General features: G+C 45.6%; 1 protein-coding gene across 1 annotated transcript; it reads right to left on the reverse strand.

Annotated features, from left to right (window-relative positions):
- Positions 1–10,931: 10,931 nt before the first annotated feature.
- On the reverse strand, positions 10,932–53,815 carry LOC144753010 (beta-1,4-galactosyltransferase galt-1-like). The gene is made up of 2 exons (XM_078640818.1): positions 53,701–53,815; positions 10,932–13,308 (listed from the first exon to the last, which is right to left on the reverse strand). The coding sequence occupies exon 2, from the start codon at positions 13,292–13,294 to the stop codon at positions 11,855–11,857; it is 1,440 nt and encodes a 479-aa protein (XP_078496944.1). The 5' UTR covers positions 13,295–13,308; positions 53,701–53,815; the 3' UTR covers positions 10,932–11,854.
- Between the last annotated feature and the right edge of the window lie 18,274 nt (positions 53,816–72,089).

A 72,089-nucleotide genomic window follows, 5' to 3' on the forward strand; every position in this document is an offset into this window, starting at 1 on the left:
CACCCGGCGTTTGCCCGCTTTATTGCCGATTTTCGGCATAGCGAGTGCCCACCTCGCTTTATCTTCTATTTAAAAGCCGGTGCCTACCCGGCTTTGCCCCGTGGTGTTTTGTTATTTACGAGCCGGTGCCCACCCGGCATTGCCTCGTGATCACCGCCGCAGCCCCGGAGCCTTGAAAACTGTTGCCGGGCCGCTGCCTACTGCGACCTGGAAGTCCCGCCTCCTGACCCCCAGGGCCGCGCTGCCATTGGCGGCCCCAGCGGAAGTCAGGCGGAGTGCAGAGAGGCAAGGCCAGGCGGGAGACGGAGGAAGCAGCCGGCCGTGTCCTCGAGGCTCCCCGAGTGAAGAGGAGCCCCGCGCTGCCCAGCAGAGGAGCCGTTCCACCCCCCAGCGAGACAGCCGGTGAGTGCGCAGTGGGGCCGGGCCTGAGAGCGGCCCAAGTGAGTAGAGCCGCCTGAGGCTCTGGGGGCATTATCTGTTTCTGAGTCCCCCGTGAGGGACTCCAACGACCCGCATTTTTGGTGCTTGGAGCCCCGAGGCTCCTGGCGGCAATTTGTTTGTTGAGCCACGAGAAGGCTCCCACCCCAGCCCACATTGTCTTTGAGCCCACGAGGCTCCCGGCTACATTGATTCAGAGCCTGTCGAGGCTCCAACGAGGGGGCAGTTGTCTACAGAGCCTGAGAGGCTCACAGCCCCTCATTGTTTTAGAGCGCTGAGCTCGTAAGTGCCATTTGGATTGTTGTAGAGCCCTGAGAGAGGCTCTTGGGGGACACAGGCAGTCAGTCGGTCAGAGCCCCGTGGCTCCCACGCTGTGTTCCCCCACCTGTGTTCTTGAGCCCACGAGGCTCCAACGTGTGCCCATCTGTGATTCACAACTGTCCAGCACTTAGTGGACAGTTGCTACGTTTAGGCTTGTGTTCGGTGCTGCCTGCGCAGCCTTCCCTGACATTGAGACTCAGGGCATTTCAGCCCTTGCGAGGCCAGTTAGCCTGAGGGACAGTTCTAGTGTTGTGCCATGTGCACCCTGCGCATTGTGATTTACTTGCTAATTTGATTCCTGCGCAAATGTTCTACCTGCACCTCTGAATGTGTTTTAATGCCTCATGTGCAATGTTCTTTATGTTTTATCCCCTTTGCTAAAAGTGACCTGCTTAGAGGATTGTTTGTTATTACCTTTGCTAAAAGTGACCTGCTTAGGTAATTGTTTATGGTTTATTCCCCTTTGCTAAAAGTGACCTGCTTAGAGGATTGTTTATGTTATTACCTTTGCTAAAAGTGACCTGCTTAGGTGATTCTTTATGTTTTTATTCCCCTTTGTTAAAAGTGACCTGCTTAGAGGATTGTTGATGTTTTATTGCCTTTGCTAAATGTGACTTGCTTAGGTGATTATTTTAGGTTTCCTTCCCTTTGCTAAATGTGACTTGCTTAGGTGATGGTTTTCCTTCCATAGGTCCTGATGATAAGGTCCTAGTTCCCTGCGTGATTTTCCTACAGTGTTTAGGGTTGCGTAGGAGGTATTTACCCCTTACCAGGAAGTCCTGGTTGTGTGCTACATTTACTATTTTGTGTGCTACATGTACTATTTTGTGTACATAATCCCTTGTAAATCTTGCCCGTGCCTGTTGGCACATTGTAAAGTGTGTGTCTTATCTAATGTGTTTTTATTATAATACAAAGGCTATTTTTGATATAACCTTGTGTGGAGTTTCCTTTGTGGTGGGCCTAGGGTGTTGTCGCTGGGGTGCGCGCGCAAACGCTTTACACATCGCCTCCGAGATTAGCCTTGCTGCTCGCGTCGCGTTACCTAGAGGGTGAGCAGGGGTTGTCTTGGTGTGTAACTCCCTTGCCCTGACCTTAGAAATGGCGATCCCTGACTGACTTTGGCGTGAGCGTTGGCCGGCCGGGGGTCCCGTTTCTAACAGCAAGGATAAATCATAGGAGTCGGAATGCCGTCCAGTCACATGCAGGCAAAATAATAATAATCCAGACACGCCTCCTAAATCCAAAAAGCCAATAGGAAATTTGTGGCTTACCAATCACGTCTCATGTTATGACGCTTCATGTTAACATAACGATATAGGACGTACTTCCAACACCGGTCCTACCAGAATGACATCCACAGTCAGACGGTGAAATCGAAGATCTTGATCACGAAGTAAGCAGTCCAAATGCAACAAAATTCATGTGTGGGTACGGGTGGAGCTGTTTCCCCGATCGTCGCCAAATGTAGCAATAACAATAATGAGTCTTTTATGAATAAGATCCAGTTTATTGAAGTATAAAAACTCCACCCGTCCACGAAGCGTCTGACCAGCGGCAAGCCAACGTTGACAATGGCCAACTGCAGAACAGCGGTTCATGCGCGAGTGACAACCATTTAATTATAAACATTTTTATACACGCGCAGCAGCGCGAACATACATCATGCGAATCATCGTGCGGTGTATGTCATAAGCATTACACTACACATGGCTAAGAACGGGAAACATCCTTTACAACGCAACTTTTACCACGCAGTGCCTTTACGACGCAACTTTTACAACGCAAACCATTACAACGCATTGCGCTGGGGGGGCCTCTAGGATAGGGAATAGGTTTAATGTACTATCCAACACCATCCCTACTATCCACGGGGACTGGAGTTGGAATAGTAAATTAAACTATTCACTATCCAGCGCCCCAAAGCACTATGCGTTGCAATGGTATGCGTTGTAAAACTTGCGATGTAAAGGTAGGCGTTGTAAAAGTATGCGTTGTAACGTCATACATCCCTAAGAACTGGTCAGAGCAGGCGTTAGTTTTTGGCGATAGCGGGAATATTTCCATCGCTACGCCTGCCTTGCTAATAGGCGATAGCGACGTTAGCGACTGCTTTCAGTGGCTAACAGGTTGGGTACGCCCACTTTGCATTTTATTAGCGATAAATATCGCTGACATGCAAAGCGGGACCCAAAACCGCTCGCTATCGCCTAAAGCTGTCGTTAACTGCTGTTAGCGACAGCTTGCTAATAGAGTGATAGAAATATCGCCGCTTAGCGGCCGAAAACGGCCGCTAAAGCGGCGATAATTGCCTATCGCCCTGCTTGGTAATATGCCCCTATGTGCTTACTTTAACTTTGTTTGTCAAACAGAATTGAGGCTATCTTATATTGGTGGTATTATCAAATTGGCTCCCCTATTGTTGTGGCTTTCAAAATGGAAAATGAATTCAGTTAAACTAAATCAATTAGTGTTAAAAAAAACATCTTGAAATTAGAGCATGATCTTAGAATCCCATGGTTGTGGTATGTCTGTTCGACGCTTATATCCTTAGGCTTAGGTACACTCTAGGAAACCCCATGCAGTGGGTTTCCTAAATCAAAGCTTAAAAAGATTTTAGGACAAAAAGAACAAGTGATAGAAGGGAAAGTAATAAAGGAAAAAGTACTATAACCGATACCTGGGTTTAGCCCCTGTGATGTACTGGCCCATGTCTTACATGTCACGTGTTGAGAACACGCAGCACTGTTTTATCCTAATAAGGTTCCGGTTAAATTACATCCCACTTATGTTGGGCTATCATGCAAACCTCTTCTCAATTACCCATCTTCCTGCATGCCTATGCGATGGAAAGTCCGCACAGACATATTAGCATATCTTATTCTTTTGTTTTTCTTATATGTTCAGGAGCGGAAGACGTTGATCGTTCCATTATTGCGAAAATTTACCCTGAGACATCACCTTTTAGCCTTATTATTTATTCAACAACTGGAAACCCCATATGTATGCTATGTGCTTGCATCATTCTTATGGGCAGCTGTAAAGAATTGAGAGGCTTCGCAGTTAGGTTTATTTTATTTAAGAAGTTTTCTATAGCGCTAGCCAGACCCCAGGGTATCGGAGCGCTTTACAGTAGGTGCAGCACAGATAATCATCAGATATAGAATAGAGGGGAGACATATCCACAGAGGAGGGAAAAAATGAAAGAGCAACACATTGTAGTAAATGACATGTTTTCTTCAAGGATCTTCAGAGTCTTAGAGCTGGAGCGGAGCTCGATCATTGTTAATTGCTCCCCACTATCCTGTTTAAAATAGTTTCTACAATATAATAAACTAACAGTGACTAGGAATTTTAGATTTTTAGATAATATATGAATAATTGATAGAGATGAGTTTTATTAGTAATGAATTGTACTATGCATTGTTAAGCTTATGGAGTAGGATTTTTATAGATTGTATTAATGTTTGAGCAATTGCCTGTGGATAGGAGCATTTTAAATATCATGATCAAATTATGTAACAGAAAGGGAATGATTTTATGTGCCTTTTATGTACTTTCATGCATTTCAACTAATGCGAATAAAGTTGATGATGATCATGATGATTGATATCAACGTATAAAAATAGCTGTCTTGGTCTCCATTGTTTCGGTGCTCAGAGAAGGTGTGTCACAAGGATCAATCTTTTCCCCCACCCTCTTCAACCTCTATGAGAACTACTTTCTTCTCCCTCAAACACTGGAACATCACATACCACTTTTACACACATGACACTCACTTCTGTCTGACAATTACACCGTCCGCAGGCACTGAATCCAATATACAATCCTGGATGATAATATACCACCTCAGACTCAACCCGTTTAAAAAGAATGCCTTCTGATCTTTACCCAAAAGGGTAACGCTCCAGTTCAAGCCTGGATTAATGCTTCTGCTGTGCGGAACTGCCTTTCCGCTGTCAAAAGCACCAAACTCCTAATCTTTGGCTTAGACAAAAAGATAAATCTTCAAGAGCATATCAACTCTCTGGGAACAGGTTGGACTTGTTTGAGCCATTTTACCAGAGAATGACCTCAAACAAGCAATTTAAGCTCGGGTATCATCGAAACTAGTCTTCAGAACCTCAACACTATCAGAATTCTTGATATACAAGTAGCTTCTCTAAGACAAGTATTGCATACCATTGCAACCTGGTTACAGGTAAAAGAAAGTTCAGCCATATCTTTCCAATCCTGAGTACATTGAACTCGTTACCCTTTGTGACAAGAGGTTTTGGTAAGCTGGCCTGCATTACTCACTGTGCTCTTTATACCAGCCCCCTTTATTTCTAACACAGAGACTATTAGTGTCAGGTGGGCAGCCAAATGTTCAGAGCTCAGACTCCCTGCTTCTTAAAATTAGCTATTTCAGAAAGTCAGTGACTCTAGGGGCCCCATTAGGATGGCGGGCGGATCGCCCCCGCCAGGCCGGCGGTAGCCACCGCCGGCCTAGCGGGGGTGATCCGCCTTGCGACCGGGCGGAAAAGGGCTCTATATGGTGGCGGTGTCTATCAGACACCGCCAGCCATATTACAATGGGCATTCTTTAAAGGCATGCAGAGTCTGATTTGGGGGCCCGTTTCGGTCCCCCAGGGACACCGGGGCGGGGTGCACATGGGTGTTACCTATGGTACCCCTCCAGCAGTTCCATGCACAACATGGCAGGCACCGCGCGGTGCCTGCCATGTTGTGCATGGAAGTGCACAACATTGGCATTGTGCATTGTGGCGGGCGGTGCTGAGTTCACCGCCCGCCACAATGTCAGGAATGCTGGATGCGCCCGCCACAGTTTCCGCCACGGGACCCCCGCCCTTATGGCGGGTGGTCACTTTCTACGATGGGATGGCGGGCGAACAAAGTTCGCCCGTCATCCTAATGGGCCCCCTAGGAGTGGGCCCGGGGTCTGGAGCTCAATCCCTCTACACATCAGTGCTATATCTGCTTCTGATTCATTCATGAAAGAACTTAAACGATCTTGATCAAATGAGATGTCACTCTTAACACTTGATATGTAGAAAACTGAAACTTGTGCAAGCTACTATACATATAGTTCAAATATTTCCTTTAGAGAATATTGGGGTCGATTCACAATCTGCATTTTGTAGTACGTTTAGTATTACTAATACTAAAATAGTACTACTAAAGTACTGCAAATTGCTATCCACAAACCTACATGTAAATCTCACCCTCTCACATTTCCAAGGGGAGATCCTCACTAATGTAAGTTTTCTAATTAATAACAATGCTAATAATTTGCTAACTTATAGTAAATGTAGAGGAACCGGGGGAGTGATTAAAACATGAGGCATACTTTCTACAAAATAGGTGGGCATAGAGAAGAGTAAGGAAGGTTTTAAATAGTGTTAGGGAGGGGTTTGTACACACCCAGAATGAGTATGCATTTTGCTATTCACAAACTGCATTTCTAAAATTTCTACACCCAAAAAGACCCCTAAACAGTAGTAAATGACCTCCAGCTGAAGGCTGGAGTATGTTCAGCACCACACATGGCCAACCACTGGTACTGCAACACTCTCCCATAGAAAATAATTAATTAAATTTAATATCCTTTTTCTAATTTTAAAATTTATGTAACTTTGGAACAAATTACAAGTCTGGTGGTGTTTGACCACCAGACTCGCATAGGCGCAGCGGTGGCAATCCTGCGGTAGCCCTAATCTGATGCAACTATTCATACCACCATTGATGCGCTGGCTGTGTCAGGGCCATTCCCTGGCGGTGTCGCAGTAGATAGGGGTATCCAATATGCATAGCGTGATCGCTGCGGTCCGCCAAGCATATTATGAGTTTCCCAACACCAGCCTTTTCAAGGCGGGAAGCCTACCATGAAAAAACGGGCGGCGATGAAACACTAAGGGGGCACAATAGGGCACCCATGCCCCCTGCCGTAATGGTAATGCATGCACGGGGGGCCCAACATGTGCCCCTTGTTTGCATGCCCCCCAAGTTCCAGCACGGCATGGACTTCACAGTCCATGCTGTGCTGGAACTGCTTTTGCGTTCCAACTGAGGTGCCCGTTTTCAGGGCACCACCATGGGAACGGCAAAAGAAAAGCCCGCAAGACACGAGTTGAACTCGTAATCTGGTGGGCAGAACATGCATGGTTTTGGCGGTGCTGTACCGGCGCACAGTCGGCACAGCACTGCCAAATTCGTAATCAGTCACTTTATTTTTTATTAAAATATTATTCAATTACTTTTAGCTAATACTATACATCACTTGATTTTTAATGCGTAATAAAAAATTAGCTATGCTACTTTAAGTGGGAATTTGTCTTCTAATCAAAAATTCCCCCCAAAAAAAGAATTTTGTATATTCAAAATGTACATTTTTTAAATTTAAATGCACTTTCTATTTTGATCTACATTTAAAATAAATGAATATAGTATTAATTTACAATAATATTTAACTTACAAACATGTTTTTAATTTTTGTTTAAGTTAAATAATAGTTTTTACTTTCCCCAATACTTTAGCATAGCAAGAACTTGCCACTGGGATGGAGACCTTCCTATGGTAAATTATGGTGGAAATCTAAAGAGATTATTAAATTTGAAAAACAAATTAAACATTACATAATAGATATAATTACAAATTCATTTTATATATGAATTTGAAATGTAAGACTAATATACATAAATACTGCACAAAAAATATCCTAAAATGTAATTATTTTAAGTAAATGTAATTGTTTTTAATTAGTTAGTAACGGAAAAAAAAATCCAAATGAAGATGTTTATATTTATTATGTCTTAAAAATGATGAAAAGTTATGTATGCAATATTTTTTTTATTTTTTGGGGGGAGTTTTATATAGCGCGAACTCGACCTGAAGGTATAAGACGGTTTTACATGAGCACCAGTTACATTACAGATGGACACATTCATTTTGTTTGGCACTGGGAGATGAAGTGATTTGTCTAAAATCACAGGATGCTGAGCATCCCTGCCGAGACTCCGATCCAGTTCCCAAAATTTGAGGTCGATCACTATAGCCGTTAGGCCACATTTAAATGAATGAAATAATTTTTTACAAAACTAAGTAACATGTATTTTTTAATTAAAAACATTTACTAAAATATGTCATGATAATTTTTTGAATTACTTTTTTTAACATTAGTTTTATTTATGTAAAATACATTAGCATGTTCGTAACGTTGAGGAGGTGGTCAGAATTATAAACTCTCTGGGTCTAAAGACAGGCAATTATTGTAACAGTGGTTTTAAACCAGGATCACAGACAATGCCCAACCTTCCCTAGGATAGTGTAAACTTCTTTCACGAAATTACTAAAAGGGAACTAAAACAGCAGTGGCGAATTTAAGCATAACAAAATAAATCTTAATTGATCACTCACAATATAGTACACTGTAGTCACTTAGGGATGACAGGAACTTGGTGATTAAATCCTGGGATAAGAGGGGGGAATATTTGATTTGTAAAAATCAATAATATATGCAGGAGGCGTTGAGACAGCTGAATGGCACAGAGTGTTATAGAAAAGTTGCACTTGATTATCGAAAGAGCTTGGTGGTCAGATTTTCACTTGCCTGGGAAGATGAAGAGAATTAGGAATTTTGGAATATGAGGAGTATACTTTCCTCGAAAAATCACATCCCAAGATTCACAGATTTTATATGTTGCCCAAAGTGCAAAAAGACCCAACTCACCACCCAGTGAGACCAATAGTATCATCAATAGACAGTCTCCTAGAAAAAATATCAATATTTATATAGATAATTTTTTCTTTTTGTTGCTTGAAACACTGCACTCCTGTATCAAGTATAATGGGGATTTCTAGAAAGAAATATTACCTTTGCTTGGGACAGTAGGTATACCGTGGTAACATTTGATGTCAACTCGCAGATTATGAGTATAGAACACCAGAAGGGTATGGAAGCAAGTAAGTCATTATTACAGGCTAGGCCCCATGTGTGTTTTTAGAGCATACACGTGTTAATGGCAATGATGGAAACATGTCTCAATGAGAACTTAAAAACAAATTTGGGGACCGCAATAGGTACCTGCTTAGCTCTCAGCTACACAAACTTTTTCATGGGCTTGTGAGAGGAGCAGGTGTCCAGAGACGTAACTGGAGAGATTTATGAGTACGTTCACTATGTTGTTATGCTACATTGATGATCTTTTTTTGATCTGGGAAGAAGAAAAAAGGAATTGCAGGGTTTTTTTCAGCTTTTGAATAGGAATGATATGATCTTCACATTTACCGTGCATTACAGTAGAATGGAAATAGGCTTCTGAGACACAGAACTGCAAGTGAATGAAGGGAAGATGAACACTACAGTGTTTAGAAAGACAACAGTAGGCAAAAGCATCCTGCATGCTAGAAGCAAACCTCCACAGAGCACCATTTGGAACATCCCATATGGTGAACTTAGCAGGTTTAAAAGGTTATGTAGTAATTTGGAACTCTATAACGAAGAAAAACTAAATTCTGAGCCAAGGGGAACATAGAGAAGGTGCTAGACATTGCAGTTAAAAAGCATCTGGTAGAAATAGAGTGTATTTAGTATGTAATCCCAGCGAGTATTATCACATAGAGGTATGTCCAGTCGATAAAAAACACATGGTGTACGATAATCACAACCTTCTCTGACCAATCACCTCAGATCAAAAACATTCTCAAGAAACATAGGGGTATCCTCCAAAATGATACTATTGTCAGAGAAGCATTAGCTGATAAGCCCTCTATTACAGATAAAAGAAAAAAGAACATAAGGGTGTCCAGCCATCTGCGATCTGTAACTATTGACAACAGTGAAAATTCACAAATACAAGGTGTTTTTGTGTGCGGGCGCTACAAGTGTTTAAACACAGTAAGAATGTGACTAGCTTCACATTATCAAACCAGACACGCAACAGAGGGTAATTAAATTTATCAGCGGTAAATCAGACTACATCATCTACTGCATTGACAGATTTTGCGGAAGGAGGTACATCGGAAGTACTATTTTCCTGGTGATAGAGTTAATTTTACAGGGCGGGAGGGGCCATCACAAACAGAGATAACAATATACAATATACTGTTGCCCACTACTTGCAGGAATTTCATAATGCAGATTAGACACTGGCGGTGTACTATGGTTTGGATATGGTGGAAGTGAACCCAGGGGGGAGACCGGGAGAGAACATCATGTATGATGGTGTCTAGGTACATTATTAACCTGGAGAGTGTGTAAACAAGAGGCCTAAATATGACAGAAGAATTAACAGTGCATTTACCAGAGTAAACATAACTATGTCCCAGATTGCTTGTTAAAGTTAGTAATAGCTTTTTTCTTTAGTTGTGTTGTTTCTGTTTTTTGAATGAATTCAGGGACTTGTATGATTCTCCTATTTAGGCATTATACTTTAATTCAAAGAACACCAACACTGAAATATGGAGATACATTAAATGAGAATTATGTCATGAAATTGGATCATTTGAAAATCAGTCGATCTTGTTATTTATCGAGGACTGGATGTTTCAACATCTGGGAAATCACAGTATTGAAAAAAATATAATAATACAAAGCATTTTCCAACTTGGGCTAAAATGTATTACACCAGTGAGTGACATTGTACCCAATATGATTAGTGAAGTTAATGTTTTGACTTTACGAAATGGATATTATTTTTATGCCGTATGGCATTTTAATAATATGAAACGTTTACTCCAAAATAGGCACGATGAATTTTGAAAGCTAAACTGAACTATGCCAGCCGGTGTTTAGAGGAAGACAGACTATGCAATGTAATGTGTTAGTCCGCTATCAACTTTTTTTTGTTTTTACTGGTGGTCAGATGTGGGTTTTATAAGGCAAGGAGAAAATGACGTTATGTACTGTGATCAAGACCTTTGTGACTGAACCTCATTGGTTTGGTTGCCAAAGCTTTAAATACAAATCACAAGCATCACTACTCCTGGGATGCGTGTTCTTTTGCATGGTGATGACTTGCTGTTTGGATATTTTGGGGCTGTCTGGCCATTGTTTATCCCACCCCCATCTGGGTGGAACAGATGGATTGGGCAAATTACGAGGAAATAATATAATATATGTGCAAACCTTTCACTAACCTCCCAAACCAATGACGACATTCAAAGGGTGACTCCTCTAGTCCAGTTGATGGCGTCCCCAGAACCATGTGAATGGAAGGCCAGGCAGAGAATGAGCTACAATCCAGTAACAATGGTGAACATGCATAACTTGTATGATTATGCACTACATTATTCTCAAACTACACAGCTGCTGGAAAAGCAATTTAGCCTTTCCTGAGGGCAAAGAAACGATGCAAAAAAGATTTAGTTTCCTTCGGCATTGTAGATGGGTAAATAGTCAGCAAATAAATGTCTCAGAAAAAAGTGTGCCCATCCAGGATCCCAGTAACGTTCTAAAACAGATTTGACCAATTCATGCTTCCAAATTAACAGATCCTGGGTCATATGCTGGTTTTAGGAAACTTAGAAACTAGAGAGGCAGTGACAGAAAATAAGTACCAAAACTATAGAACTCTTACAGTATACTGTGCTTACTTAACCACGTCCACTCCAGCGTGGGCGCCAGATGATATGTAACCCTCAAATAAGAATAATTTCTCCTAAATACATTTGTGGGGCACCAGATGATATGTAACCCTCAAATAAGACTCATTTTTTCCTAAATACATTCTAACAATTAAAATCATTTATTTGAGAACTGTCAAAGCGAAATCCTTGAAGGATGATTCAAAGACTTTTTTTAAACTATTGCCCTTTTAAGTTTCATAAATATATAAAAGAAAATTCTTCATTGCCTGCAGTCCACAAAATACAGGAGGATGACTGATGTCTATTATTCGTTGAATACTTCATCCTCACCGGTGATTAGTGTGCTTTACAAATATGGGATTGATTGATTGATTGACTGATCCAGGAAACATTGACATGTAAGCATGGGTACCCAGTACAAGATCAATTACCCTGATCATTAAGGCCAGTCAGCCAAATCCTGAGTATTAAAAGAAGAGTTTGTCGGAGTTTCTCTTCCTCTTTTTGATCAAAGTGGACCCAAAAGTTGGACTTCCCTCAAAACATGATTTACATTCTTTATTAATTCAGATTCATACTTCAACAAGATGCTGTCTTCTATGAGTGATTCCTTCTCAAGTTCTGACTGCTTGGGCGCTCTGTAATGGCAAAGTTTTGCATCCTCGCTGGACACCCAATATTGTTCTCCATAAAACTCGAGCGGGGTATGAACTGAAGTTTTTACCACACTTCTGGGGTTGATGATCATTTTAGTGGGGTTGTCCACATTGGGTATATTGGGCTCTCTATAGACGAAACGTAGCATATCCACACCGGGAACATGGTTCCAGTCGTTGTAGGGCGCTGATCGAATTTCATATTCTTTGGTTGAGGGGAAAACATGGTTCTGAAAGATAAATGTGCCAAAAAACCAGCTGTCTTTGGCCAAATAGTCCATCAGGTCATGCCAGTTCTTGTGACTGACAGGCAGAATGATTTCATCAATGTCATTGAGTGATATATACCTGCTACGGTACATATAGCGATAGATGCAGTCATTTAGGGTGGCTGTTTGCCCATAGTAGTGCAGCTCTCCGGGATGCTCTGGGAAGTGCCAGCCTGAGGAGACATTCAAATACAAGGTGATTGGCCAGGGTACCACATCTACAAACTCCAGCTTTTCATAGTAGTCGATGACGGTCTTGAGAAGCCTGCTGCAGTGAGTCTTGTAGAGGACAACTTTCTGTGCACCGAGGATCCTATACATTTCCATGGCCTGCACAAACTGCAGCACATTGTTATAGTCTCCGAACATAGTTGAGATGCACACAACAAATTCATACTCAAATTCTGTGGGAGGAGAATTTTCCAACTGTTCTCGGATGTTGTTGATTTTGAGATATGGGACGACAGAGGGCACGTCTCTCGACTCAGACCCTGATGAAACCGATACAAATGTTGGGATAAGGTCCTCCTGCAGATCACAGAGCAAATCTGTGGTTCCATATGGAAAGTTAAAATGGTCTGCATGGACCTGCATTTCAGCCTGAACCGTGTAGGTGCTGTTGATGTGACAGAAGTGGCAAAAGAGCTCATAATACTCGCTGCGCTGTGTGATTCCAAGCACGCGGACACTTCTGCCGCCTCTAAAATCCAAATATGCAGCAATGACGTACGTCTTGCTACTAGCAACTGGAGTGATTGTGCCTTCCACCACATCATTTTTACAATCACTGCTTTGCTGTTGAATGAGCGTGTGAGATTTTGCATGGACCACTTTTTTCCTAAAGTAGCCGTAAGGCATTTCTAACATCAGAGGATTCTGATAGATGGAACCCAGCAGGACCACAGTCAAGAAAATGACGAACATCACAAAGCATTTGCAGAGGCTTTTGACAGAAGTGTAGGGATTCATCTCTGATTGAGTCGCTGCAGCTTGTCGCAGTGATCTTGCAAATCCAATGTCCATTCAACTGGAATTACCTAAAGGAACAACAAACAGGTGAGATACAATTAGAAGAAGAGCTTGGATGTACAGTTTCAGATTGTTTAAGCCTTTGTCCATACTGATAAATGCAGGACAACCCCAAAATCCAGAATCACATTGTTTTAAAGGAGCATAAGTGTTTGTGAAAGGATATAACTGAAGATCTGTGTAAATGTAGGTTTTTCATACCTTTAGAGAAGAGTATGAGCTCAATCAATGCTAATATACCATGAACCAGACACCAGGGGTCTCCAACCAGCAGCTTGTGAGCAACAGTAGCTCTCCACACCTGAGGCACACCTGTGTGCAGCCCAGCTTATTAAATTAGAATGCTTCTGATTGATTGAATTAATATACATGTAAAGAATTGAGATTATACAACACTAATAATATTAGTAGCTCTCATTGCATTTCATTGAACATAAGTAGCTCTCAGTACAGAAAAGGTTGGAAGAGCTACCTTTTGTAGATGTGAATGTGGTTATCCTCATAGTCCCTCAATTCTTGGCCTTACTACCAATCATAGTGATGTAGTAAGATAAGGAGAACACTCAGACACTGGAATACCGAAAGATATCATGAACTCCTTTCACAGAGACAACTGAAAGCCTGCCACGTGGTCACCACTTCTGATGTAGCTGTATGTGGCCCGACAAATGAGATACCTTGAGCTGAAAAGGTCTCCATTCCTCAAACATTAAGCTGTTCTGCCAACACAATCACCTTATTCTTCTACTTTGCGTTTTATCTGTGATGTAATATGTGTATTTTTTAAGAAGTTTGGCAAGAAGCTGGCACCTGGGTGCTAACGTCGTCGAATAATCAAATCTTTCCATGATGTTAAAGTATAATTTTATGTTCATGCTTTTAAGATATGTTTTTATCGAAATAAAGCCTTTTCATACTCATACGTATATTGAAGAGAAATGAAACATGTTTAGTCTCGTGAATCGTTGCTTTACAGAAAATCCTTGGATTGAGTTTAAACACATACTTATCCCACTTACATGAAAAGGCCCCTTTCTTCATGCTATCTGGACATGACCAAGGACGCCTGGTGTGTCTGCCAGAGCCCCAAGTGTGTTCCACTCTGAGATCATGTCATTTCTTACCTCTCCTGGTTCCCGCTTACCTTCATTCTGCTCTGCCATGGGCCAACAAGAACATGAGACCAGAAGAAAAATGGTCCTGTTTGGCAATCTCCCAATATCCTTACATGCTGCTGTCTCAGAGAGGCTGGTAGGCCTGTGTCTGGCTACTGGCTGTACCTAACATCCTAGAAGTACCAGTCTACGGGTAGTGGAGAAGTGTGGCTCAATGGTTAGAGCGGCAGACCCTGATGCAGAGGTCTGGACCGGGACCAGCGTTCAATTCCTGCCTCAGTGGGTCTTGGGCTCAATGTCCCCGGATCTGATAATTCTCGCCTCGGTGCCTATTCTAATCATGGGTCCCACTCTGCAACTCTGGGCAATAGCTTGCTTAAACTTCACAACGGCCCCAACAGCGCTGGGATGCCTGGCTTCACCTTGGGGAAAGGCCAGGAAGGGTTCCACAGCGGTATGTGTACAGCGCCTTGAGACCCCTTCGGGAGTGATTCGTGCGCTATATAAGCACTACATTTACATTTTTTTTACTGTGAAATGGTCTCCGGGATGCTCTGGTGAATGTTCTCATCAGAAAGAGCACAAGGATGCCTATTACTTTACTTAAATTTACTTTCAATCTACAGAGCATTTGTATCCACGCAGTTGTAAAACTTCAAGCATAAATCCAAGCTAGGTGCAGGGACATTGGGCAGACTGAAGAGAAGGTGCAGCTGTCCTGTGAATGTGTACTATTCCATAGGAACGTTGGTAGAGTTAAGTCAATGGTAGGTCAGTCCTGTAGGCAACAATTCATGGGAAGGAACACAGGACTCTTTTTTTCTCTTGTTCATTTTTTCCCAAGTTATGCAGATTTTTTCGGCTCATTCATTTAAATCGAGCTGCTTTCCCTTAGCCCTGGGGTAGTGAGGGCATGGCACTGGACACAGAGCACAAGGGCAGAGTATGTCCTGTCTGCACTCAGTGAAGGCCTGCCACAGCCATACTGCAGGCATGCGTGTTTTAGGCACTAGGCATGTCTGAAGTGCATTACCAGTGAATTTAGGGTTATATGGTACTGTAGATGCCTTCTGTATTTTCAGATACACCGATTTAATTACAATAATTGATACTCACCTAGGAAAACTACTCAAAGTATCAGTTCTCGAAGTGCTATATTACAGGTTACTAAAGTGTGCTGAATGCATTCTTAGATGTCAGCAATCGGAGTCTAGAGCCTGAGTGCTTCTATTGTGAGCGACATCACAGGAAGACAGAAAATGGGACAGAACTGCCACCGGCTGCACTGTGGTTAAACAGAAGCATTGGCGATCGTCATATCCATGACACAAAACTGCCCTGCTGCACTATCCCGTATCCCATCTCCGGGCGTGGTAGAAACAGTGGATATGTAAATGTGGCTTCTATTTAGTTTCTCAAAGTGCGTTAATTACAAAGGAAAATTAATTGGGGAGTGGCCGTGCTCGAACAGTAGTCCGACATCACTTTGCAGCAGAAGAGATTGTCACTTTTGTAATGCACCGTTTGCTACCTCTTGTATTTTGTTGGCACACGATTGTCATTTACCTCTTGTATTTTGCTGGCTCACAATTGTCAATTTTGCTTCATTTAATGTAACGTTTGCTTTTGTATTTTGTTCACATGGAATTTTCTCATGTATCAGTTCTGTTTCTATTGTAAAGCGCTCTGACACCTTCGGGTAAAGTCCGCGCTATATAAAAATGCATAAATAAAATAAAATAAATAAATAAAAGAGAGCGCCTACAGGAAACTCGGGATTGTGCACTGCTCCTTTCCTTTTCTTTTGGCGCCCTCCAGTGGCCTTTACTTGTAAAACAAGCCCATGATTAGGCAGCGTAAATCAAGTCCTGGAGGAGTAAAGCCAGGTTAACCAGGGACGGTGGAGGGGGCAGAACTCAAGGCGTAAGTTCCCCCTTAAAGGTCTTCCGGAGTAGGGGGTGAAGCGTTGCACATCATTGGTAGGTGAGGCGGCGTCCAGACCTTTCAATGATCAACTTTCTCTGGCACTAAATCACCTTGTTCTACAATGCTGTGTGACTTTAAGGATGTTACACTAGCAGCCGGCTGATGGGGATATGCACTCGAAGTTGCAACATTGGCTACATCTTGACCACAGCGCAAAATCGGTTATTTAAAATGCGGGGGCGCGGACCCTTGAAAAGTAGGGCAACAAACAAGGGGGCTTGTAAATATGCCCCCTTGTCACTTTTTTGACGCTCCTGTGGCGTTGCGCCATTCTCTATATTTACAAGGTGGCGCTAAGCCATTTAACATAGCTTAAGGGCACCTTCTAAATATGACCCTTTCCAGAGCGGTCTGCTGCGGCAAAGGGGCGTGCAATGGGTGTTGCACTGGGTGTTCCACCGCAAAACCCTCAGGTTTTTGACACTGCCCTATATTTCACAAGGCTAGGGCAGTGTAAAAACCTGGTCTTAGAATGGCCATACGAGGAGAAATTGTTAATTTCTCCGAATTTTTTGCTCTTTCTATGTGTGCTGCAGCACACATTAAATCGCCATTAATGATTGTATATGTGCAAAAAGGTGTCCCTTCCTGCACATAAACAATTGTGCAGTGACAATACACGTGGATAAACTGGAGGTGCAGACAGACTTCATAGACCATTGCAACTGATGCAAAAGTGGGAGATTGAATGATTTAGTGAATTGGGCGAGGTAGTGGTAAATGATAGTAACATCAACTGTTCACCTCTGCACTGTTACGGTTTAACAGTTTTTATTGATATCAGTAGAACAGAAACAGAAAAATCCCTCCATCTGCAGTTAGCAGTGGACTGTGCAGTGATAAAACATACATTCAGATAATGTCCATTGCAGTCCTGTGCCCAGCATTTGGGGAACAAACATTCGAGTGTCCGTACATAAGTGGAAGGATTAAGAAGGAAAAATGATAAAACATGGGGAAAAAAAATCCCTCCCCCCTTCAAAAATCAATCCCCCCCTCCTCCCGCCCGTCTAGTGCTCCTTACCCACCCCACACCCAGCGCGTCCCTCCCCGCGACAATGCCACTATAGCTATGCTCAGGTTAACCATCTGCCTGCAGGGGTTCCGTAAGTCTCAACAGTCTTAGGTATCGGGGGCATGTGATTTCCCTAAATTCCGTGGTCAATAGCGATATGAATGGATGCCACAGATATTCATATTTATCTCCTTCCCCCACCAAGGTAAGCGACAATTTCTCCATCCCGAGCACATGCCATAGTCGATGCAGCCAACCAGTGAAGGAAGGTGTGGTGTTGGTACGCCAATGAGTATGTTTTGTATCGCAGAACCCAATGCGATAGCTATGTGCCTACCTCTGCGGGACCGTAAGGGGTACGTCAGTGGGTTAGGAAGCCCTAATAGGATATATGCCGGGAAGCGTGGGAGATCTGTTTCCAAGTGTTTGTCTATTTCGTCTAGCACATGCACCCAGTAGGGTCGGATCTGCACGCAGTCCCATAGCAGGTGTACCAAGTTGCCAACTTGGCCACAGCCACGCCAACAGGTCGCCTCCCGACTTTGATCTATCGCATGTAGCCGCTCTGGGGTGTAATACCAATATGTCACTACCTTCGTGAGCGTTTCCGTGAGTCCCATATGGTATGCAGAGTGCCGGGCTCTGTAATAGATCCCCTCCCAGTCCTTATGGCTAAGGGTCCTGCCTAACTCCCTCTCCCAGCGCTCTCTGCTTGGGTTGTGTGTGTGCGTCTGCGTGGTATCCTGTAGAGGTCAGAAATGAGTTTAGCATCAGATGTGCGGGTGATGAGCCACCGCTCATATGAGAGAAGGGGTCTGTCCGCGTTTGCGCGTACTTGCGGGTGCAACGCCCAGTGCCTCACTTGTAAATAACGTAACCGGTCAGTCTCTAACAGACCATACTCTTGTTTGAATTGGGAGAAGGGGAGGACCCCCTCACCTCCATAAATGTGGTATAAACAGTGGCAACCCGCAGGTTTCCTGTGGTCAAAGGTCTTCTTTACCGTGCTGGGGTAAAGTCGGCATTGTCTGTCAGCAAGGTAAGCGGGGAGGGGAAGGTCGTGAAGTCGTGAGTGATGTTAGTGGCGTCCCACACTTCCAGGGGAACCCGCGTTATGTAGGAAGCGTACAGGTTAGGGGGCCTGTGGACCTTACGTAGAAAGGGGATTTCCTGCAGTGGTCGTCCCGCCACCGCTTGGTCTTGAAATAACCAGTGTTTCTCTGATTCCCATTTGCTCCATTCAACCAGGTATCGCAGCTGCGACGCTTGGTAGTACTTGTGGAGATCGGGAACCCCCTATCCTCCCGCCTCCGGGGCAAGCGTGACCAACAGACTCTGCATTCTGGGCTTCCGGCCGTTCCAGATAAATTGGGCTAGGTCGGATTGTGTCTGCTTGATCCACCCGGCAGGGGGTCGCAGGGGGAGTGCGCGGAAAAGGTAAAGTATCTGGGGCAAAATGGTCATTTTGACCGCTGCAATCCTCCCTGACCAGGAGAGCGGGTAATGTCTCCATCGGTTGAGTTCCCCATGAATCTTCCCCCGTAGTGAGGCGTAGTTAGTGGCGACCATCGCGGGGAGTGAAGAGGCCAATTGGATCCTCAAGTATGGGACCGTATCTGTCGCCCATTGTACGGTGAATCGACCTTGTAGGTAAGCTCTTATGGGGGGGGGATAATGAGAGATCTAGGGCTGTGGATTTGTCAGTATTCATTTTGAAGCCTGAGACCTGGGAGAAGGCATCTATATCTGCCATACATGCCGGCAGAGCCATCTCAGGGGTGCCTAGGGAGATTAGAACGTCGCCTGCATAGAGGCTAATTTTGTGAATGTGACCACCAAATTTATTCCCTGCGATCATCCGATTTTGCCGTATTTTCTGCGGCAGGGGTTTCATGTATAAGGCGAATAGAAGTGGCGATAGAGGGCACCCTTGCCTTGTGCCTCTTTCGATGTTAAAACTGGTTGAACTGTAACCATTCACCCTGAACACAGCTGTAGGGAACCTATAACAATTAAATATAAAGGTACGGATTTTTTCTCTGATCCCCACTCTCTCCAGGACTTGCTCTAGGTAAGGCCAGTTAACACGGTCGAAGGCCTTTTCGGCATCTATCGCCAGTATCATATACTCCCCGGGTATTCGAGTGGCTTTCTCGATTAGGTGAAGCATGCGTTTGGTGTTATCTGTTGTCTGGCGTTCGGGGATAAAACTTGCCTGATCCAGATCTATAAGTCCGGGTAAGTGGGGGGCCAGTCGGGCCGCCAGGATCCCGGTGTAAAGTTTAAGGTCAACATTCAAGAGGGAGATCGGGTGGTAGGCCCCACATTTAGTCTTGTATTTATTTATTTATGGTTTTTGTAGAGCGCGACACTCATCCCGAGGGATATCACAGCGCTTATACCAAGTGAACACTACTGAAGACTGAGGCAATAGGACCTAACAGTGAATAGGAAAGAGGTGGGTCTTCAGCTTTTTCCGAAACAAGAGATAATTTGTGGTGTGTCTGAGGTAGGCCCCACATTTAGTCTTGTCCTTCCCGGGTTTCGGGATGACCGCAATAGAGGCCCCAGGAGCTCTGCACTGTTAGAGAAACTGGCTCAACCACCAGAGGTGATAAACACACCATAGAATGTGACTTAAAGGAATAGGCAAATGCAAGAAAGAACTCTAGCTCACATTTAGATAACGTCCACTATCTTTAAAAAAAAACATCAGGAGGTAACTTTTAATCACCCCAAATGGAGAACCACAGGAAGAAATCCATGATCCGGTAGATTTACTTGGAACACAACCTACAAATCTTAACTGCATGCGCGCTAGCGGTTTTCCCGCTGTGCGCTGCGTTTTTTCAAAAGCCGCGTTACATGACGAGCTCAGCTCGTCATCAGCGTACGAGCGCCGTAACTCATGACGAGCTGAGCTCGTCATGAGCGCCGAAGTGGTTAAGAAGCAATCTCAATCCTAGCTACCATTGATCCAACATCCACCTCACTTAGTAACAGTAACACAGAGTCTCCACTTTCACCTAAACTCTCAAAAAAAGAATGCAAATAGGCTTAAGAAATTGAACAAAGATACAAGAGAAAGTACACCAGCATTTTACATGATCTTAATTATTCTGTTCTAATTAAGGTGTTCCCCATATTTGACCTACAATAAAGGGCGAAAAAAGTTGAAACTCAATTAGATCTCATTGTTCATTTACCCCAAAACAGTGAAGGGTCTACTTTAAGACCTAAATTTGGCTCTATTTGGAAGGAAAATCCCTCAATCGTGAGGAAGAACAAGGCAAGGTTGTTAACCCGTTGACTGCTGCCGTCGGCCAGCGGTCGTCGCGTGCACTACCTTGGTAGTGCTGCGCACATCCGTTGGCCGAAGGTGCCCCGCCCGTTTTTCGAACGTTCAGCACTGCAGCTGAACGTTCGACGCAGCCAACGGGTTAATAATGAGAAGGTAGAATTTTGCAGTCTACCAACCGAAAATCTGCAAACTTCCAACTGTTGTGAAGACATGAAGGAATCTTGAGCAAGCACCAAAACATGCGGCCAAGTAGCAGAAAAGTCTGACGGCATGACATAAAAGGAAAGGTGGGAGCAAAATATAGTGTATTTGAAATTGAGGGCGTTCTGGAAATGAAATAAAAGTTCTGCCAGTTAATGTTGTTGAAATTGTAAGAAATACCCAAATACATTCAGATATGTCCCACATAACACCTAATATGTCAACTAGCCAATTGAGATAAAGCATCAAAATAACCTACCCCCGACTTATTCAGAGGTGACTTATACTAAACAAATCTTCTATTGTGGGATATTCTAAAGAGAGGAAACATAATTAAACTATTTAAGGTTTACCATCACTAACACACACAGATTTGAAAGATCTAACCTTTGTTGCTTTTTCAACCCCTAAGAACAGAGAAATAAATTATTCAACCAAAGAAAACATTTAATAGACTAGATATTGGTCGGCTAATATAGGAAAACAAAACACAATTTCAGAACTGTGGAATTATTATTAACCCCTTGCATGCTGCCGTCGCCCTTTGGCCGACGGGAGCACTACCTCGCAAGTGCTGCCGTCCACCTAATAGAACGCCCGCACCGCAGCGGAAAAACCGCTGCGGTTAAGGCATTAAAACATCACCAACTGAATGATATCCACACAATTTTTGGGTTGCATTAATATCCAAAGTCATTATGAAGACAAAAGCACCACTGTGGGGCTCAGAGAATATGTTACCCCAAGTGATAACAAACTTTTCATCGTGCTGAGGAGCCTGGTGAGCATTCCTAATCAACACCAAGCAGATGGGTCCTGCCACTGAAACTCCGCTCCTGAACCCGGAAAGCTCAATAACAAACCAACCAATCATCAAATCAGTGAGTCAAATATACTGTTAATAAGGACGGAGAACATCAGTGGAATGCGGAAATATAAACTCTGACCCTGCAGTCCTGACCTTCATTAAGGACTAGGGCATTGTATTTACAAGAGACTGGAATCAGTCTCGTTGGTGGGATACAGTGAAGCATCAATTCCCACAGAAAAAGGAAACAAATGAGGATATCCTTCTGGACCTTACAAATTACTTAAAACATCAGCTTCACTACAACATCACATGTAGGTAACCAAGGAAATCTATATGCGGTCAGTGTATAGACTTCTGCGGTACCAAAGGCCCATCTCCCTTGGATTAAACAGAGATCTACTTAGTTTTAGGAAAAACCTCAAAACCTGGCTCTACCCTAAATAAACCAAGAATGAAAGTTTCCAGTCTTTTTGATCTTTTGGATGAACTCTGATAGCGCCAAGATGCCTGCCAGGTGAACGTTGTGCTTTATAAATGAACAATAATATAATAATGATATCTATCAAATAGGCTTTTCAAAAGGTTGCAGCACTGAGGATAATCTACTGACACTCTCAATGTTTATACACCGATCTATAACCACAACTGGTAACATTTCATTCACAGTCTTCATCGATTACAAAACAGCGTTCAAAAATATAGATTGTGGTAAATTATGGGGGCAGTTAGCATCATGGGACAACCTCTCAGGCCTTTTGAATGCGATTATCAGTTTTAACTCCAATACCTGGGTATTAAGGGCCAGATGTAGGTGGCCCAATACCGGTCGGTAACGGCCGAAATTACCGAAATTCGGCCGTTACCGACCGGTATTGGACGTTTGGGATGTAGGTGGCCTAAATTGCAAATTCGGTAATTTACCGATTTGGTATTTTAAGGAATCAGTAAATTACCGATTCCTTAAAATACCGAATCGGTAAATTACCGAATTTGCAATGTAGGGAGCACTCAAATGAGTGCTTTTCCCATTTTAGGATTCGTTATTTACCACCAACTAAAAGTTGGTGGTAAATAAGGAATACCTTTGAAAATGTAAATCTGTGCATTTTCAACTGTGCCATGTGGCAAACATACATGCCCTTAGGGCATGTATGTGTGCCACATCTGCACACAAGCACGATTCAGGGGTGCAACAGGGTGTCAAAGTGACACCCTGGCACCCTTGAATGTGTCCCCCATTCGGTAATTGCCATTCATTCCTATGGGCCTCCAGGCCCATAGGAATGAATGGCAATTACCGATTCGGTAAATACCGAATCTTACCGATTCGGCAATTTTTACCGAAAATGTATCTACATCTCATTTACCTCTTCTTAAATACCGAATCGGTAAAATTCGGTATTTAAGAATAGGTAAATTGGGATTACCTACATCTGGCCCAAAATGATTAATATGTTCAATGTCCAGAAGTAAGTAAGTAAGTAAGGCTGTGCTCTAGACCCAAAACTCATTAACCTTTATGTAGCAGATTTGGGAACAGCATTGGAGAACATAGGTTCCTCCCCCCCCCCTACACTGTCAGGTCACTTAGTTACAAGTCTGCAGTATGCAGAATGCACATTGATCTTAGACAAAACAGCAATTGATCTCCAGAGAAAGCTTACTAAACTAACCAATACAGTGAAAATCATAATCTGAGCATAAACAACAATAAGACCAAGGTGGTAGTTTTGATCATAATAGCACAAAAAAGGTTGTTGGTACTTAAACTCTAGTAACCTAGAACGTGTTAGTGGGTATAAATACCTTGGCATGTGGTTGGATGAAAGCGGTTGCTCCAAATGGCACCTGACAACCATGAAAATCACAGCCATAGCCTTAAATGCTTCATTTATGTGCCTAATTAGTAAGCTATTGGGTCCCACACTGAGCACACCCATGCGAACAATCAGGAGCAAACTCATGGCCACTCTATCATGTGGCCAGACAATATTCCTCAGGAAATGCTCAAAATGGCTGGATTTAACTCAATGCCTTCCCTATAAACTTACTCTTAGGCCTCCAGGTAGCACACCACATGCCCACATCCTGAACTGTGCACTCATGGTGTTGGGTTCGAACTGCCTTCTTCCACGTTGTTGGAAATGGGATCCCCGGCTGGCCAGGGCTTTCGCCAAAGTCAGTCAGAGACCACCACTACCAAGTCAGGGCAAGGGAGTTACACGCCAAGATAACTCCTGCTCACCCTCTAGGTAACGTGGCGCGAGCAGCAAGGCTAAACTTGGAGGCGATGTAAGTTAAGTATTTGCGCATGCACCCCAGCAACAACACCCAAAGGCCCACCACAAAGGAAACTCCACACAAGGTTATATAAAAAAAATAGCCTTTGTATTACACCAAAACACATTAGATAAAACACACACTTTACAATGTGCCAGGGGCACGGGCAGAATTTACAGGGGATATTTACAAGACAGGGCCACCTGGACCACTGTCAGGGATCAGAAGTAACACTTTCAGAAATAGCACTTGGAATGTAAAATTACTTTAGCATAACATAGCACCCAACCAGTAACTACTGGTAACAGGACCTCACTAGCACCACCTGTACTAGGGAGAAAACAACCACCTAAGTATTACAATACCTGTAGGGGTGTAAGCACATAACACATGATGCAATGCATAACATTCATTCAGAGGTGTAATAATAAAACACAGTTGCGCAAAACTCAGAAGTCACCACCTGTGACTGTCCCTGTGTCCCAATGTCCGGGCCTAAACGTAGCAGTTGCCCACAAAGTGCTGGGCAACTGGTGCAGGGAAAGTTAGGGCAACGTTGGAGCCTCTCTGGCTCAAGAACCACCACTGTGGCACTGCGGAGCCTCTCTGGGCTCACAAAACGAATGGCCCTCTCAGAGCCTCTCAGGCTCTTAAACACAATGTGGGCACTCAAGAGCCCCTCTCAGGGCTCCAGAACCAGAAATGCCCCTGGAGCCTCTCCTAGGCTCGAAAACAAATATGCCCCCTTGAGCCTCTTGTTGGCTCTGAGCAAAAGGTGGGGCAAGGTGGGAGCCTCGCAGGCTCTAGTAACCAACACAACTGTGCCCCTGAGCCTTTCGTGGGCTTTGATCAACAAATGTGGCCCCCAACATTGGAGTCCCCCTTCTGGAGACTCTAGATCAATATTTGCCCCCTGAGCCTCTCGGGCTCTACACAAAAATGCCACCTGGACGCTTCGTAGCGCTTCTGTGCGCTTTAGCAGGGAGAAATCGACCACCCCTACCAAATCTCACGCATCTCGCGTGAGTCGCGTACCCCCGAGGCCTACCAATACTCACGCATCCAGCGTGAGCAAGCGTACGTCCCGTACAGTACTTTAGTGAAGGCGGGTGCGGGGCACACAGCGGCTCTGCACAGAGCTGGGCGGGCGTCTGGGGCTCCCAAGCTTCACAGGGGGAGTCTGGTCCTCCGGATCTGTGGGGCTTCAGTGATTTCAGCGGGAGGCGGCCAGGCGATCAGGTCACGGCCCTAAGGAGGGGCTGGGGGGCACCAGGGATCACGCTTCGGCGGGAAATAAATCTCTTTAGGCAGCCCGCAAAACAGGGGAGAATGCCGGGTGGGCACCGGCTTTCAGAAATCAAGCGCTCCCAAGCGCTGTAACAGCTAATCAAGCCCTCCAAAGCGCTATAACAGAAAATAAAGCGCTCTCAAGTGCTAGAGCAAAGCAAAAGCACTCCCAGGCGCTCCAGGGACTAAAAGTAAAGCGCTCTCAGTGCTAGAGAGCCAATACAGTGCCCCCAGGCGCTATGGGTCAAGATGCAGCGCTTCCAGGCGCTGGAAGCCAGCAAAAATCCAGGCAAAGTCCTTCAGCAAGGCAGGGGGGGCAAGGCTGGGCCCAGAGCCAGCTCACTGGGTCTCCAGGCAGGGAGACAGTCCAAGTGGCGGTCCTCTGGCCCAGCAGCAGCAGCAGCCCCCTCAGGATCCTGGAAGAGAACAACTTCTGCGGGGACACAGCCCCATCTTTATACACCATTTCCCTTTGTCTGAAGGTGCAGGGTGGGGGCGGAACCAGTCGCAGCTGGTTCTTGAGTACTCTGTTTACCTCAACCACCCTCCCTATTCACTGGCAGGGCTAGGGTCGTTAGACACACCACAGGGGGGCGGAGCCAGCATTGTGTGGGGAAAACCCAGCGCATCCAGGACACAGGTACACTCCTCCCACACATCACTCATGCTAATCTCCCACTCACCACCGGGCAGACCCATCCAGACTTCCTGGAGCCTGGCATGCCAGCCAGCTCCAGCCAATCACACTCCAGCACCCTCACTGCACACGTACAGCCATGTCTAGAAATGGCGCTTCCCTACTAGACACATACATGCTGCATACACCATCTCGCAGCATTCACTCTCACGAGTTCACACATACCAGACTCAAGCCTGTACACCCCACGCATCAGGAACTACCAGGGACACATACATTCCCCATGCATTCCTATGGGCGGGCAGGCCTAGCTCAGCACATGCACTCAGAGTGCGCACGCACTTTCCACTGGGACACAGTGAAAGTGCGCAGAACCCAAAAAATCACCATTGCCAGGTCACCATTTCAAGCAAAAAGTCTCGGGGTGAACCTGCCCTAAGGCCCAAGTCCAACACACGTGTACAGCCTCGTGGATTTACAGTCGTAAAGAGAAGTACTCACACAAAACTCTTCGTGTGAGTAATTTACTTCAGGGTCGTGGTGCAGCCATTCCAGTTAGACTGTCCTAGGCATTTTTGACAATTCTGCTTGTTTGTGGGTATTCAAATATTTCACAGTCTACTCTCACAGTGGAAATGGTTGTTGATTTACTTTAGTTATGGGTAGGAGTACAATAATGTTATGTGTAGGAATTATGTCCCTGAGGCTGATATCAGGAGGCCAGCAGACAAGCCCTTTGAGTGACTTGGCATCCTGGGTTCAAGATGGCTTCAGGTTCGTTCTTCTTCCCCAGGCAAGTGGGCAGCAATTCAGCACAGCAAGGCAGCAGGTCCTTCGGGGTAGCAGTCCAGCAGAGTGGTGGTCCTTTCAGCAGCACAGCAGTCCTTCTTTCTGGCAGATTATCCATAGGTCCAGAGGTATACTGAAGTGGTGGTGTCTGAGATGCTACTTTTAAGCACTGGTGCCCTGGTTCAGTAAGGTGGGAGAAGCTTCAAGACAGTGGCTTTGAACTTTATGGAATGCCCTGCCTCCCCTTACCTGGCTCCATGCGGATGAAATGAAAATGCAGGGTTGTTAAGCCTTTTTGTGTGGGGACAGGTCTCAGCCTATTCACGTGTACGTGCGGCTGAGCCCTGCTCCTCCCTTCCAGCCTGCCAGTTCGTCCATCCAATCACACCTAAGTCCCCATTGTGTGTGTCTGTCTAGGATGAATACACAAAGGCCAACTTCCAACTACATCCAATATTATGTGAGCAGAAACAGGTTGAACACATAAAAAGGCTAAGGCAAGAAAATGGCAACTTTCTGAAAGTGGCATTTTCAGAATTAGAATTCAAAATATGACTTCACCATAAATTAGGATTTTAAATTAGGATTCCAGAGAGACCAAACATAAACCAGTTATCTCTTTCCGTCTGTACATTACTCTTGTAAAATGTAAAAGGCAACTCCAAAGTTATCCTTTGGGAGAGACAGGCCTTGCAGAAGTGAAAAACGAATTTAGTTTTTCACTATCAGGACATGTAAAACTTTAAAGTGCATGTCCTACTTTTCAAATACATTGCACGCTGCCCTCATGGCTGTCCAGTGCCTAACCAAGGGGTAACTTATATGTATTAAAAGGGAATGTTCGGGGCTGGCAAGAGGTTTATTGTCAGGTCGACATGGCAAATTAAAACTGCACGCACAGGCTCTGAAATGGCAGGCCCAAGACATGTTTTAAGGGCTACTTAAGTGGGTGGCACATTCAGTGCTGCAGGCCCACTAGAATCATTTATTTTACAGACCCAGGGTCCCTGCCAATTAGATTCTCAGGACCTGTGTTCTTACCCAAAAACTGTACCTTGTACACCCAATTGGCACTCTCTAGCAACAGGTTAGCCCCTGGTAAATGGTACCACAGGCACCCAGGGCACTGTGACTAGGGAAGGCCTCTAAGGGCTGCAGCACTTATTATGCCACCCTTCGAGGTCCTGTACCTTTACACTCACACACTGCTTTTGCAGGCTGCATGTTTTGGTGTAGAACAAAGTGAAGAGTCGACATGGCACACATCCCTGTGTGCCATTCCTACAACCCACTGCCCTGGCATGGATCAGTCACCCCTCTAGCTGGGTGCACTATACCAGTGGTGAGGGTACAGATGTATGAGCCCTGTACCCCTACAGTGTCTAAGTCAATTCTTAGACATTGTAAGTGCAGTGCTGCCATTAAGAATATTTGGTACTGGGAGTTTGTCATTATGAACTCCACAGTACCATAATGGCTGCACTGAAAACTGAGAAGTTTGGTATCAAACTTCTCAGCACATTAAACTCACACTGTTGCCAGTGTGGGATTTAAGGAAAAATGCCTCTGAAAAACGACCAGCCTCTGGTGGGTTCCCTGACTGAACCACACCAGCCTGCCACCACGAGACATGTTTCTGGACCCTAGGGTGGGAGCCTTCGCTCCATGAGCCCAGAAACAAAGCCTTTCCTGGGCGAGGTGTTCACTCCTCCCCCAGGCCAGGAAGAGCCATCTGTGGCAGGGAGCTTCAAAGCTCTTGCAGCCTTTGTAATGGGAACCCCAGCCTCTCCTGCTATCAGGAGCAGGCCCCCTTCCTGTCTCCCCTCCTTTTCAGCGGGAAGACAGGTGGGAAAACTTAGCCAGCCCAGAAAGTGTGCCCACCTCTGCCAACTCTACCCCTCAGGTGGGGGAGGCGAGGTGAAACCCACTCTTCAGTGCCGCCATTTTGCAGATCGATACCAAAGGGGATGATGGACGGAGCGCTTGAGCAAATCAGACACTCACCCCCAGTCAACTGATCTGGGTTTAATCCATCACCGTTCTTTAGCTCACTCCACCACCCAAGTTCAGACATTGCCATATGCAAACCAGTCTGACCCTGTGCCTCATGGGAACAGTCCAGTCCGAACTGCCAAGCCACGTCTTCCCTGGACCGGAAACGAGCATCCTGGCACCGTTTTCGGGTTCATAACCCTGATCAGCCAGGCTATCTTGAATCTAGTGGCAAAGTGAGCAAGGGACCCACGTCTGGGCATACCCTGCCAACTTAGGGCGGACAAAGCGATACCAAAGGGGATGATGGACTGAGCGTTTGAGCAAATCAAACACTCACCCTCAGTCAACTGATCTGGGTTTAATCAATCACCATTCTTTAGCTCACTCCACCACCCCAGTTCAGACATGGCCATATGCAAATCAGTCTGACCCTGTGCCTCATGCGAACAGTCCAGCCCGTACTGCCAAGCCATGTCTTTTCTGGACCAGAAACAAGCATCCTGGGACCGGTTTCTGGTTCATAACCCTCATCAGCCAGGCTATCTTGAATCCAGTGGCAAAGTGAGCAAGGGACCCATGTCTGGGCATACCCTGGCAAGTTAGGGTGAACAAAGCGATACCAAAGGGGTATGATGGACGGAGCGTTTGAGCAAATCAAACACTCACCCCCAGTCAACTGATCTGGGTTTAATCCCTCACCATTCTTTAGCTCACTCCACCACCCCAGTTCAGACATGCCATATGCAAATCAGTCTGACCGTGTGCCTCATGGGAACAGTCCAGCCCGAACTGCCAAGCCATGTCTTCCCTGGACCGGAAACAAGCATCCTGGGACCGGTTTTGGGTTCATAACCCTCATCAGCCAGGCTATCTTGAATCTAGTGGCAAAGTGAGCAAGGGACCCACGTATGGGCATACCCTGCCAACTTAGGGCGAACAAAGCGATACCAAAGGGGATGATGGACGGAGCATTTGAGCAAATCAAACACTCACCCCCAGTCAACTGATCTGGGTTTAATCCATCCCCATTCTTTAGCTCACTCCACCACCCCAGTTTAGACATGGCCATATGCAAATCAGTCTGACCCTGTGCCTCATGGGAACAGTCCTACCCGAACTGCCAAGCCATGTCTTCCCTGGACCGGAAACAAGTATCCTGGGACCGGTTTCGGCCAGGCACTCTCCAATCAGGATTAGGGATTGTGCTCACACCCCCACGTGGGATGAGCAACCCAAGGGTGTAGTCACCCTAAGGTCAGTTGCCCATTGGCTACTGAACTCGAGACACCTAAAACGCCCACTAAATACAGTGTTTAGGGGGCTGCCCTGAACCAAGAAGTCAGACAAGAACCAACTTCAAGAAAAGCAGAAGAAGGACCGAACAGCCGTGCCGAAGCTAACAAGAGGCAGATGCCCACTGACTTGGCCCCAGCCCTACTGGCCTGTCTCCACCTCGAACCTGCTCTTGTGAAATCCCAGTGTATTCTTCAGCCAGCAACCTCAAAAACCCCGGAGGACCTGCCTGCCTTCAACCACAAAGACTGTGTCTCAGGTGAACACCGGATTTGTTAATCTCCAACCTCTGGCCCCAGCCGGAAACTTTGAATCCGCCCCATTCTGCATCCACGGTCCGAGAACGAGTGGGCAAACACCACGGGAAGGTCTCCCCGGCGACCTTGAACCGAGATCCCGCGATCCCTGACCTGCCTCAAGCCTCCAGCCCAGGGCCGGACTGAGACCAGCAACCAGCCCTGGCAGGTTGCTTCTCGACCGGCCCTGGTAACGGGAGGGGAGGGGGTTGTTACCCGCAAAGCACTGCTACCGCTTTTCTAACAGAAAGCCGATTTTGCAGCGCTGCTACAAAACCGGCAGTCTGTAAGAAAAGCGGCCCCCTGCGGCCACAAAACCGGCCCCCACCCCTCCAGCCCACCAGGGAAATGCCCGGTGCCCACAAATGCCAGTCCGGCCCTGCTCCAGCCAAATTCCAGAACGTCTACCCAACCGTGACCAGGGCCTGGTAAGAAGATCCGACCCTGAAAGGCACCCCTGAACACGATACCCCACAACCTTCGATGGCCCAACCGACGGTGCCTAGGCAACCCCCAACATCCCAATTTACCTCTCGAAGTGGTGGTCGTACCCAGAAGACCTTCATCCCCGAGCATGGAGTGCTTTTGCAAACCGGAGACTCCCCATTGAAAGCTACAGGGCTTCCCACGCCAAAACAGCACTCTGCATCCGGCCGCCCCAGTGCTGCTGAGGGTGCATCTTTTGTGCTGGCCTAAACCCCCATTTGCCCTGAGCTTCAGTCCAGGAGCGTTGCTCTCACAACCCAGTTGCCTGCTCGTCAGCAGCCACAAACCGGAGGCCCCCCATCTGCCATTGGATAACTTGAGCCGCAGCACTCTGCACCCGGCCGCCCTAGTGCCGCTGAGGGTGTAACAAGAGTGTATCCTTGAACCTGGGGGAGCCCTGAGACTAACCCCAGAATACCAACTCCCACAACAAAGTTTCCTCCATAGGATAACATTGACTGTTTTTCTATGAAAAGTGGGGAGTTGGAAAACCTAAAGAAATTCTTTTAAAATAGCACTAACAAAACAATTTTACTTACTTGTTTACAGGAAATACCCCAGTGTAGTATCCAGGTATACTACACTGTGTAAGAAAAGTAATCTCAAAAGTAACTTGCCTGTAATTTTACTAAAAAGCCCATTTAAGGTATATGTACTGCATTTACAAAGCATTGCATTTCTCAGTAAGGGCCATATGACGATGTAGGTCAAAACAAAGTGCATATACAATTACAATCCAAACTGTATTACAACTGTATATTTACTGCAAAGTATTTATCACTTACCTGTGCCAGGCTTGATTGGCTCTAGGAAATAAAATAACTAAAAAATATTTTTATACAAAAACAATTGGTCTGAAGTTCAATCTTTGAGTGTGTGAATGCATTTGCTGACTCAGTGTGTACAACAAATGCTTAACACTATCCTCTGATAAAGCCTTGCTGCTCGACCACACTACCATAAATACAGAGTAAGGTGCTATCTAACTTTACCTCTGCCTACCTTTGGGGTTCCACTGGACACAGTTACACTATACCTCACTTTGGCATAGTATATAAAGAGCCAGCTTCCTACACTTGCTCCCACCCCTCTTTAACCAGTTTGAGAGGTCCCCTGACAGGATGACCATATAGAAGTTCAAATGGGAAAAAGCCCACTCCTTTCTATGGCACCTCTCCATAAGCAAAGAGTGTGCATGGTAAGAGGATGTCCCACTTCCGCCCCATGGGCTCAGGCAGGTCCATAATCATGCCTTTAAGGGTCTTGTTGAATATTTCAGCATGCCCATTTGTTTGGGGATGGTAGGGTATGGAGAAAATATAAGTAACCCCACATTCCTTCCACAAACATGAAGTATGAGGACATAAATTTGGTGCCACTGTCTGAAACCACTTCTTCGGAAAGCCCACTGTTGGTCCCCCCTTCTACTTGCCACCCTGCAAATTCAGCCAGGGTACCAAGGGAGGCTATGTAATCCCCTGTAGGCTCCTGAGAGGCCTCCTTTGGTGCCCCATCCACCCGTGCGGCTCCCAATGCCCTTTGCCCTTTCCTTTCATGGCTGCTGTCTGGGCCATTCTTCCAGGTTTCCAGACCTTCTCAAATCTCCTCCCGGGCATCCATAGACATTGTGGTCCCACAGACTCACTTAGGCAACCCTAGCATTTCCAGCTGTGAACTGAGCTCCACTTCCCACCAGGCAGTGTGTTCCAAGTAATTTCCTAACAGACAATACACAGGCATAGCAGGGTTCACAGCAACCTTTAGAAGACCTGAGGACCCCCCTACGCCCCCACCACTCAAAGGGATCAAGAGGCCTGGGGTAGTGGCTCTCCCGGTTGTCTTCTACACAACTTGGTAAAATATACCTGCTATGTGGACCCCGGATGACACCTGACAATAGTCAAACTAAAATAGATCCAGCAAAATGGAGGAGGAGAGGCAAAACATTTGGGGGAAGACCACACTAACGCTGACAGGTCTAACAAGTACATTTTGTTGATTGCCAACCTTTGTGCTGGAGAGGAAAATCAATTCATAACATATTTGATATAGAAATATACAAGTGCCCAAGCAGGAAACAGGGCAAACACAAAATGTGCTCTACAAGGATATTCTATAAGTCACTTAGAAGTATAAAGATTTGATTTTGCTAGCAATCAGGAATTTTACTTTTTTTCTCTAAAATGTCTGCAATTCTTTCAAATGAGAATCTAAAGTTCTTACCCTTCCCTATAACATTTATAAAAATATACATCTTCACAGTAAAATGTTTATGATTTATTAATTTATAAATAACAGTTTGCCTTCATATAAATGTGGGTCTTTGATTACTGATCAATTCAATTCAATTTCTGATAACCCCACAGATATAATCAAAATGAAAAGCTGCCTCAAATAGTGAAAGCTAGCAACATGTGAATGGCCAGGGTCTTAAAGGTGGATTCCAGGGGCTTGGCAAATTGACCTCCTCTGTGTAAAGTCAGATTGTGTGAGGCAGGGGACATGTCAACATAACATTGGTGTGTTTCATATCTGTGCAGGTTTCATTTGATGTATTTATTTTACGGCACACTGACACACTAAACCCCCCTCCCCCCAGCGCCTTGAGACCCTCACGGGTGAGTAGTACGCTCTACAATCCCCTGATTGATTCATTGAAAGCTTCTTGCTATTAAAGAAAAATAACATAAAAATAGACACTTTCTTTTATAAAGGGGTGTGAGAAGCAGAGCAAATGACAGTTAGTGCAGACATTCTAGCACAGAGTGATATGTTTAAATATGTTTGAAAGAGAAGGTATTCCTCTTGTGATCCAAGTTCCAGTGGGAGAGAGTTCCATAGATCAGGAGATATACATTTAAAGGAGTGCCCTCCTGTGTCTCGTCACTCTGCTGAATGTTAGCAGTCAAAGATTGCCAGAGTACACACAGATTCATTTCACAGTGGTTATTTTGGTGTCAAAATAATTGGTCTCCCCACTTTTACTGACCTCTGGATTAAGTTTCCATCTAGTATTGATCTTTGGATCCGGTATATCCAATGGTATTATTGAACTGGAGCTGGCCTAACAGCCAGGGCGCTCGACCTCGGACCTGGGGATCTGGGTTCGAGTCTCGGTAACGACGCCAAAAACCTCCTGTGATTCTGGGCAAATCACTTAATCTCCCTGTGCCTAAAATGAATGCGTGTCCTCATGTAACGTAACTGGTGCTATGTAAAGCGCTCTGATACCCGATTCAGTTCGGGTCTAGTTCGCGCTATATAAAACTCTGTAAAAAAAAAAAACTTGGGTTGGCCATTGCTATTTCTAGAAAACGAGTCCTGAGGATGGTCTCATAGACTGTTAACACAAGAGTCCGAAATGTCGACAACCATTACACATCAGTCTATACGACAGAAAACTGTGCACTCCATATAGATAGGATTATAAAGCCTTTTGTTAGGGGCCTTTTCTGGTTGAGTGGTTGATACACTAATTAGGGTCCTTATACATTGATGGTCTGTATATGATTAGATGGGCTAGATTAGTGTGTGTTATTCTTTGGACCCTATTTCACAGAAATGTAATCACTGTTTTGCAATGTATTATTGGAAAAACTGTCTGTTCGAATAAACCTCTCTTTCGACTCTCACCTACCACACAGTACTCATATACATATGCATACGATTATATATTCGTATGAATTATGAATGTAGATTTAATTGATTTTCTTGGCTTGGATTCAGCTGAGACAAATACCTAAACATTTAATGCAAATATTTCCCAAACTATTCCTTCATGAGTTCCTCCTTATAAAAGTACATACCCAATCTCCTGTGAGATTATAGGGTTGCCCTTTGTTGTGTTAAGTTATGGTGCACACAGAAGCACAGAGCAAATGGTTGTAATATATTGGAAGTGATACAAAGAACCCTGAACTGTACTTCTTGCTTGATCTGAAGCCAATGGAGAGTTCTGCCTGCCTCTTTGCACTTGGCTGAGTTTCTTTAGGGCTAGGACAGCTCTGACTTGAGAGTTCTGCACCCTCTGCAATTTGACCAGCAGATATGCCTTCAGGCCAACATACAGATTGTTGCATTAATCAAGTATGGGGAGGACACATGCCACAACCACAGAGATGTTGATCTTATTTGGAAGAAAAAGTAGTCTTCCCCAAAACCCACAGTATGCCATTACTAGAGGCCACCACGATATAGACTGAATCATCAGGCCCTCCTGAAATAAATTATTACTGCTTCCTACTCGTATGGCACAGTCTACCACCGGTAGGGCCTTCTAGCACTTGCTGCACCGGGGATCAATTTCCACCTGGTGCAAAGGTGTCTATCATGGTCCAGTGTCCTATTTGGTAGGTGATGGTGTGTTTCAGGTATTGTGAGGCTGGAAAGATTTGCCACATTCTAGGTCGTTCGCCATGTCCATTGTCTGGTGGGTGATGATGTGTCTGGTCTTTTTAGGTGTTGAGTGATGTTCGCATCATGATATGGCATATGAGAGCTATGTCGGATGCATTAGGTGTTCTGTCTCATGTTATCAAGTGCGTATTGTGGTGGAGAGTCATATGATGGCCATGGTGATAACCAACTAAATAACATATTTTTGGTGCTTCAGATGTGTGTGAGGTGTTATCTAAAATGTCTTCTGCTGGATGTTGTGTAAATCAGTGAAAAGTGTTATTGGGAGACGCATGCTACCAGACTATTTGCATACCACTGCTGTCTTGAGTCTATCACAGATGTTCTAGAATCGATAGACTAGGGGGTGAGTGTGTATGTGTTCTAGTACATTAAATGTGTGTCTTTTTTCTCCACAAGGACAGTCACTAAGTTATAAACGTATAGACTAAACAGATGAAAACCTGGAATAGCTCTTCCAGGGTTCAGCCTCGACACCAGAACTGTGGGTTGCACACAAATTTCAAAAGATAATGCTGAACAAACGTCTTACTACTTCACTACTACACCTTCTGATAAACCACAGAAACCACAGGCAGAAAATCAGATATAAGAGACAAAAGGTGGGGGCGGGGGTACAGAAAGCCTCATATTTTATTCCGATAAAGAAGGGTTGGAGGAGGCTGCATGTGCGGACGTAAAGCGAAATTCCAAGGCAGTGGAAGGAGGAAATATTTCATATTTTTAAACCCAGTATAACTGGTGCCACAAACGGCTTGTTGTGTTTGTGACACTGGCTTACGCTATATAATGTATCTATACTGGTACCCCACTCAATGTTTTTTTTTTCTTAATCAATCTCAAAAAAGTGTAAGGCTGAGTGGACCAGTTGGTATTCGAACCTGTGGCCATGGGGTCAAGTACAGACCCCTTCAGCAAATGCTGTAGTCGACACAGCAACAGATACAGCAGGGGTTGCAACAATGCAAGCTTCCTTAAGTGTGATTAAAAAAGGTTAAGTCATGGAAACATATTTGGCAATTACTATTGTACAGTTTCTCACTTAACCAAATAAAGTTTTTATTAAACGACTGTTATATTTTAATTTTGTTACAAATATCATTATAATACCTTCATCAGCTCCATCCGAAGTATTTTAAGGGAGAAAACAGGAAAATCTCCCTCTGTCGGGGTTACATCCCCCAGCGATTATATATTAAAAACAAGCATTAGAAATGCAATCGGGCTCGGATTTATTTGAGTTTGAGCTAATGGCATTGTAAATGCCAATGTATTGTTGCTATGTGTTATGGAGTGTGTTCATGTGGTGTGTACTGTACTGCTAGTGATCTCCTTGTGAATGTGCGAATATTGCACCACTTGCCTGTGATGTCCTTCTTATGCACCGCCACTCTGCACCGCCACTCTGCACCGCCACTCTGCACCGCCACTCTGCACCGCCACTCTGCACCGCCACTTTGCACCACCGCACCGCCACTCTGCACCGCCACTCTGCACCGCCACTCTGCACCGACACCGCACCGCCACTCTGCACTACCACTCTGCACCACCACTCTGCACTCTGCACCGCCACTCTGCACCGCCACTCTGCACCGCCATTCTGCACCGCCACTCTGCACTCTGAACTGCCACTCTGCACTCTGCACCGCCACTCTGCACCGCCACTCTGCACTCTGCACCGCCACTCTGCACTCTGCACCGCCACTCTGCACCGCCACTCTGCACTCTGCACCGCCACTCTGCACCGCCACTCTGCACCGCCACTCTGCACCGCCGCACTGCACCGCCGCACTGCCACTCTGCACCGCCACTCTGCACCGCCACTCTGCACCGCCACTCTGCACCGCCACTCTGAACCACTGCACCGCCACTCTGCACCGCCACTCTGCACCACTGCACCGCCACTCTGCACCGCCACTCTGCACTCTGAACTGCCACTCTGCACCGCCACTCTGCACCGCCACTCTGCCACTCTGCACCGCCACTCTGCCACTCTGCACCGCCACTCTGCACCGCCACTCTGCACTCTGCACCGCCACTCTGCACCGCCACTCTGCCACTCTGCACCGCCACTCTGCACCGCCACTCTGCACCGCCACTCTGCACCGCCACTCTGCACCGCCACTCTGCACCGCCACTCTGCACCGCCGCACTGCACCGCCGCACTGCCACTCTGCACCGCCACTCTGCACCGCCACTCTGCACCACCACTCTGCACCGCCACTCTGCACCGCCACTCTGAACCACTGCACCGCCACTCTGCACCGCCACTCTGCACCACTGCACCGCCACTCTGCACCGCCACTCTGCACTCTGCACCGCCACTCTGCACCGCCGCACCGCCACTCTGCACCGCCACTCTGCACCGCCACTCTGCACCGCCACTCTGCACCACCACTCTGCACCACCACTCTGCACCGCCACTCTGCACCGCCACTCTGCACCACTGCACCGCCACTCTGCACCGCCACTCTGCACCGCCACTCTGCACCACCACTCTGCACCACCACTCTGCACCACCACTCTGCACTCTGCACCGCCACTCTGCACCGCCACTCTGCACCGCCACCCTGCACCGCCACTCTGCACCGCCGCTCTTCCACTCTGCACCGCCACTCTGCACCGCCACTCTGCACCGCCACTCTGCACCGCCACTCCGCACCGCCACTCCGCACCGCCACTCTGCACCGCCACTCTGCACCGCCACTCTGCACCGCCACTCTGCACCGCCACTCTGCACCGCCACTCTGCACTCTGCACCGCCACTCTGCACCGCCACTCTGCACTCTGCACCGCCACTCTGCACCGCCACTCTGCACCGCCACTCTGCCACTCTGCATCGCCACTCTGCACCGCCACTCCAGCGGCCGCGTGCCGAACGCAGAAAAAGTCTTTCGAGCCGGATTTGAACACCGACCTAAGGCTGACAGACGCTCCACTACAGTCCTTCGCTCTACCAACTGAGCTATCAAAGGCTCGCTGTCATCTCCGTTTTTTCCCGGGCACTGTATAACACCGCCAGAATGTTCCCGTTCGCATCTCGGCGGGGCGCCGCCGCTGGCGCTCAGAGCTAGGACCGCTCGGTCACTGCCTTTCCCAGGCTGCCTGTAGCATATTTGTGTACTGCCGATTGAGTTGACAATGCCGGGCTCGCTGCGTGGGTAAAATCCACCACCTACTGATGCACATCCTTTTTTGGTTTTCAAATATTTATTTAAATCACGAGGTCGTGCACGCGCCGTATGACTGCAGTAAAAATCTCTACGAGCGCTACCAATAGGGCAACAATAAAATTGAGATTCTGTGCCTGTCAGCTGCCCGCCGGAGCAGAAGAGACGTTTTTTATACCGACGAAACCCTTATTGAAGTCACCGGCCCGTGTCTACACATGGGGCCAGCTAACCCCGCGGTGCCCCGCCCCGCCAGGCCTCCCTGACCAAGTAAGACGCGAGCACCCGGCCAACCACTAAGTTCCACAACGTATAGGCCCCTGCACCACAGGGAAGGCCTGAGGTAAAGGTGAACAAAATGGCCACCCAACCCCGCCCCCCCCCATTTTGAAACTGACCGTTCCCCCACAAAATGGCCGCTGGGTGCTTGACCCGTATGTCTGGCAATGGCCATTCCACAACAAAATGGCCGCCCGTGTGCTTGACCCTCCTGTCCGGCAATGGCGGCCCCGACCCAAGTACACTTAACAATTACATGCCAACTGTGAGGCCCGAACTCACTACCTCCCCCTTACGAGACTGACGCGCTGGCTCTAATTGGGCCCCTAACCCGACGAAGGACCACAGGCACCCAAAGCCCATGTCACCGTGAATTCATTCGAACACCGGAGCAACAGCGCTCCTCCAGCAGGGTGAAGCCAGATAGTATGTCCCACATCCTCACCGTGCACCAATAGAAGGTACCCCTCAAGTGAAAAGTTCCCCGACCGCGCGAGTCAGGTCAGGCCTGCTGCCCGCAGCCCCGCCACCCCCAGTTCACAATTCTGGGGGAAATACCAAGCCCGGGAAGGACCAGGCTCTCTGAAGTACCCTGGCCCCCCGGTCCCCGAGGCAGACGCGCACCAGGGTTCCCCAGTTGCCTGCTCCCCACAAACCGGCATTGAAACAATTTAAATAATCAAAAGCGCACAATGATTCACTAGTTGCGTGCTCCACACAAACCCGCCCCGCAATAGGCACAATTAGATAAATAATCCGACCCGCCCCGCCATCTGAAAAATAAAAGAACTAAACAGACGCGCACAAGCATTCCCTAACTGCATGCTTCACACAAACCCGCCCCGCAATAGGCACAATTAAATAAATAATCCGACGCGCACAAGGATTCCCTAGCTGTATGCTTCACACAAACCCGCCCCGCAATAGGCACAATTAAATAAATAATCCGACGCGCACAAGGATTCCCTAGCTGCATGCTTCACACAAACCCGCCCCGCAATAGGCACAATTAAATAAATAATCCGACGCGCACAAGGATTCCCTAGCTGCATGCTTCACACAAACCCGCCCCGCAATAGGCACAATTAAATAAATAATCCGACGCGCACAAGGATTCCCTAGCTGCATGCTTCACACAAACCCGCCCCGCAATAGGCACAATTAAATAAATAATCCGACACGCACAAGGATTCCCTAGCTGCATGCTTCACACAAACCCGCCCCGCAATAGGCACAATTAAATAAATAATCCGACGCGCACAAGGATTCCCTAGCTGCATGCTTCACACAAACCCGCCCCGCAATAGGCACCATTAACTAAATAAACAGACGCGCCCAAGGGATTCACGGTTTCATGCTCCCCTACAAACCCCGCCCCGCAAAGGAACAAATAACTTAATAAACGCACAGACCGGTAGCGGAGCACTCAAAATAAACATAAAACTGCTGCCCAGTAAACAGTTCCCAACCGAGCACCACGAACATATCCACTGCTAAGTGCAAACAACCTTGGAGGCCCGCCCCGCAACGGAAAGCAATATTACCCATATAACCATCCTCAACCCAGTGCCCTGCAAAAACCCCCCTCATAGACGAACCCAAACCCCCAACAGCGCCCCCCCAGCAGGATGCCCGACCCAAACGGCTCTCACCTTAAGTCCGTGACGTCCTGGGCGGCATCCAACATCGAGGGCAGTGATTGTGAACGCGCCCGGCCATCTGGATTCACTAACGGAGGCACCCTGACAGCTCCTAATTATAATTTATGTACTTCTTTGCGCGAGCACGGACGAAATATGCCCAAAATGGCGGAACAAAACTACATTTACCCTATCACTTCAAGCCTATTAAAACCAAAACACAAGGAAGACGAATCACTGGCCAGATGACAGAAAACGCAAAGGAATGTGTGGAATTTCTCTCGCCAAGGCCCTAAGGATACTTCTTCTTTTTTTTCTTATAACATTAGGATCTCGAAACTCCTCCCCCACTTACAGTGGGGAGGAGTCCGAGCCCTAAAAAAGTGACCGAATGGGGAGCCACGGCCAACTGCCAATTAGGTCAAGGGAGCCACAGGTCAAAAAAGTTTGGGAACCACTGATATAGACATACAGCTGTTTGCTGGCTAGTGGGATAGCTCAGTGGATTAGGCGCTTGTCACTGAGATGTGATCAAGCTGTGTTTGACAAGTTGAATCCTGGCATGGCCGGCTCAGCCTTTCATCCTTCTGACATTGATCATAATATAGGTTAAGTGCTAGACCCAATACATATAGTGATATGAAACAAAAAACGTGATAACGAGGGTTATATAAAAGCAGGTACACTTATGACATTAAGCAAAATTATTGAAATCAAGAATAAAAGATGCAAAGTTCTTCACACGGAGATATATATATATATATGTGTGTGTGTGTGTGTAGGAAGTTATAGCATAACAAGCATTGGAAATGCAATAGGTCTCGCAGCATTAGAGTTTGTGCTTTTAGAATTGTTTATGTTTTTTTTTTTTTTATCTTTAGCATTTTTGTTTCCTGTAGGCAATGCCACATAAATACAAAATGTGTCATTTACAATACCAAAGTTGAGAAACCAAAAGCGAAGCGAAACCACGTGACAAGGAGGAATGCAGCTATTAAGCCCCTGTACGGAGAGAGTGGCGCGCTGCATAAATGCTCTATAGCATATCATACATATTAGCCGTATTATTTTATATTTTAATATGTTTTGGTCATGAGCGTACCGGCAAACACCGGGTGAAATTAAGCCCCTGAATGAAGAGACTCTCTCACCACACAACTGCCATATAGCATACCGCGAGCACCTTCTGTTAAAACAACTTTGAGAGGGAAGTTTGAGGCATTCTTCGAGTTCATTTTTGTGCTCAGGACAACATTTTTATGACTGCTGTTCTAAAATGCGGTACACGACTCTACTGTGTATTATTATTTAATAAACTTGGCCAAAAACAGTGACGAAAAAGGTTATTTGGGGACTGCTTTCAATTACAACAAGCATTTCAAAGAAAAGCCGGGCGGAAATCAATTAGTAACAGGATACTAGGTTAACCAAGGGCGGCAGCATCTGGAAAGGCCATGCATTTCATGCATCTCCGAGACAGGCCGGGCCCCGCTGCCGGGCATTCACTCAGGACACGTTAAGTGAGGCCGGCCGGTGAAGGGTACAAGCGTCCTGGCAGGGCCGGACTGACAGCACATCTTTCAGTGCCACAACGGAGCAAGGTCTAAACACCTCTCCTGTACACCTTACAAATCAGAAGCCAGAGAAAGGGTGCACTTTTACATATATGTCGTATGTTTATATTTAGCAACCCGGAAGCGTGCGGTTAAAATAAATAAACTCGCGCACAATGGCCGGTGCACCGATACAAGGGTGGGCGCCTTTATTTACCGCCCACCGGCTGTTTATATTCCATCAGCACTTCTGAAAACAGCAGAGTAACAACGGGTTGCAATTGGAATATATCTCGGGTGCGAAACATTTATAGAAAAATTTAAACAATGCCGATAAAAACACCTGAAAATGTTTGTTCTGAGAGAGTCGATGAGATGTAGAACCGTCTATGAAAAAAGCGTGATTTGGTCAAGTGAATAAACAACAATTTACTTGTGGTGCCGCGTCCCATTCTCCTCAGAAAATGGAATTTATTATGTATGTGGGGACTGAAGTTAACTGCGCAAGAGTTCCTTTAAAACAGCCTCTCTGCTTCCCCCGAGCCCGGCGACGGGTCCAAAAAACACACACAAAACCCGCCAGTAATTCATGTACCTCCGGGCGATGCCTCCGACAACTTGCAGCTGCACCGGGGCATTGTTAGTTACGTGGATGAAATATCTCCTCGGCGGCCTCTCGCCCGCGAGTGACAGCAGAGAGGGGTTTAACAGCGACAATAAGGGCAGATCTGGGTTTACGTTTCGCTCTCTACCTGTCTCTCCCTCCTGCGGGTATTAATGGAAATGATAAATTCTTTAGCCTGGAAGCAGCGCGTCCTCTGTACCAGCCGGGCACGATTATAAAGGAAATCCGGCTAATTAATGCTTTCGAATGCCTCGAGTAAAACCCCCGTTAATATCCCTAGCGCTCTGCGGCCACCTCGAAGCGCCTTTTAATAAATCCTAAGGGGGGGTCGCTATATCTAAAAAGACCGAGGGCAGTGAGAGAGGAGAGTGGACAGAGCATCTAAGGAGCGACTGTGTAGCACAGATGGAGGGTAGTTATCTTAGAAGAGGTTGTTCTAGGGTATGCAGGGCAGAAGAAAGGATAACCAGATGGTTACAAAAGATAAGATTTAGAAAACAGTGTTTGAAGCAGCCGAAAAGGACTGGAGGGCATGTGTTGAAGCCGGCTGTTTATACTTGCGTTGGGGTGTGAGACGAGGAGGGAGGGGAAGGGGGGGGGGTGGCCTCGCCACCTCAGAGCACTGAGCCGGTAACACTTTGCTGCTGAGTTAGGAGCTAGCCCTCCACCAGAGCACTGCGGAGCTCAGAGTGCACTGGGGTAACGTTCACCTCTCAGCCTTAAGAGAAGAGCTGTATACCTTTGCTGCTGAGCACCCCGGGGTGGAGAACAGTTCAGAGCTAAATGCTGTGCACCAGCCCCTGACCACGGGCTGTGAACGGGCAGGCACTGGGTCCCGGTCCCAAAACAACTCAGCTCCGCAGAGCAATGCAGGCCGTGAAGTGCTTAGAAGTTAGCACTTAGCGCCAGGCTAAGTAACGGCTCCGCAGCAATGGCGGGTGGGGGGCTGCTTGTCACTTAGAACCAGGGGACAGAGCAGTACTGACTGACAGGCAGAGGGTGGCTCCAGTTTATACAGAGTCCTACACAGATGTGAAAGCCACTAAACTTAAATTAAATGAAAGTGTGCGCCATGCTCGCGCTATTTACATGAAAGCATCCTAAACCTCCAGGCAGAAGGTTTATACAGAGTCACACACAGATGTGAAAGTCGAACGTTTTTTTATTATACAGTTAATGCCATACAAAGCTGACTCTGCTAATAAAAAGTCAAGGCAAAACCGTTATCATTGCTACATACCATTTCTTTATATAAATAGAGACAAGACGGAGGGAAGAGAGGGGAGGGGGGAGGAGAAATGCGACACGGCGGGAAGGGGCAGGCAGGATGACTCAGGGGAGGGGGCGGAGCGGGGCAGAGCGGCATGTGGGTGTGAAGAAGCCGGGCCTTTGAAGTGAAGCTAAGCTTCACTTCAAAGGTGTCGGAGGAATGCGGGCGGCTGTGCACGCGCTTTTAAGCTCAATGCACATGCGCATTGAGCTTAAAAGTCACGGGCACTGCAAGGAATCGCCACGATTCCTTGCAAGTTAGATAAAGAGTCGATGAGCCCCTATAGTCTCGCTTGCTCGATGCGCATGCGCATCGACAGGCGAGACCTAAAAATGTAAAGTCGCATGCAACATATACAGTGATGAACCTATGTAGCATCTAGAGTACACATATTTCTACCGTCTGTTTAACTTAAATACTGCCACATGCGACCTTCAGAACGCGCCTCCGAGACAGTCCTGAGGTGAAACAGGCACAGGAGCTATATATACACCCAACATCACCCCAGACGGAAAGGCGGCTTTTTTTAGAAAAACATTCGGGAAATATGAAGATGTTTTACGGGCGGATGATCCACAGACCTTGAGGCTGGCTCCAAACATAATAAAAAAGACTACAACTTGCAAAACGGGCAATAAAACAAAAAGCAAAAGGGAAGAAACCCCTACAGTACCCACCATGGGCACTCTTGACGTCACGAGGGGCCTCTTGACGATATTGACTGATACGAAATGTGTTTTTGCTAGCCACCTCAGTGGTCCAGCTTTGCAAAGGTATCATAAAACGTATTTTTCGACATAAACGAAATAAAAAAAGAAGCCGGTATTTACCTCTGGTTGCCGGATTGACGAGTCTCAAAAAGAAGCCGGTATTTACCTCTGGTTCCCGGATTGACGAGTCTAAAAAAGAAGCCGGTATTTACCTCTGGTTCCCGGATTGACGAGTCGCGCCACTGCGCGTGCGCCCGCGCACGCTTAGGGTGCGCCGCTAATGCGCTTTCCTAATGCTCAGACAAAGAGCAAATTAAGTCTTGAAGCAGGGCCAGTTTCACGGCAGATGGATGGGCTCACGAGACACCATGGAGAGGCAGGGCCCGCCCTTGCCAGGATAGGACGGGGGCGGAGAGAAGTTTGGCCCCCTGCTAAAAGTAGTAAATTAAATGAGGCAGCAGGGGGTCCCTTTTGTGTTCACCCAGGCCTGTGTTCACCGGTCCTGGACGAGCAGGGACTGCCCCCTGAGCACAAACATCCCAGGGACCCCCCCCCCCCCTTCCCCAAGTGCCCCTAAATCACTGTTATGTCAGCTGCCTCCTGCAGATGATGGTTTTGTTGATGTGTGCCAGCAGGGTGCAGAGGGCGACGGGAGGGCAAGGAAGGGGGATGAAGAGCTGTTAATAAACATCGTCTGTATGGTAATTAATGACTGGAACCAATTTAAAGTGTCAAATCACACAGAAACGAAAATGGGCTGGAGGAAGAAGAGAAGGGTGTTCTGTTGGCATGACCTTAATGCATACAGCTCTGTGCGCCCTCAGAAAACTGGTGCCCTGGGCCTAGGGCCAGTTCGCCCACGCTAAAGGCCGACCCTGTGGAGAGGCCTAAAGAAGCTATTTACTAGGACCCCCACCCCCCTCAGGACGACCTGTTAACCGGCCCACCTGTCCAGAGTACATTCCGATCATCTCAGTTATTACACAATGTGCTTTTACCACCTTTCTATGTGAAAGATGGCAATGCTTTTCAGGCAAAACATTGTTTTTTTAAGTGTTGCTTTATTTATTTTTAAATTGGGGTTGTATTTGTTATAATCCCTAGTTTTAATACTAAAGGGTTCATAAGCAAAATATGTTTTGTACGTATTTATAGATTGGTTCCACAACCCGTTCCCCCTGCTTTTGCGCAGGTGTAAAGTTCTGTCAATTATCAGAAGTGGAGTAAAATGTGTTTTCCCAAGTTTGTATCACACACGCTATAGAAATAGGTTTCAGAAGTGCTAGGTTTTTAGAAACGAGCCCCAAGGGATCATGACCCTTCCTTTAAAGAGGGGCCCAAGTGTATTAAGCAAGCTAAATTAATCAGACAGGCGTTATATCTTTATTTAAAGTTGATTGTAGAGGAGTCTGGGAAAAAGGTGCTATGCACAATGCTACTTTTTAAGTTTCTGCAAAAATGTATGATTCTATGTGCTTTTTTTATTGTCAAAATATTCACCGGAGGGCAATATTATTAGGAAAAAAAATAAGGATTTAATCAAATATTAATGGTCAACTCAAGATACCCGTGGTCTACTCATGTGGCACAGTTAGACGACTTCAGGTCCCATAAAGCCCTTGGGTCTGGTCAGGTGTTTGTGAACAAGTAACAGGGTATTTATCAGGTCACGTTTTCTCAAGCAGGATACCCTGTCCCACTTGTTCACATCAGAAGTCCTGTCTCCATCTAGAAATTATATTTTACCACTATTCTAAGTACCCTGCTTCAGAAATTCCTGTGCAAAATAATGAAGTGGTGGTGCAGTTGCCAGACAAGGGGATATTCATGTATATTATTCTCCACTTAAAAAAAAATGTATGTTTTACATTTTTCTTACCTCCAAATACCCATAAACTTTTATATACCACTTCTAAATAATTTCTAGAGCTATTATACACCTAGGGAATTAATTCTGCTGATACTGCTGGGCGGCTATTACAACTTTATAATCGTAAATACAGGGGTTTTACCAATGCCCAAGTGTAAAAGCTATACATGTAACATAACAATCAAATGTACATTATAAAGCTTTTGCCAAGTGTTGCATCTCATTTATTGCACGCGTAGGTTTTGTAAAGTACTGTATATATACCACCTTGCGGTAGCCTTGGAACACTCATGTTGTGACCATATTGCCAGGATCATGAGCTCAGAGTAATCCTTTCTTTCTGCTTTCTTGACAGGCGGCTTTGCCCTGTATGAGAGGCCGCTACCACCTGCTCAGCATCAGTGCTGGGCCACGCGCCAGGCTGGAACCGCGCTTCCATATCTGTGGCCAATGGGCACGCATTATGTTTAAACACAATCATAAAACAGGAGCAGCGCGGCTAACCCCCTAGGGCAGTGGTCTTCAAACTTTTTAATGCTGCGCCCACCCAGTAAAGGAGCAAAGTTCATTGGGCCCCCCTCAGATTTTTCACAATTATTCTATTAAACTGGCAATGTTTACAGGGCCTGACTAGCTACCGTGCGTTTTGGCATATTGCCCAGCTGGGGGCTGATTTCGTTGTTCCGTGTGCTGAACGAAGTTTGTTTTGCTTTGTTTATTTCGAAGCACACGCAGGTCTCCATCAACGAAATTAGCCCCCACCGCAGTGACATCATCCCCCAGCACGGCAGCATGCCAATACGCCCGGTAGACAGTCCGGCCCTAAATGTTTAAATATGTCTCGACTTATTTAAACACAAGACATATTTAAACACTGCAGTTAAATTCTGTTGCCATGTTTCCCAGCTAGGATATAAATGACAAAAGAAGCTAGCGATGGTCATGACAGAGCGGCTTAGTACCGCTTATTTTTCCCCACCGACTAAAACACAGCACTGCTATCAGCATATTGCTTCTTTTGGCCAGAGCCTGGCACCCACAGCAAGAATGATGGGACCCCCTCAACAATTACTTACAGCCAGGGAACAGAGGGGAGAGAAAGGACACAACTAGAAGAACAGTATTTCCACAGTGGCCACAATATTTCAGTACTAGTATAAATCCTATTCTTAATATGATATAGGTGACAGAGACACAACAATCCTTTTTAGTTTTTTAGAAATATATAAAGCTTTTTATTTTCAATTTCTCAATGCTTTAATATTTTTATATTTTTCATTTTACTTCATAACAGAGACATTTTACTACATATTCATTTCATAAATATTTTCATGGTTCATACAATAGAAAAGACATAATCTAACAATAGCTATATACACAAAAAAACAACAATTTACCCAAATAATTATAACCCTGGTATCATACAATCAAGCACAACATACCAACACAATCATACTCATACTTCATTCAAACCCACAGTATCTGAAAAAAAGGAGGACTGAATCTTAATTGGCAGGACTGCCCCGCCAATTAATAGGTCTCAAGGCTCAGTATGAGACCCCGCACTTGGTCGACGCGCGTTTCGGCGGCACAAGGCCACCTTCCTCAGGACCTCTTTCAGACAATCAAGCCCAAATATCCAGGGGACGATTAAAACCAGTTTACTACTCTCAATCCCTGAAGGACGACATCGTAAGGATGAACCAGGTAAGGTAGGAAATCAGCGGAAAAGTACTGCAGTTTCCACACTGTTGAAAGTGGAGAAGAAATTTCATAGACGTCAAATTGATTTATGAGAGAGCGTGCCGAGTATTCAACAATTCAATGTGCAATATGATTAGCCACTTAAGGTCAGTTCAATATATCCTGCTTTTCCATGTGATACTTCTTACTGTTGTCCTGTAGTATTTTCGAACAGGCGACAATTTCCAATATTCACGAATTATTTCGATGCGGCACGAGATGTGAACCGACACGCTCTCCGACTGAGTGCTGTGTTTCCAAAAAACTAAAAAGGATTGTTGTGTCTCTGTCACCTATATCATATTAAGAATAGGATTTATACTAGTACTGAAATATTGTGGCCACTGTGGGAACACTGTTCTTCTAGCAGAGCCTGGCGCCCCCCTTAGGGGGGCCCACTCCCCAATTTGAAGACCCCTGCCCCAGGGGCTCATAAGTGCCAAGAGGCCACATGCAGTAAATGACTCCTGAATCAACCAGGGCCGGACTGGCTACCGGGCGTTTCGGCATGCTGCCGAGCTGGGGGCTGATGTCACTCTGGTGGGGGCTAATTTCGTTGAAGGAGACCTGCATGTGCTTCGAAATAAACAAAGCAAAACGAATTTCGTTCAGCTCACGCAGGTCCCTATCAACTAAATCAGCCCCCAGCTGGGCAGTACGCCAAAACGCCCGGTAGCCAGTCCGGCCCTGGAATCAACCCGCACGCCTCTGATTGGAAATGACTGTCGCACGTGCCAGGGGCCTCGCGCCTCTCCTGTAAAAGATAACAACATTCTCAGCAGAATATTGTACCAGCCATACTGGGTGTAAGAAAAGGCGAGAGCAGGTCCTTGCCTAGAGCGCCACCAGCAGAGATTGGTAGATGATTTTGACAAGAAGCACATATTGGTTAGATTGTTCAAATGTTCACCATGAAAAGAAGGAAATTAAAAGGGCCTGGAGCAGCAGAGCAACATACAACAGCGTTGCTGAAAGGTCACAAAATGGAACAAGCATTTACAATGCAACGGTTTCGCCTTTGCCAAAGTTAGAGCTATTGGCATTGTAAATGACAACATTTTTATTTATGTGTTGGTTTTGAAAACAGATAAATAAATGGCATTGTCATTTACATTGCCAACAGCTTAATCTCTTGCAAATGTAAGACCTATTGTACCCTACTGGATTTCACTGAAGAAATTCAGAGTCTGGTCTGCAGGTGTCACGTGACAGACGGCCAATTGACAGCTGAGGGGGTTAAACCGTGCTGGGGTGGCACATTAAGGCGACGCTTGCTATCCGTGCTTGTGAGGAGGTAGTGCACCTGTTGAGGGAGAGAGTGTGTGTTTGCATGTGTGCGTGCATGCATGTGTGTGTGTGAATAAGCACTTCCAAGATTTAGTGGGACTAGAGTTTTTATCTACAAATCATTGTTTTCAGCTGTGTTCTAATGGAATCAAAACAACACTACACCCCCCATAATGCATAGTGTGATCACATAAAAGTACAGAACTGGAAAGAGTGTCCATATTGACCAGCTAGACGGTTGTCACCCTAAGAAGGATGTGCTTCAGTCTCCAGTGCCACTGGCGAGTGGAAACACACACTGTGCTGGTGGAGAAGTAGAAGAAGTACAAGTGTCCATAGAAGAGAAGTAGAGGGGATGCACTCTCCACTCTCTATCCACTCTGCACTCCCTATGCACTCTCCACTCTGCACTCCCTATGCACTCTGCACTCCCTATGCACTCTCCACTCCCTATGCACTCTCCACTCCCTATGCACTCTGCACTCCCTATCCACTCTGCACTCCCTATCCACTCTGCACTCCTTATCCACTCTGCACTCCCTATCCACTCTGCACTCTCCACTCTGCACTTCCTATGCACTCTCCACTCTGCACTCCCTATGCACTCTCCACTCTGCACTCCCTATGCACTCTCCACTCTGCACTCCCTATGCACTCTCCACTCTGCACTCCCTATGCACTCTCCACTCTGCACTCCCTATGCACTCTCCACTCTGCACTCCACGCACTCTCCACTCCCTATGCACTCTCCACTCCCTATGCACTCTCCACTCCCTATGCACTCTCCACTCCCTATGCACTCTCCACTCTGCACTCCCTATGCACTCTCCACTCTGCACTCCCTATGCACTCTGCACTCCCTATGCACTCTCCACTCTGCACTCCCTATGCACTCTGCACTCCCTATGCACTCTGCACTCCCTATGCACTCTGCACTCTCCACTCCCTATGCACTCTCCACTCTGCACTCCCTATGCACTCTCCACTCACTATGCACTCTCCACTCTCCACTCCCTATGCACTCTCCACTCCCTATGCACTCTCCACTCCCTATGCACTCTCCACTCCCTATGCACTCTCCACTCTGCACTCTCTATGCACTCTCCATTCCCTATGCACTCTCCACTCCCTATGCACTCTCCACTCCCTATGCACTCTCCACTCCCTATGCACTCTCCACTCCCTATGCACTCTCCACTCTCTATCCACTCTCCACTCCCTATGCACTCTCCACTCTCTATTCACTCTGCACTCCCTATGCACTCTCCACTCTGCACTCCCTATGCACTCTCCACTCTGCACTCCCTATGCACTCTCCACTCTGCACTCTCTATGCACTCTGCACTCCCTATGCACTCTCCACTCCCTATGCATTCTCCACTCCCTATGCACTCTCCATGCACTCTGCACTCCCTATGCACTCTCCACTCTGCACTCCCTATGCACTCTGCACTCCCTATGCACTCTCCACTCCCTATGCACTCTCCACTCCCTATGCACTCTGCACTCCCTATCCACTCTGCACTCCCTATCCACTCTGCACTCCTTATCCACTCTGCACTCCCTATCCACTCTGCACTCTCCACTCTGCACTTCCTATGCACTCTCCACTCTGCACTCCCTATGCACTCTCCACTCTGCACTCCCTATGCACTCTCCACTCCCTATGCACTCTCCACTCTGCACTCCCTATGCACTCTCCACTCTGCACTCCCTATGCACTCTCCACTCACTATGCACTCTCCACTCCCTATGCACTCTCCACTCCCTATGCACTCTCCACTCCCTATGCACTCTCCACTCCCTATGCACTCTCCACTCTGCACTCCCTATGCACTCTCCACTCTGCACTCCCTATGCACTCTGCACTCCCTATGCACTCTCCACTCTGCACTCCCTATGCACTCTGCACTCCCTATGCACTCTGCACTCCCTATGCACTCTGCACTCTCCACTCCCTATGCACTCTCCACTCTGCACTCCCTATGCACTCTCCACTCACTATGCACTCTCCACTCTCCACTCCCTATGCACTCTCCACTCCCTATGCACTCTCCACTCCCTATGCACTCTCCACTCCCTATGCACTCTGCACTCTCTATGCACTCTCCATTCCCTATGCACTCTCCACTCCCTATGCACTCTCCACTCCCTATGCACTCTCCACTCCCTATGCACTCTCCACTCCCTATGCACTCTCCACTCCTTATGCACTCTCCACTCTCTATCCACTCTCCACTCCCTATGCACTCTCCACTCTCTATCCACTCTGCACTCCCTATGCACTCTCCACTCTGCACTCCCTATGCACTCTCCACTCTGCACTCCCTATGCACTCTCCACTCTGCACTCTCTATGCACTCTGCACTCCCTATGCACTCTCCACTCCCTATGCACTCTCCACTCCCTATGGACTCTCCATGCACTCTGCACTCCCTATGCACTCTCCACTCTGCACTCTCTATGATGCTCTTCAGCGCTTTGCAGTGCGGTTAGGATATGAAGCGCTATATAAATTCAACTGTAATGCATTACGAAAAATGCCAAACCATGAAAAAACTCCCTGTTGCAAATCTTATGAGCAGTTTTACAAGTGTCTCACGAGGGGCACGAGATGCTTAGCCCATACGAGTCTATTTAGGCCGTTTGGGTACTGGACACCCGCAGTTTTAATGACATTATTAAAACGGACTGTAAAGTCGAACTGAAAGAATGAAAAGTTATGCATGCTGCAACAAAGGGGATCAGCCGAGCAATTTCACATCAGACAAACCACTGCGGAGTCCTCACTACAAATAAAGGGGCAAAAACTACTTTTAGCGCCCATGCACTTGATGAACAGCCAGATCGTGGCCTGTGTCTTCATCATGTATTTTTAACCAACGTACACTGAATTCACGTGCTCCACCACTAAAAAACAAGCACTCACCTGGGCTTCCTCGCATGGAATGACCAAAACAAACACAGAAGGAAAAAAAACGAAGCTCCGCCCACCGCCGCGATGACGACATCGCAGAGGCGGAGAGGGAAAAAATCGCGGGAACGCCCCCGAATCTGGTCCGGTCTTGACGGACAGATCCGGCTCCCAATGGCTAGCCTCCATTTATGGAGCTAGCCAATGGGAGGTGGGGGACGTTCCGATAGCCAATATGGTAAACAAAAGATTTCACCTGCGCGAACTGCTTGCGCAGATCGCCAGGTCGAAACCTAAAAACTGGGCAGACAGCTGTTAAGTCAAGGAACTAAGATAAAATCTTGGTGTACAAAGTGCACACTGTATGTTAAAATCATGCATTTCACAGGGATTCGGGAGGCAGGGAGAGGTTGCAATTCACTTAAACAGTCACTAAAACTGACGCTTCATAAGAATCTAGGGCTATGAAACTGGCCAGGTTGGCTTCATTTAGTGGTATCATTTCCATGAAAGTCCGGAGGGATGTTCTGTGGTGGATTGGTGTAGTAATGATGGGGAGAAGATAGGATTGTTGCAAGGAACCCATGCAAAATAATTAATTTCCACAGTTTCCCGTTGTCTGTTTTTTGGACAATTCCCTCTGATTTTGGCTTCCTAGTGGTGAGAAACAAATTATTTGAATGCCAGCCCTAAAGAGCACTGAGAATTACGTATTTTTTGGTCAAGCCTGGTCAGCGCATGCGCTCCTCTGCGAGGAATGCTGTATTCAAGTATGGAGTTGAAGCTCCGCCCACTCCCCGCCCATATTTTTCAATGCTTGTGTTATTGTCCTTTGTAAATGCTGGCTTCTGATTCGTTAATAGGCTTGTTAGTCCCTCCTTAGTACTGCCTTGTCTTCATTTGTAACCTCCCATGAGATCTCTCCGTTTTACTTCGATTGTTACACGGTATGTCTTACTTAGTCTGTAAGCACTATTTTCATTAATGAGTTTCTCCTACTGCCGGCACGACATGCTTTCCTGCAACATTAAGCGCGCCATGCGCGCTTTCACTTTCCGAGCAGCCCGGGACAATGGTTGCCGCTTCTTTTAAATGAAATAGGTCTTGCATTTACAAGAGTTTCAGGTATTGCCATTGTAAATGACAATGCCTTTTATTTATGTGTTAATTATAAAAACATAAATTAAAGGCATTGACATTTACAATGCCAATAGCTTAATCTCTTGAAAAAGAGAGACCTATTGCATTGCAAATGCTTGTTTAGTTAGGACACAGCCTGGGATCGATTGTCCTGTGTACACAAGTGATTTGTTTTGGGTTCATGACACTGAATAGGTCTTCTCTGCATGGAACGCCATCATCACTGAGCTTCATTCTCTTAACTTTGCACTTTTAAGCAGGTTACTATTGGAAAAAAAAAAGTGAACTCACCCAAAAATGAGAACCATGCATCGAGTGTCCATGCTTAGGAAATCTCCATCGGTGCAGCCTGTTCTCTTATTGCCCAGTGAAAACAACCCGAATTCTAAGTATTGCATGTCCCACCTGTGGAAAGAAAACAAAGTTAGCACCGCTTTATAATTACAATTGCATCACCAGTGACGTACCAAGAGCGCCATAGACTATAATGCAAGGCAGGGAAAGGGCTACAATCTCTGGCTAGGTAGTTAAAAACAGTCATAACTGGGGACCCGGTGCCACTCCACCTGCTGCTCCAATTATATAAGAGGAAATATGTTCATTTCAGTAAAATTTCCTCTGAAAGCGAGCATTTTCGACAGTCAATCTAATATAAGCAGCGGATGTATCAGACGAACAGAGAAATGTTATTGGTGCTGATTTCAGTGTTGGACTCACAAAGATGAAGACGTACTTGATTTTAGGTCATGCAAGTCCTTTAGACTCTCAAGCACATAAACTCATGATGAAGCAGTCACCATGAGTGGTAGGACAACTGTATCTTTTTGCTCAAGAGACAGAGTTGTCCATCAGAATAATTGCATTTTTAATGTCTGACGATAGACGAAACCTTTCAATTTTACACAAACTATATGCATAATATATTTACGTATAGTGGCACTCAGCCAGCACTCTTCATCCACTGGTCTGTTATTGTTTTATCCATTTTTTCCTTCTGCCCACTACATCATACAGCAGGATACTCATTGTTCGGCTCGGGGTCACTTGTGTGTAGCGTCCTACCCAGCCAGGGCACTCGCCAATGACTATCTACACACGGAGCGTTGTTATACAAGTCTTTATTCTTCAGCGTGTAAGCAAGATCTAAACATTCTAAACCTGCATTCACTTCATTAGCCTCCAACCCTTAGGTCACAGGCCTACGGAGTCCATCAGGAACCAAAAGAGTTCCGTCATTCTTTATTTACATGACACTACATTGTGGACTGCATGACCTTTAACCCGTTCGCTGCGTGCGTCGGCCAATGGCCGTCTCGAGCACTACCTCCGTAGTGCTGCGCACCTCCGTTAGCAGACGCGGCCCGGGTACGCGCACAGAAACGTCTGCACCGCGTCGGATTCTATGCCGCGCTTAAGGGGTTAAGTGTGGCCCCGTGATGAACAGCATCACTGAGCTGGACAGAGCACGGTAATAAAGATGCTAAACAAACAGGCAAGTATTTATTTAAACATGAACTGAAGTAAGGGAAAAGAAGCACAGAAGGCGTCCTACAGCACTTAAACACCATCATATTAAAAGACATCGTACAACAAACATGCAAAATTCAAAAATGCAGATTTCTCCAACATGTTGAATTGTTACAACTTTGTATACGAAAGTTATCAGTTCATTGACTGTCACTTATTAAAAGTGATTGTTTTCAAACAACTCAAAACATTCATGCCCCCCCCCCCCATCCCTGACGACAATGCCATAGTGAACCAAGAGGCAAGTTAGCTGTCATGTGCACTCTTCTTGTGGCCTAGGTTGTGATTATACATGGAACAACAGTATAGCCTATTACATTAAACACTAGAGAAGTTTTGTACAGTGCACATCTTAAGCTAGTATTTCAAGCTGCTCGCATGCGTGATAATAAAGGAAAAGCAGTCAAGGTGAAATAAAACAATTCACTAGGATCACACAATTTGATCAAGTGAGGATGCTGGGATTAATTTCAGGTTTCCTATTTATTATTAAAAACATGTTACATAATTTCCCATGCAGTATAGTAACTCCCAATGTAAAGGCTAGGAAAACTTACCTGTAAGTAGTGAATCCCGATGCAGTGCCTACGATGTAGTGACTCCCGACGTATAGCCCTTGATGTAAGTGGGAGTGTAGAAGGCATGGCCCTGTTCACAGCATGTGGCTAGTTCTGTGTTTCATCAAGTCCAGGGCTAGACAGGGTCTAATCATAGGTCAGCGTTAAAAGAAGAGCATTCGATTCCCTAACATATAACCATCGTTTTTAATCGCTGGCAGACCCTCTTCACACTGTAGCAGCTAGCAAAAAGCCTGTCAGCTTCTGCTCGAGGAGAAACCTCGCCCCTCCAAACCCAGGTGCCAGCCTCCCATCAAAATATAGCAACTGCTCTTAAGTTTGTTCTAGTAGTTCCTTGACGAGTATCAGATACTAATCAGCCTGCCAGCATTTGGCCACAATATAGCATGTCAGAGCATATACTATTGACTTTTAAGTGACTAATTAATATTATTTTAATTACAGATTGTTACTGATGTAGCTTATCTTAGATATGTTGAAATTTGCATTTTATATGAATGTCTATTTTTGTTTCTTTTCACTTTCTTTTCACTTTGTATTAGGGTGTATAGTTTATGATTAACAATTTTAAGGATTATCATCAATTATATTACAGCCCTGAAGAAGAGGACGGTCCCGGTGAAACATGTGTCCGCAGGCTGCAACCATCTACATTCGATGTCAATATCCAGCACTCATTTGGGATAACAGATTATAACTCGATGAACTGCTCAAAGACACGAGTTTTCTATAAATAAGGACTGAGATATTGCACATTTGCAGTACAACTTTTAGTTTGTGAATCTCAATAAAGTGTTCCGGACTTTATGATCAGAAATTATGATTGTAGAGATTACTTTTTTTATATGAGGTGGGATATTGACAAAAATAAATAAAATACTTTTATACTTCCACATGAAGTTTGCTGTGCTTTGGATTTAAAAATTCTCCCTAAAGTAACTTCTAGACAGGTTAGCCCCTTCAATTCAGGGTGTGCCAGCTCCAGTTCGAAGAGTACCTGCTGCTGTTGAATCTGTGAATGCTCCGCGACACAAGGGGAGAGCTGTTCCTCACATTATGCCACATCCTTCTAGAGTGATGCATTTCAACACACTTGTGGTCATTCATTATTGTCTGAAAGTACCATCATTTTGGACATCTCATCTTACTAGCTTGAGGTGATGGGGAACATGTCAAGATGATGTACAGCGGTATACAAAGAGGGGCATTATGTATTTGCAACTGCTATGATTCCACTTGGAGTTTCCTAAAACCAGCGAACATCACCCTCATTACATTGTACACCATCAGCATCTACACCCATGTCAGACCCTTTACAACCATTGGGCCGCTTGTTTTACCTAATGCTTCATTATTGTTCTGTTATTGCTGCCTATATGCATTTCTGCGTAATAGCCTGACAGGGGTGGATGGTTACCTGCAGATTCAAACTTAACACATCTGAGACTTAAAGTGTTTATTCTACGTGCTTACTTCCTCTCAGGTCTACCACATTTGAGATATATACTGCAGCAATTTCAATCAATTTGGATTTATGATTGGCCTTAAATCTCTTTATTACATTGCAGGTCGCTGCTACGATACCCACCAGAATTATTCAATCAATTCACTATCAATTTAACAGTTCATACCCCACAAAAAAGCATATATATGGAAAAATGTTTAATGGTTAAAAAAAAAAGAAACCAATTACCTTTAACAGGGGATGATGTAGAATCCAATTTTGCTGCTATTTAAATATGAATAAGCATTGGTATACATACATTATCCAGCCTACCGCTGAGTTCAGAGTGTGGAACACACTGTGCTAAAATCGAAATGCCCACTTCCATAGTGAAATACTCTATAGAAAGTCACAGTACCTCCAAATCTACTTTTTCCAATGTCTGTCATTGGCACCATCACACAATGAACTTGTTTCCCCAAGTTGTTCCATCTAACCTCTTTCCCCATCTCCTCCTCAATGGGAATAATTCATTGTTCAATCACTTTAACTGCAGTCATAACCTCCAAGGAAGCGTTGCGCCACTTGCACGGTTAGAAACCATGGCCAACGCAAACTCCCACATGCTGTTACTGAAGTCACAAATCTATAGATCAGGAAGGGCGAGGGTCAACAGCGGACTCCAGTGGCCCCACCTCTTGGCTACGTTCCCGTTGTTAGTGTTGTTGAAGATACAGTTTGGTGTGCACAAACTACTCCTGCACCCGCTGTTGAAGAGTGCAAACTGCCAAGCAGATATTTGGGAATTGTGAAAAAATGGAGTTGCGCACTACCCCAATTGACTGTTTCAGTAAAAACGCATAGTATGTTTTCTTTTTTGAGAAATGTTCTTTATTAGCTAATCAGAAAATATAGGTGCAATGAGCCTCAGCCAATGCGTTTCGTTCAAAAAGGTTGAACTTCACCAGGGCGTGTATTTGTATCAAAGACTGTCATGTCAATCAGAAGTGGAGATGGCCTCCCGGTAGGCTTGGACCATATTTAAGTAGCGGGGAGGTCATGTACGATTAGCGACTTCAAGCAAAGCAAAGCAAGATCCTCCTTGATAAGGGCCCAATCGTGGTGTCAGAAGTCATGTGCGTCCGGTGCTTCTTCGTCGTACCGCCTTTGGATAGATGTGGAATTCCATGCTTGAAATATTCCAGATAGTCTCTGGAAATCTTGCTACTTTTTTTCAAATATTTATATTATTATTTAGTATTGGTAGTAGTAGTAATAGCAGCAGCATAAGTAATTGTATTACTGCTATTATAACTACTACTAATAATTATAAAAAAAACAATAACCATGCCAACAATAACTGTAACAATATCAACCACAACCATAGCAATAATATTTGACATCGTAGGAAAAACAAATAAGTTTCCAGTTGCTCTGACAATTGTAGTTTCTGGTTACCCTTAGAATTGATGATGCAGCAACTTAGTAAAGTGTGAACTATGCCTTAAAGGATGTCAAAATGCTGTACATGAAAGATTGTGGTGCGCCCTTTTGCTCATCCCAAGCCTCTTCCCACTGCTATGAGCTCCAAAACAAAAAATGTTTTCTAAATCCTACCTCTTCTAAAGTTCCACTATCCTTTTCAATCCAAATAACAGACTAACATGTCCACCACTCAAATTACTTTCATATTTCACATTACTAATTCTCCACTAATAATTCATGGGTTTTGGAGTTGCGTGCTACTCGCTGAAAAAGCGCTTCAGCACTCCATCAGTGGTAGCAAACGCTATATAAATGCAAACCTTTTTCCGATTTCTATCCCTCCACTATTCTTTCCGATCCAAATACCGGACTAACATATCCACCACTCAAATTACTTTCATATTTCACTATACTAATTCACCACTAATCGTTTATGGGTTCTGGAGTAGCGTGCTACTCACCGAAAAAATGCTTTGACGCCTCGTCAGGGTTAGAAGCGCTATATAAATGGAATTACAATACAATACAATACAATCTTGTTCAAATTGGATGTCTCACCCTGCATACTGTTTTGCTATGATTTTGGCTGCACACAGTCAAGCAGTCATGTTTCTTTATTTCCATGGAAGTTGTTCTTGCTGTTCTCAAAGAACTGAGAAATCTTTTTGTCCCAGAGTGCCTTCTTCTTACAAAAATCAAAATGGAAAACATCTCTCCTTGGTGTGTGAATCTGTGGAATCCAACCCAAAGGTGTGGCTAATGACCGACTACACTCCCCCTCCACACCCCTCTCCTAATCTAATTAGGGGGTGCTCCCATCTGGCTGAGAAACAAGTGAGGGCTGGCTTGGGTTTTATGACAGCTGTTCTTCTGCCTTTTAAGTCCAGTTAATCTCCCCAGCCCCCTTCCTCTTCCTGGCTTCCACAGGAAGCAAATCTCCTCCCTCCAAATTGCTGTATTTTTTGTTGCATGCAGCTCCAGGCCTCTTCACACCTACTCAGGTAGCAGCTTGCTTCAGGATGTGAAAATGCTGACCATTCAGAAGAGGCTTCTATAGGGCTGCTTTTGGTAACTTCAGGATAGTAAGTTCTAAAACTACTTTCCTGTAACAGTTATATTAAATCCTACGTTGGCAAGTGGCTGGATTTATTGTTACCATTATTTTGATATTTTGAATGGTATTGCTAGGTAGCTCCAATACGAAGATAGATTTTATTAAATGTAATAAAGATTTCGCCTTGTTTGCCTATGGGGCTAGCAGCACTAAAATAGAGAAAATCAACGTTGGCTGTTTTTTCCTATCGGGGCATATAAAACATATGTTATGCTGTCCATGCTTTTTATAACAATGCACTATACGCTTGGGGCACCTAGGGCAGACCTTAAGGTGACTTATAAATCATAAAAAGGTAGTTTTGACTTTGGAAGCACTTTTAATTGCAAAATCATATTTGGACAACCGCCACCACAGCAGTGCACACTTTAGTAAAATGAGTCCGCTGAGGTATCTAAACATACATGACCTACCATATACTAGGGACTTCCAAGTAGGTTGTCTTTGCCTATTAGAATTATACCAATTACCATGTACATTTAGAGGACAGAGTACTGGGCCGGGTTTGTAGAGCCCAGGGCACTTTCAGAGTGAGCACCCACTGGCATCAGTCTAAAAATGGCGGTGATTAGGGCAAAAAGGATGACTTTCCTACACATGGCTTGTATATATCACAGTTTTATTTTTTATTCCTTTAGAAATATAGACTGTTGCTTTGCTTGGTTCTGCTTATAGTATTACAGGTATGCTTTGTTTTAACCCCTTCCGCGCTAACGACAAAGCCAGCTCGTCATGGGCGTTACCTGCGCTACGCGGATGACGAGCTGGCTTTGTCATAAACAGCGCATTTTTGAAATTCCAGCGCACAGCGGGAATTCGCGGTAGCGCTGAAGCGGTTAAGGTAGACAAGGTGGTGACGGTTTACTGATGCTGGGTAGTCCCAGTGAGAATATGTTTAAAGGGTGTTTCCCAGGCAGCAACTCCATGAGTACTATGTCCTTAGGTATCTGAAGTGGAAAGCCTTTTGTTCTCTATCCTGAGAGATCCAAAGACGGAAATACATGTACTTTGTCCGGAGCAGTTCACGGTGGAAACGCTACCCCTGCTCTATCCTGAGAGGTCAAACAAAGGAAGGCCAGTAATGTGTACCATATTCTGAGGGTCTGAAAGACGGAAAGTGCTCTGAGAGTTACCAAGTGGAGAAAGTATCTGTCATGCCCTGAAAGTTCCAAAGATGTTCAGCAATGTGTACTGTGCCCTGAGTGGTCAAAACAAGGTCAGTGTTCTGATCTCTGATTTCCAATGAGGGTCAGGAGTGTGTGCTTTGTATTGAAAGTTAAAAGGAGGGAAATAAATGTGTACTGTGTCTTGAAAGATCCAAGTAGGGTCAGCACTGTGCACAGTCCTGAGAGTTCCAAGGAGGTCAGCAGTGTGTGCTGTGTACTGACTACGAACGTGGGCTTAGTAATGTAAACATTTAAGGTTTCTTCCACCGCCTGCGATACTGCATTCATTCACAATAGTTCACTGTTGTTTTTGTAACTAGTTTGTTCTGACATATCAGCATGACATTAGGTCAGAAAGGGGTCAAACTAAAATTCAATAGTGGTATAGTACTTAGGTGGTAAGGCAATGCGGCGTTTAATAAATCGATTTTCCAATTCACCTAGTTTGTATTATTTTGCTGACACCATGATGAATCATGAGTTTCATTCTGTTCTATGAGGAGACTTACTATATAAACCCTCAATTTTGGGGGTGAGCCATTACCCTCTTGAGACCATTCCGATGATACAAGGAATAGTATCTGTTTTCTTATTGATTTCGGTGCTCATTTGTCACTTGGAATAATGTTTGACTCTCTCTATTCTTCTGTACTGCTCTATTACTGAGATCATTCATGGCAACGGCTATATGCATCTGCATTTACAGTTTTTGTAATGGACCTCATGATTATTTGTAATACCTTATGATTTTTTGTAATAAATCTTCCTACATTTTCAAACTCTGACTTAGAAATCAGTTATTGAGTGCCCTTAACCCCTTGGGCGCGGCCGCGATTCTGCGCCGGTGCGGCCGTTTTGAAGAGTGGGCGGGTTCATGACGGTCCCCAGCCATCATCAGCATACGAGCACTGTGATGCATGACGGACGGGAGCCGTCATCAGCACGCAAGAGGTTAATTAAATGACTGTACTTTGATATGCAGTATGGTGCCTTACATAGGGAACACATGAAAATGAGATTTAACACCGCCTCCGATTCATCCACCCGTGGTGGGCATGTTGTTGAGGTGTATGTTTTTGGGGTTCTAGCGTCCTACATGCACAAGGAGAAAGAAGCACAGAGATAAGATAGGCTGAGTTTAGCCATGTGCTAAAATGAACGGGTTTAAAACGGTAACAAACAAGAGAAACCCACCGGTACTCAAGAAGACAAAGCGCTACAATATTGAAAATTCCAAAATAGTGGGGTGTATGTTGTAGTCATGAAAAGGGTTGGGAACTAGAACTGGGAAATGATCAAACTTAAAAAGGAGTTATCAGTGCTATCATGGCCATTAAGGATGAACTGAATTATGGTAGATTATACTGGGAGTATCTGTTGAATTGCTTTTATCTTGTGTCCGTGTGAACAAATACAGAGTAAAATGTCCAACCCAGTTCTAAAGTTATTTACAGTAAGGCCTACTGAATGAGATGGCATTTGAGGAGTCACTGTAACTGGGACTAAATAAAACTATTTACAAACCAGAATGAAACCAAAATATGCAATTATCTGTGTCTAGACAGAAACAGAGACATTGTTAACTACAGACGCTTACAATTACATGCATAGCAAGCATGTTATTTTCGGATTGTTTTTCTGATACAGACGTTAGGGGAAGGTTGTGTGACATACATCTAATGCATCTTCAGTGAGGTGAGAACAGCATTACTCTGTACGAAAAAGGCGAGGTTTACACAAAAGCAAGTAAAGACATAAACTCGAGAGATGAGGGAAGTCACTTCGAATGGAAGATGATTAATAAGTGAACTTGAACAGGATAAACAATATAAAATAATTATAGACAAAGGCAGGAAAAAATAAAATAAAACATTAAATGACAAAGAAGAATAACATAAAGTGAACAATGAATGACAGAGACAAAGATATAATAACACTGTGCAAAATAAATGACAAATTAAATTAATTGTGGGTTTCTATCCCTTTTGACACTATCTGCATAGCCCTAGTTATGCAGTTCTTTATCATCATTTATAGTAAAATGATACGTTTTCCACCTTGTTAGAAGGTGCTGACTTGGAATTCTGAAGAATAATTTAAATGTTAGAAAAACAGTATCTGATTTTAGCAAAGGAGCAACCTAATGGTATAAACCACTGGTCTGGCACCTGCATCGTAGAGCGGTTCTTTTATATAGCGCAAACTAGACCCGAACCGAATCGGGTATCAGAGCGCTTTACATTGCACCAGTTACGTTACATGAGGACGGACACACATTCATTTCAGGCACGGGGAGATTAAGTGATGTGCCCAGAACCACAGGAGGTTTTGCCGTTGTTACCGAGACTCAAACCCAGATCCCCAGGACCGAGGTCGAGCGCCCTAGCCGTTAGGCCAACTCTTCTCCCCTCTCATCGCTGCTTCATAATCTACTTCAAACTGGATGTGCATTATTCTCAATTTAAGCAGTTTCTAAGAAGTTGCCTTCGGTAGCTCAGAAACGAATATGCAACCAGCCACTTATCCATCCCCACCCTCAACAGTTCCTATGTAGAATGAGGACTTAGGAGCATAGGTGTCCACATAGGGAGAATGGAAGATGGTGCACTTTGATGTGTACTTGGGAGCAGAGCAGGCTACAGAGTAAATGTCCAATGAGTAGTGGCCCAAAATGCACAATGATAAATAGTGACTCCGCTTGTCATTTTATCAGATCAGGAATTACAATTTAATACCAACTATCATTTCCCCCAAATAGCAAAGACAACAGGCATGTACCAAACTCCTTTATTAGTCAAGTACATCAATAGATGCGGTTTTCAAGCCCAAAGGATGGAAGCCTGTATCTACGCCTTTCTAATGAGGCCTACCAGTCTATTACCCAAAGACTCATCCTTCCAGAGCATTCTGAACCAGGCAGACATGAGGCAGGCCAATCCAACCCTCTGGATAATAACACTATTGCTCTGTCCAAACAATGTCACCCACTTCCTGCAAGGTACTACTGTTATTTTGACACCACTATGCTATGTATAATACTGCTATGAAAGGAGACCAACAAGAGCGTCCTCACTACCCTGCAGCTACAATAAGAATTATGACATTGACCTACAACCACATTGAAACCACTACATCAACCAGTTGAGTGATGTAACCACTATCACTGCATGAGCACCACTTTTTTTTTCATATATATTTCTACACCAACAATAACCCCTAAAAACCGTGGCGGTGGTATGTTAGGTTCATAGGAGAGCCTGATAAGCATACTGCTGATGTGAGATCGCCTGTAGCTCGTTCCTGCATGGTGCGGCATGAACCATGTCATGCACGTCACATCATCCAGGAACATAGGTGTACTTCCAGGGGGGTACAAGATGTGCCCCGCCACATGCACCCCCACGGCCAGATTCGGCCAGGGGCCCTGTTAAGGCCCCCTTGCCTGCATTACTGCCACCCTCTTAATGGTGGGGTCCCCACCATGAAATGGGAGGTGAAAATGCAGGATGTAATATGCTCGCAGTGCCTGCACCGGTACCACCAGCATACTCCGTCCCTTTGAATTCCTCAACTGCAGCAGGATCTTTGATTCCAGCAGAGGCGGTGGTCTTGTTGCGATCCCACCGCCCCACTCATAATAAGGCAGACGGGTGGTGGTGGTGAGACCGCTACCGCAAGTGCGGTGGTCCCAGGACTGCCACACTCGTAATAAGGCCCTTAGTATATCAACTAATATTTTGTCCCACAATTATGTGTTTAAACATGGTATTTTTAGCTGTCATTAAGTTAGTTGTTACCAACTAATGATGTCCACTCTTCAATTGTTATTTGTTGGTATTAATGTGTTCGAAGAACATTATGATTAGAACTGTCAATTAGTTTCTAAGTAGGCAACTAGAATAGTCAGGCAAAGTGATTACCAACTATCTAAATTTGCATCCATAAAGTAATGCTGATTAGTATAACTCTAAAACTAGTGGAGAAGTGTGGCTCAATGGTTAGAGCGGCAGACCCTGAGGCAGAGGTCTAGCCTGGGACCAGGGTTCAATTCCCCGCCTCGGCGGGTCTTGGGCTCAAAAATTCCACGGACCTGATAATTCTCGCCTCGGTGCCTATTCCAATCACGGAGTCCCACTCTGCAACTCTGGGCAATACCTTGCTTAATCTCCACAACCCTAAGGATGCCTGGCCTCCACCTTGGGGGTGCCCAGGAGTGGACACCTCACAGGGAAAGCCAGGATGGGTTCCACAGCGGTATTCGTACAAGCGCCTTGAGACCCTTGCGGGTGAGTAGTGCGCTATACAAGTATCAATTTTTTACATTTAAGACTAAAGACTACACATTTTACTATTGTATGATGAGTTACATGTCGTTTTGGACATAACTTTTAAAATCTAATTTTTGTGCTGAGTTCAGAATTTGAAAATATTCTTTTCACACTATGCACAAGACATGCATAACAAAAATAAAAGAAATACTGCAACAGGTGTTTCCTCATGTGAAATGTTGAAGAGCAAAGTCATCTTAAAATGCAAAAACATTTAATTGAGACATGGTAATGAGGAACCGTAATATATGGGTGAGCAGATCTAACAAGCAGCACTGGATTGATTTGAATCTGTGCTAGGCTTATCAGTGATGGTTACAGGATCATCGCACACAGCAGGCCATACAGTTGACTAACTGTCCACCACAACAACGTGACAGCCATCATCCTTGTGCAGCCACATGTTTGTTTAACCCATCATTTATTATTCTCCATTGTGTAAGGATTCCAGAAAAACTACAGCTGTAAGACAAGGTCGAGATAAAACCCAAGACGCTCTTGAGGTTTTGAAAGTCCAAACATTTTCTACGGCCCAACGTTTCAGGGTTTCTTGAGCAGCTCCTCTGGGTCGATTCCAATGCCCCTAGGACATCAGGGACAACATTTGTGGGTCAAGACTCACTCCAGCAAATGCCGCCAGCAGAGTCCATTCTAGGTTCAGTTGGTACTGGTCAAATGGTCACTTCAGGAAAGAGGCCTCTTGCAGCTTGCTGTGCCCTGTATGGTGAAACAAAAGAAAAGGTACGCAGTTCCTAGGTGAAGTAGTAGTCACCTTAACCCACCTAGACAAATGTGTCTGGTGAAGTAAGTCAAACAGGGGTCATGTCAAAAATAGGAGGAGGGGGATTCCTCCAAGTGGAACTAGGGCTCTCACACACCCAGCAAGCTAGGTGTCGTGCTTCATCATTTGAGCCTGCCCCTCATCGGGCCGGCGCTGCAAGGCCCAACGGGCACCCTTAAAGGGGCTCTTTATCGGAGATCTTTTATTCCTCGCCGTAAGGGTGCAGTGGGGGTGAGGGGGCATAGTCTAATGTAGATGTATGTGTAGTGGTTTAAAATAGGTTAAGGATTCCTCTATAATACTTTATTCTATGGGGTACCTTACCTAGGATAAAAATAAGTAAGGAGGGTAGTGTGTTCTATATGCTAGGTGAAAGAACCTCTACTCCTTGGTGGTCGACATGTTTCTCGCAATGTTATTGTCTAAGAGAGATCATTGGCGATTCTTCAGGACCGTGAAAGAAGACAATTAAGTGAAGAAATAACTATCTAAAAGTGGGGGTGGTAAGTATAGAAGTTTTACTTGCCACTATCACAAAAAGCCTAGGGTTATCCTCCTAGGTGATGGAGACCGCCTGAAGTGTAGGGAGTAATGGCCTCATCTGGTGCAGCGGTAAAAAGAGACGCGCAACAGTAATGTCCCTGTTCCGGAGATCGGACCCGATTCTACGACCTACCCCAACCGCTGCTCCTCGGGATGGTGCCCTGTAGCCACACAGGAGGTCAGCCAACTGACCCCCGGAGTCCACCTCTCTTTCTACGGTACTTGAGGGAGTAGGCTCATTCCTTATGTGCTCCTCTCAGCTTAAAGCAAGCAGGGTCGATTTTCTTGTGACTTTCCACAGAACCAGTAGGTGTGATGAAAAGGGTTCCTTGGCGTGTCAAATCTATAGTTTACTCTAGCCAGTGGACAGGGGTAACACCTAGACCCTCCTTAACGAATTGGATAAACGTCTCTAGGGCTAACCCTTCCCGAATTTTCAGCAGTTCCTCTTTGCCCTGCCACAAACAATCCCACATACAATTTACTCCTGAAATCCAAAATGAGGGAGCCCTTCCTCCCTTCTGCAGAGGAGTGCCTAAAAAGGTGAGCAGTGCCCTATCTTGTGTCCACTCAAACTGGTTCAAGGATAAGCTTCCATCCTTCTGGGGTCAGAGCCAGTCTGGCTGGTGTGGTCTTGAGTAACAAAGGCTTTCCACCTCCCAGGTCTCTCCCTAAACTAGATGTGGATTTGCTGCAGTCCTTATATATATATTGAATTTTGACATGTGCTCCTATTGGTGTGACGACATCATTAGGGGGAGGGGATACAGCACTAGCAAGTATTTTACACAGGATGAGCGCTATGGGGTCGTTACTCAACAGCACAAGGCACTGAAGAAGGAGAGTGTTCCGAAATGCATCTGCCGTTGCTGGGGTGTTTGAAATAAAGGGTTCCTGCACTGCTTTCCCCTGTGGCCTCTGATCTTTTCCTCGTGAAGGGATTCTTTTGGACATGTTATTGCGCTTGCCAGTTGCGCAATTAGATGGCCCTGCAGCGTCAAGAGCCACGGAATAAAGATTGGCAAGCTGCTTGCAGCAGTTGGAACACTGAGGAATCAGTAATTCCGTTGGCCGCCAAGAACGACAGGACGTCGTGTGTGGACAGAAGTATTTGACTTCAAGGGGGCACACAGTCTCGCATTTGACCGCCCTCACACATGAACTCACCTGAAGGGACGGGCTGCTGCAGCTATGGGGACTCAGGCAGATTCCCGCTGTTTCTTGGACCTACGTTCAACCCACCTCACCTGGAGCTGGCTGCAACCTACAGTTACCCCGCCTCCCCACGCCACCAGCCTCGCAGCGCCGGGACAGTGCCTGCTGGGACTTGGAGTCCATTGAATTTTGACATGTGCTCCTATTGGTGTGACGACATCATTAGGGGGAGGGGATACAGCACTAGCAAGTATTTTACACAGGATGAGCGCTATGGGGTCGTTACTCAACAGCACAAGGCACTGAAGAAGGAGAGTGTTCCGAAATGCATCTGCCGTTGCTGGGGTGTTTGAAATAAAGGGTTACTGCACTGCTTTCCCCTGTGGCCTCTGATCTTTTCCTCGTGAAGGGATTCTTTTGGACATGTTATTGCGCTTGCCAGTTGCGCAATTAGATGGCCCTGCAGCGTCAAGAGCCACGGAATAAAGATTGGCAAGCTGCTTGCAGCAGTTGGAACACTGAGGAATCAGTAATTCCGTTGGCCGCCAAGAACGACAGGACGTCGTGTGTGGACAGAAGTATTTGACTTCAAGGGGGCACACAGTCTCGCATTTGACCGCCCTCACACATGAACTCACCTGAAGGGACGGGCTGCTGCAGCTATGGGGACTCAGGCAGATTCCCGCTGTTTCTTGGACCTACGTTCAACCCACCTCACCTGGAGCTGGCTGCAACCTACAGTTACCCCGCCTCCCCACGCCACCAGCCTCGCAGCGCCGGGACAGTGCCTGCTGGGACTTGGAGTCCATTGAATTTTGACATGTGCTCCTATTGGTGTGACGACATCATTAGGGGGAGGGGATACAGCACTAGCAAGTATTTTACACAGGATGAGCGCTATGGGGTCGTTACTCAACAGCACAAGGCACTGAAGAAGGAGAGTGTTCCGAAATGCATCTGCCGTTGCTGGGGTGTTTGAAATAAAGGGTTCCTGCACTGCTTTCCCCTGTGGCCTCTGATCTTTTCCTCGTGAAGGGATTCTTTTGGACATGTTATTGCGCTTGCCAGTTGCGCAATTAGATGGCCCTGCAGCGTCAAGAGCCACGGAATAAAGATTGGCAAGCTGCTTGCAGCAGTTGGAACACTGAGGAATCAGTAATTCCGTTGGCCGCCAAGAACGACAGGACGTCGTGTGTGGACAGAAGTATTTGACTTCAAGGGGGCACACAGTCTCGCATTTGACCGCCCTCACACATGAACTCACCTGAAGGGACGGGCTGCTGCAGCTATGGGGACTCAGGCAGATTCCCGCTGTTTCTTGGACCTACGTTCAACCCACCTCACCTGGAGCTGGCTGCAACCTACAGTTACCCCGCCTCCCCACGCCACCAGCCTCGCAGCGCCGGGACAGTGCCTGCTGGGACTTGGAGTCCATTGAATTTTGACATGTGCTCCTATTGGTGTGACGACATCATTAGGGGGAGGGGATACAGCACTAGCAAGTATTTTACACAGGATGAGCGCTATGGGGTCGTTACTCAACAGCACAAGGCACTGAAGAAGGAGAGTGTTCCGAAATGCATCTGCCGTTGCTGGGGTGTTTGAAATAAAGGGTTCCTGCACTGCTTTCCCCTGTGGCCTCTGATCTTTTCCTCGTGAAGGGATTCTTTTGGATATATATATATATATATATATATATATTGATGATATTAACCATTTTAATATATATTTGATGATATTAACCATTTAATTCAGAATTCTCAGTTGGTATTCAGATGAGTTTATCATTTTATGTTTATGTGATGAACAACGGTTCATTCTTTATGATCAACCACAGGGTATGCAGTGCTTTTTAGGTCTTCTTAAATATATGTTTCATAGCCTGCAATTACATGAAAACATTGTAGCTCATTTCCTACACTCTCAAAATACCTGTTCTCGTATCATTGGCTGCCTTTTTGGTTTCTCAGTTGTAAAAGTATACTCCTCCCACAACAGTCAGACCTTCCTCCAATGTTCCTATTTTGTCTGCATCAAACAATCTAAATATAACATTATTTCTCGAAATCGGCTGCAAAATCCTGGAACTGTCTTCTTGACCCCTCAGTAACCTCACCCATCCTATTAACCTGACCTGGAAAACTTATTTGGCTAACAGTTCCCGCCCAGTATGCAATTTATTCTAATAACAATGTGCTGAAATAGTTTCTCCCCTAGTCCTCTTTCTAAGAAAATCATTTTAGGCCTGGGCAAAAGACTCCTTTAGCTGTCTCGCCATCCTCATGTTTTCCAAACAAAAATAATATTAATAAATATATACCCACATAGAAGAACTTCTGGTCAGGTAAACTCTCCCCATCAATTGGTTTGTTCTAGTACAACTTACATTTTGCTTTTGCCCAACACATCCTATAGCACGAGGCAATGGGTCGGTCCACTTCAGTCATTGGATTGCTTCAGTCAAGGATGCCATTGTGCTTTAAGAGCTCCACCGTTGAAGTCAGCGGGAAGAGGAGACCCCCAGACCTTGGTGCAATTGGCCTTACCTGCTCGGTGGCCGGGGCACTAGCACTGGTGATGTGTTGGCACGGTGTGCAGACATACTGCTGCCTTATATCTTATCTCTGTGGCTGTGCACCATAATGGATGGCAGTCTTACAAAGGATGGGGGACGGGGGGTTGTGTGAGGCATTGTGTCTCCTACAAAGCAAAGTTGGTCTTGGGATGCAGATTTACTTGCTGGCCATGTTGAAAGGAGGGGTGGGGCGAGGGGGGGTTTGAGCTTAATTTATATAAAGCTATTTTCTTTTTAATATGGCAGCTGCAGTTCCAGGTCATGACACTACTTCCTTTTTCCAACACTATAAAAGCCATGTTGAACCTAATGAAAGTTGCATTGGGAAATGCGTTTGGATGTTTATTTATTTAAGAGCTGTATATAGCACTAGCTAATCCCAAAGGTATCAGAGTACTTTACAACGGATGTATGACGGTACGACGTGGGCTATTACCACGCGTACCGTTACAACGCGTGTTTTACAACGCAAGTCGTTACCACGACTTGCGCTGTAGGGTGCGGACTTAGGAATAGTTTAATTTACTATTCCAACACCAGTCCCCGTGGATAATAGGGAAGGTGTTGGAATAGTAAATTAACTATTCCTTGTCCTTGAGCGCCCTCCAGCGCAAGTCGTGGTTACGACTTGCGTTGTAAGAGACGCGTCGTAATGGTAGCGCGGGGTAACATCCACATCGTAAAGGATGTTCCCCCTTTACAACAGTAAATGTTCACATCAAAGATAACAAGTCTATCAGAGCAGCTGAGTCAGAGTGCTTTACAACAGGTATTTCCCTTCAAGCAGGCGCTTTACTTCTTTCTTTATTCTTGCAAGCTTCAGTCCTATGACATATCTTTACTGCTATTCTTCCTTGCCTCATTTTGTGTGAACAATATGCGAAAGCTTTGTGCATCACTCAAGTGAAGGCAGCAAATGGGTGTAGCTGTATGTTGTCCAGGGAGGAAGCACTATGTGAAGGACAATTCAGCAGACCAATGGATGAAACCCCTCATTATATATTATATTACGTGTGAGATCTTTGAAAAACAATATTCTACTCTAGCGAGACAGATAAAGCAGTCTCTAAGGCCAGACCTAAGAAATTTCATTTGACTAACAAAGTCAAAAACTTTTTTAGGAATGTACGACTTTTATAGTCATTGTCCAAACAACATAGCCTGCTTTCGATCCTTTTGACAAAGCAAACTCAAGGAGATGATGCCATATCTGCCTAGTCAGGTCTTCCCTGGACCAGAAACAAGCACCCTGGGACAGGTTTCGAGGTAACACCCCCTCATCAGCCAAGCTAGCTTGAATCCAGTGGTAAAGTAAGTAAATGACCCACGTCTGGGCATACCCTGCCAAAGTAGAGCAAACAAAGCAAAAACAAGGAGATGATGGACGGAGCACTGTCATTATTCAGACACTCAACCCCAGTCACAGATCTGGGTTGAATCCATCATAGTTCCTTAGCTCACTTCGCCACCCCTTTTCAGACCCAGCTATATGCAAATCAGTCTTGACCCTGGGCCCCATGGGAACAGTCCAGCCCGAACTGTCAAGCCGGTCTTCCCTAGACCGAAAACAAGCATCCTGGGACCGGTTTCGGGGTAACACCCTTCATCAGCCAGGCTAGCTTGAATCCAGTGCCAAAGTAAGAAAGTGGCCCACGTCCATGGGGAGGGGAGATAGCCTTACAGCTAGAGTGGTCGACCTCGAAGCTGGGGATTCAACTTTTGACAGATGGGGGACAACATTAAGGTTACACATCTAACTTTATCAGGTGCAATCACTTACCAAAGTCACAGAGGTTTGAACGCCAATTAGACGAGAATCCAGGATCTCGTGCAGAAATGAACATCCTATATCCTTCTCAGATATTCAGAGCACTCTGCCACACCTGAATCCATAGTCACCCTACAAACCACAACAGAAAGTGTTGCTTCTAAACCTCTCCCGCGCAGAGAATGAGAGTAAGAGTCTTCTACAGTAAGCCTTGCT

The sequence above is a fragment of the Lissotriton helveticus genome, chromosome 5_1, assembly GCF_964261635.1.
Source record: "Lissotriton helveticus chromosome 5_1, aLisHel1.1, whole genome shotgun sequence".
Taxonomy (NCBI): Eukaryota; Metazoa; Chordata; class Amphibia; order Caudata; family Salamandridae; genus Lissotriton; species Lissotriton helveticus.

Bases quoted from the DNA above. Each gene is read 5' to 3' on its own strand.
- LOC144753010 (XM_078640818.1), bottom strand. From the start codon at position 13,294: ATGGACATTGGATTTGCAAGATCACTGCGACAAGCTGCAGCGACTCAA.